The 72,089-nt window shown below is 45.5% G+C and overlaps 1 protein-coding gene across 1 annotated transcript; it reads left to right on the plus strand.

Moving 5' to 3' along the window:
* The first annotated feature begins 4,535 nt into the window (after positions 1–4,535).
* On the plus strand, positions 4,536–50,260 carry LOC119165645 (synaptotagmin-2). The gene is made up of 7 exons (XM_037417751.2): positions 4,536–4,773; positions 26,479–26,800; positions 29,989–30,162; positions 37,297–37,505; positions 40,468–40,587; positions 46,348–46,468; positions 49,493–50,260. Exons 1-7 carry the CDS (start codon positions 4,714–4,716, stop codon positions 49,816–49,818), a joined length of 1,332 nt encoding a protein of 443 aa, XP_037273648.2. The 5' UTR covers positions 4,536–4,713; the 3' UTR covers positions 49,819–50,260.
* Positions 50,261–72,089: the final 21,829 nt, after the last annotated feature.

Genomic DNA, 72,089 nt, shown 5'->3' on the forward strand with positions numbered 1-72,089 from the left:
ATCCTTTTCGAAACCCATGTTAAATTATATATATCCCAAGAACGCTAAACATTTGCCATATCAGTATCGAAATGGCATTTTGGAAGATCATTCGGCCAATCTAGAAACATCCCTTGTGATAGCGACTGATGCTTCCGTTTGTAACGAGAACGTAGGCGTAGGAATCGTATCATCCTCTCTAGACTGGGCTTTCTCAATTCGATTACCCGACTTTACCCCTTTTTACCAAACTGAGCTATTGGCAATAGTCCTAGCATTGCGTAAATTGCCCCAAGGTCTATCAGCGGGGGTTGTTCTAACAGACTGTCTCTCTGTCTCTCTGTCTGTGCTGCCTTAAGCGCACCATTCCTTTCGCGTACTTTAAAAACATTCTACTCGCTCATTTCTATACATGTGCGACTCGTTTGTCTAGTTTGAGTACCAGGCCAAAGAGGTTTAGCTCTCAGTGAGCATGCAGATGCACTAGCTCATCTTCCCTTGATGGTTCTGCTCTGCCTATTGTGCCCACGTCTGAATATATCACAGCAGCATTGTTTTGAAACCGTACAACGGCCACTAACTTCAAAAAATCTCGTTTGTTTTCATCAGACTATCCACAGCAATTTTTTTTTAAAACAAGTGGTGTTCATCAAGAAAGGAGTAAATAGTGATTACAAGGCTGCGTTGTCGAGTTCCTTCATTGTACTTTTACCTTCACAGGCCAGGTCTGGCACAGTGGCCTTTGTGCCTTGATTGTGAAGAGAGTGAATCTTTGGAGCATTTCGTCTTGTCATGCTGAAAATTCAATAGTCAAAGGAAAAATCTACTTGAGGAACCCATACGAAGGTTGTACTTCAACTTGTCACTTCCGGTGATTCTTTCGTTTGGTGCAATCGCATTTTGTTTTAGCCACAGCTACATTTTTACCACTGTTACAAATTTCTTACGAGAGTCTAGAAGAATGGAATGCTAAACGTAGCTAAATTCAGTTGTTTTATGCCAAGATATTTGTTTTTGTGTGTGTTTATTATATCATCATTTTCAAAGTTTTTTTTCTGTCTCAAAATCCTACAACTTTAAATTATTACCTGTAGTACCTATAATAAATTCAATCGTTACCTTCAAGAAGTGTATTAGTTCAAAAAGAAAGGCACCGTCCGATTCATGGCCTATCCCACTGAGTGGGTTGCGCCAAGTTACTGAGGAACAAACGAAGCAACCAAATGTGTGGCCAATGGACGCATTGTAAGACGGTATCTCAAGAGAACTGTCTAGCCGAATAAGGAGACCTTTTTGACGCTGCACGGCGTGTTCTCGAACGCCAGGAGTTGCTAAAGTCTCTTTAAAAGTGAACTAAAGCGCCGGTTGTTGCAGACCGTCGCAGAGGCTGCAGGTAGAACGCTGCCTTCAAATGCTTTCCGTCGGCTTTGAGGTACAGGACAGTTTATCCATCTCGGAAATTCAATGCACCGAGACATACAAAACGTTGCTCGGTACGTGTTTTTTTGCCCCCGTGTGCACCGCATATGATTCATGTGCAGGTAGAGTGAAAAGACTATAAAATAATCATTACTGCGAAAAATGTTCCGCGCTCGCATGCTGGGGTCATCGGCTGAAGTTGCCACGCTATGTCCGCTTAAACTTACGCTGTATTGGAGTAGTATTGAACATTGGTAAGTGTGATATTATAAAATAAATGCAAGCTACGCAAATGCTAGTTTTTCATGCGTTTAAGCGTGAGGAACTGCTTTCTCCGATTACTCTTTGCGCATTTACCCCTACACGTACCACATGTGTTGGCTTAATCATTGACCATGAACGATAATTGTTGATATTCAGATGTACCACAAAGCATAAACCTAGTTGCAGCCACGTGTAAAGACCACTAGACATTGTATAAGCTCCCCTATATCATTTTACAGTAAATTTCGAACTTTTTATGTAAGAACACGTTTAACTGTCGTGTTAAACTGATTCATATGACCAAAGTGTCAAGAATTTTTTTTCTCTCTTTCAGAGCGTCTTGGTTTTCGTAAGGGTTGATGTTGTACCTAAAACACCATGTAGGAGCTAAGACAAAAAATTGTGTGATTTACTGACGCAGTAGTTGCCATGATGCATATGGAACGTCAGAAAATGCGTCGGCGGCATATTTTAAAACTCGGGCTCTAGAGTTAACTGGGACACCACCTATATCTAAGTATCTGTCTTTGTTGCTGAGTGCAATAGCCACGTTATTTTCTCTGGTGACTCCACCCCCGCCATGGTGGTCTAGTGGTTAAGGTACTCGGCTGCTGACCCGCAGGTCGCGGGCTCGAATCCCGGCTGCGGAGGCTGCATTTCCGATAGAGGCGGAAAGGTTGTAGGCCCGTGTGCTCAGATTCGGGTGCACGTTAAAGAACCCCAGATGGTCCAAATTTCCGGAGCCCTCCACTACGGCGTCCCTCATAATAATATGGTGGTTTTGGGACGTTAAACCACACATATCACTCAATCTGGTGGCACCACTAGTATATGAACGTCGGTGAAATCCATGTATTAAAGGTTTGGGCACGTGCGAACATTTCCACGTGGCTTCTAGCCTGCAAGTCATCTAGCGCACCGGTGGCCTCTTCTTTTCTTCTTGTTTTCTACTTTGGGTAACGTATGAACTTACGCCACACTCAATTGGCAACCCGCGCAACATCGCCACAGGAATACGCCATTTTAATTTCAGAATGTTCGACTCGACAGGAAATTCGGATATAATTTTGAGGTAACTTCCAGTAGCTTCCCGGAAATTTCCTAGAACTCGTAGAGCTGTGCGTTTCCCCGTTTATTAACGCAGAGACGCAAAATTTCGAGCCCCGTATTACGAGTGTTTCGGCGTTTCGGGTTACCCCTATACGCCATTGCAGAGTCCACGCTATCGGATTCGGCCTTTTGTACGGTTCGACACGCGCGCTTCCGGTGCCTCTCTATTGCTCTCACCGGGCTTTAGCGGTTGCTGGAAAGTAACGTGCAGCATGCAGTAAGAAGTAAAACCGGGACACGTGGATGGATATTTCATTCTTGGCGTTCACCGCAATGACTCCGTGAACCGTTAGGTCAAAGGAAGACCAGAAGGGCGATGTTGTAAAAAGGTGTTGTAAAAAACTGGAAATTTAGCAACATCCAACCCCAACGCTCCCTCGAAAAATAAAAAGGAAAGATCCACAAGATCCCGGAAATGTGGACATACGCGGAACATCATTAACGTATAATGATGATGTCGTTTCAAGAGTCAATGACGTCAGAGAAAAAGAGAGAGAAAACAGCAGGGCGTTAATATGAGAACCCACGTGGTTTAAAACGCCGCTCCAAATTTCTGTATCGCAGAATGAACCGCAAGAAAATGTTGGTCGAACAGGCAAGACGAGGGCCGGTTGACAGGCGCATGGAGGTGGAATTTATTAGTCTCAATTAAGGCGATCATTTACGCTTCGGCGATCTTCATTGTCTTCGCTCGGCGTCCGGGGGTACAGTTTATTACGCATGCGTACCTTGACGTCACTGAGGCGTCGCATGGGTCCACTCTTCACCAGGATCGTACTGTTCATTAAGGAACTCAAGTGAAGAAGACCCGACCCGCTTTCCGTTTAACCGGCATTCACAGCACGCGAGTCGTTTCGTGCGGTGAGGAGATGTACGCGATGGCTGGATATTGAGGGTAATCGCGAGCTAATGGAGTCGAAAATTTCGGGGTTTGCGAATGGTAGAAAGTGTGGTGATACAGGAGCGCACTTATCCCGGAATAAAAACGTCCAGCTTGCACGACACGAGCTTTGGAAGTTTAGTTGGGGCTGTCGCGGACGAAAGAAACTAGCTCAGGATAGGGAGTCAAAGAAAGAAAGAAAAAAAGAAAGAAAGGGAGAAAGAAAAAAGGAAGAAATATATAAGGATAGAAAGAAATACAGAAAGAAAGAAAGAAAGAAAGAAAGAAAGAAAGAAAGAAAGAAAGAAAGAAAGAAAGAAAGAAAGAAAGAAAGAAAGAAAGAAAGAAAGAAAGAAAGAAAAGGAGAGGTTAAGGAAAAGGAACGGCGGGGCGATGAGGGAAGTAATGAAAATGAAGTTAAGAAGATCGACACCTACTGAAGGTTCGTTGCTTTTGTTTTCTTTTTAAACTTTGAAAGTTCCAACCACCTCCACAGCCGAATTCCCGGGAAACCAAAATGACAAACAAATGCGAAGACACTTCACCTTGGCTCGTGCGTTAAGCGGAGACATTTAAGTACGCCCTTTGTGGGTGGTATATTAAATGGATGAAAAATAATGAACTGATAGCGAATCAGGAAAAAATAATAACGGACCGTCGCACGGGTGGCTGTCTTTCCCTTCAATCTTCATTACGGGAAAAACGGTCAATACGAAAGTGATAAAAAAAACGATACGAGACATACGAAGTGAGGAATAGAGTAGAAAAAAAGAGAGAATGTATCAAAAGGGATTCGCGGGAAAAGGTGTCAGTCGGGGAGGGAGGTAGCCCCTTTAGCGGGGGAAGGCGTGCGATGTGTTTGAGGGAGGAAGGGAAAGGGCCTCATAGGGGAAGTTCGCTTTCCCCCACCGTCGGCTGTTCCCGCTGCAGCAAGCAAGCAAGCGGTTGGTTCGTTCGGGTCGATCGGCGCCTGCGCACTCATCGGGCAACGCGTCTCTCCGACGGGCTCCGCCGCGGTCGTGCCGTGCCTGTCGACGTCGTCGCCTCCTCGACGGCTCGCAATGGCGGCCCGATCCAGGAGCTGGGGTAGCGACGGCCACTGGAAGCGGCTCGCCTTCAAGGTGAGGGCTCCACTTTTCGGCATGCTCACCTCTCACGTGTTAATGCCAAGTCGGGGGCGGGTGCATCTACTTGCGTTGTGCGCGACGTGGTCCTAGTGGAGACTGCGTCGGGACGTGATGCGCAGATTGCATTGCTACACCACACGGTAGATCGCTGCATCCCCCTTTTCTCCCTGCATGCCCTGCGGTGATTCTTCTAGGAAAACACGAACGAAACCGTGTAGCTAATTACAAAGGCCCGCGGTTTCACATCGACGCCATCTATGCAAGCAACAAGATGTCATTCGCATTATGTTCGACTGCAAAGACGCGGACATCTTTTTCTTAGGTGACCCGGCGTGCTTACACACAGACGCACGAAAGCCCTCCCTTTTCGCGCACTCCTTATCTCGATCGTTTTCCCCAGAAGCCCTACGAGGCCTCACAGCTTGCGCTCCCCAATGTAGCGAGAGTGTTGCGCTGGGGGAGATGGAAGGCAGGTGACAGGTGGATGGGCCGTCGCGGTGGCTCTTGGCGCGAGAGCGTGTTCCAACAATGCGGTAGACTCTGGTCGTTGCGTAATGCAAGCGAGAAAAAAAAGCGGGAGCAGGAGCTCTTGGACGCGCACGTAAATTGCGTCGGCTGGGATTTGCGTTGCTCGCTTCTGCATTTCGGTGCCAGCTCTGTACAGAGAGCCTTGGCTTTTTGTCGAGATCTGACGGCACGCTTGTAAAATTCCGTGCCGACGGTAACCCGCGGTGGACAACGATGGCTCGGTGACACCACATTAAACCGTTAACTCTCGAGCGTTGCACTGGCTGCTCTGCAGCAGGGCGGATCGCGTTTTGAGACGATCGGGAATCGAGTGAACGAGGAGGCCGTGGAGGCACTTGTTGCAAGCGGCGCAACAGGCCGACATAAGCGTGGTCCTGGATTCGCAGGTCTTTGTTGCGCTTCGCGGCTGTAAAAGCAAATATACGCTCTCTTCAAGAGAAATAAAGTGCTCTTAAGCACAGTTCGGCGTGACAGCGCTGACCGCCTGTCTTGTTTTTCTTGCGCTGAAGCATAGTTCGGCGTGACTGCACCAACCGCCAGCCTTGTCTTTTCTGTGCTTAAGCATATTTCGGTGAGACTGTTTTGTTTTGTTTTGTTTTCCTGGGAGGTTGGCTCATACCCACTCAGGGGGATTGGCCAAGAAAGTGTAGTGCAGTTTTTCTGTGATCATTTTAACTATGTGTAATGAATTGGTACTATAATAAGACTAATGTAAAAATAAAAACAACATAAAAAGAGCAAACGAAAAAAAACGGTGAGACTGCATCGACTACCTTCCTTGTCTTTTTTTGCGCTTAAGCATAGTTTGGCGTGACTGCACCGACCACATGCCTTCTCTTTTTTGCGCTTAAGCATATTTCGGTGTGATTGCGCCGACCACCTGCTTTGTCTTCTTTTTTCTTTAAGTTCGTGTATAGCATTACCTCAAAGAAACGGCAGACTCTGCATGCCCACGGGTACGCAGCGGACTGTTGTGTGCTTTTCGATCGTCCTGATCACAGCGAACTTGCGACAAAGTGCCTCGGGAACTGCCTCGCCTGAGTTAACCTTCGTTGCGCACGGAAGCCGCGTGACCCGGCCTCGTGACCTGACCTTGCTCCTCGGCTAACCGCGGAGCAGCGCTAGTGCGTTGTGGGTCGCCCGGGTATTTCCACTGGCGCGTTCCATTGGCTCTGAACAGCCACGTGCGCACTGATACGAAACCGCTACTTTTGGAAGCTGTACTATGAACGCCGCCTCCTCAAAATCGTAATATATGGCGTTTTACCGAAGAAAACTAATAAAAATGGGTGTTTTTTCAGAACCTTTAGCAACGCCCCCCTCCCCCTCAAGAATTCCCTGGCTACGGGCCTATAGTTTTTTTTCTCATTTAATTTCAAAGCATGATTTGATGGTTATACAGTTAAAAATACCTTTGCTAAAAACTGAGTGGCTGCCATGACAAGGTGTGTGCCCACCTCGTGATTTTTCTTTATATGCGCCAATGGGGATGCTCGATTAAAAGAAAATATGCTGCTTAACCAATCCTACGCAGTAATGAATGACGACTCGGAACTGTGAATGTCAGCGTGTTGGAAAGAATGATGCAACAATATAGATTTCAGCACTTCGCAGTCAACTCTGACCTTTTCTTCTTCAATCCTTCGACTTGCGCCACACGGGCTGGATTAGCTCGCCTTGCGCCCTAAACAGTCGTCACAAGCTGGGGACTTGATTATCTGCTATCCAAGCAACTTTTAAATTAAATCTCGAGGACTACCGGCATAGTACGGGCCCGGTAAGTGGCTCGGCTTCTGAAAGTGACGGGCAAATCACGTTCCCGAGTCTCTGTCCAGCACCTCGAGTAAGCACTAATAACAAAACTTTACTGCAACATAGCTTAAAACTGCAGTGTTCGCCAGGGCCATAAGCAAAGGGGGAAGGGCAAGCCCCTGCTTCCCGAAATTCGGGTGGAGGAGGTGTTTTATCCATGACAAATAATAAAAATGGGCGCTTTTCAAGGCTTTCAACAAGTGCTCCCCCCCCCCTCTCCCCAAATAAGTTCCATGGCTACGGATATGGTGTTTCTCCCAGCTCAAGCGTTCCGCTGTCAAGGATTGGTATTATGCGGGACTACCATTTGTGACTTATTCTCAACGGTGGTCGTTGCCATAGGCACGCGCGGAGTTCAGTAATACGGGAGTGGGGGGGGGGGGGGGCAAAAGTTTAGATTACTCCCTCCCTTCCTAATTTTTGTAGACTCCTTAAAGCATAAACTTTGATATGGGTGCATAAATTAAAAAAAAACGGATGAGGTGCTTCTCACAGCGGCTTGCCATTGGTGGCCGGCTTTCTAGAATGAGGAAGGGAATTGTTTTTGAATAAATTATCAGGGGCTCTGGGCAGCCCCTATCGCTGAAAATCCTGCGTGGACTTAATTCCTGACCATAGACTATTTCACCTAAACCATATGGACGCCGCCATATTGGACTGTTAAGTCGATGTATTTTTGTTTTTGTATACTTCTATGGGAACTAATAATATCATGAAACATTGCATGCATCAACTAAACCATTTGAATGCTTATGCGTCTACCCTATAGCATTGTGCACTGTGCGCAAGGGCGGCATTGCAACTATTCCGTGAAATAAACTACAAACAAAGATGGAACATTTACATCTGAATGAACACAAAGCGGGGGGTGACTTGTGTCCTTCCCTAATCGATCAGCCTTCTCTTTTCACCTTTTTGTTTTGTGTTAGGTGAGGAGCACGTTGGGGACCCGCGCTGTCGCGTGCTGCGGTCCTCTCATGCAGCTTGGTGCAACGCAGGCAAACCACTTATCAGAAAAACAAAACAAAAAAAACAGCAGACACGTGGGAACACATAGAGAGAAAATGAAATAGAAATAAATAGATATATAGAGAGCAAGACGATACATAAATAAATGAAAAAGAGGGAAAGAAAGAGAGGAGGCAAGAAAGAGGACATTGGAGCGAAACAAAGAAAAGTTTCGTAAATATACACTAGAGAGAATTCTGGCGCTAGTGTCAAAAGGAACTGCCCCGCCGTGGTGGTCTAAAGGCTAAGGCACTCAGCTGCTGACCCGCAGGTCGCGGGATCGAATCCTGGCTGCGGTGGCTGCATTTTCGATTGAGGCGAAAATACTGTATGCCCGTGTGCTCAGATTTGGATTCACGTTAAAGAACCCCAGCTCGTCAAAATTTTCGGAGCCTTTCACTACGGCGTCTCTCATAATCGTATGGTGGTTTTGGGACGTTAAACCCTACATATCAATCGCGTCTAAAGGAGTGGCAAAGCATGGCGCTTCAGCGTGCATTGGTATTATAGGTAGTATACGGATTTTGTAGTCCTCATATGTTACGCTTCTTTTAGCTTCGTGCAGCTTGAAGTTGTATTGTCAGGAAACAACAATCAGCAAATGTCCAGCAGTTTCACTTCACCGTCTAAATCTTTCGGCTTACCATTTCCAATCGGGTCACGAAGTTCAAAAGGGTTCGTTTTTTCCTTTGAACCGAAACCAAAACACGGCAATAAGCGAAGCCTAAAGTGACATTCACCACCCTCAAGTACGAAGATTATAGACGGTTTCAAGGTCACAAGCGTTGTACCCCACAATACTTCCGGTAACCTCATTTACCATTTTTATAACGTCAAAATTGAAAGCACGTTTTCAAGTTCCTTTTATACGTATCAAATGTTTCTCTTTAGTTTCCAGATAAAAGAAACGTGTCTGAAGTTCAAGGGAATTCCTTACATTTATTATGCAGCTCAAAAAACATTTATTTGAATATATTTCATCAAATAAGTAATTGAAAGTGCAGAAAATTGACGGGCTATTTTCTAAAGCTCTTCTCTCCCACCGAAGCTATATCGGCTCATCGGTGATTGAAACCGGATGTCATCAAGGGGCTTTGTAGGGAAAGGGTCTTAACCGTGTACCACCCATCGTTCCTATGGTCACTGAATTATCGCAGCGCCATAGTCTCCTCTAGTTAATTTCAGGAAACTCTGTCGAGCCCCGCAACTTCCTTCAGGCGTAGCACCAATAAAGTACCTTCATTTGCAGTAGGGATTCTATTTCCATTTTTGATATATATTGGAGCGTTCGCTCGAGAAAGCTAGGTGCGCACTAATACAACAACACCCTTTTAAAATCATGCTTTTTCCCCGACCTCCTGACGTCTCTATGGTAGTTGGTTGCACTCTTCGTTTATTTCGTTGTCTGGCACAGCCTTGTGAACGCCAGTCACAATAAACAAATCTTGATGTTCTCTTTCTCTTTTGGTGCTCTTTCCGTGGACGGCCATAAGTGGTGTCACCGTAATCCTCTCGGGGCTGTGTTAAACAGCCGTGACCCTGCAAAAGTGCATTTGCGGAGCTTCTACTCCAGCGCGCAGCCCAGCATGGCGGCGTTTTTTTTCCGCTCATGTGAAGACTTACAGATTAAAAAAAATACAGAATCCACGGAGTGAGTAAGGATGAGTGGGGCGAAGTGTCCGTCCGTCCGTCAGTTCGTACAAGCGTCCATGTGTCTGTCAGTTCGTACAATCGTCCATGCCTCTGATTACTTTCGAGAATGCAGACGGTGCGCGGGTAACACTGACGACACGTGAGTCAAGAATGCCGAGCGCAAGCGTCTTCAACGCACCCGCCGCTCTGCTTCGTTCATGCCCCACCAACGATCCGCCACGTACGGAGACTATCCAGCAGACTGAGAGAGGCTCTCGTTCTCCGCATACCCAGGCCCAGCCCGCGCAGCAGCAGTCAATTGGAGAGTAGCGGACAGCGCCCTCTAGAATACCCTCCCTCAATTGTAGTCTGTATGTACTTCTATGAGACAGTGCCGTCTATTGTACTGATCGGGAGATACTGCCTTTCTTTCTTCCTCGTCTCTTTTTCTCTCAGTTACGAGTGACGCAAGACATAGTTAGACTAAGAGGAGGTTCTCGCCTAATAGGAAATTGAAGGTGACCGTCATACTTCCCTTAGGTGTCGAGTAGTGGCAATTTCACGTCGACCTTGGGTTAATCAAGGTCGACGGGTTCCTTGGGTTAACCTCAAGGTTCCTTGGGTTAACCAGTATAACCAGTATGATTTGTCTAACGCATATACCGCCAAATAATAGTCATTGAAGTGCGCTTCCTTCCTTCTTTTTCTTCTGCATTGGTAAACACTTTTAATTGTTTTTTTCTGTCTCATTTGTTTTACTCTCTTGTGAGCACCGATTACTTCAACATAATGATGTCGGCAGCTGCTGCTTATACGCTGTTAAAAGTGTGAAACCATTCAAGCATTGCTCGCTTAAGTTTCATGCCTTCCTTCAAATTAATTATATAGATGGCAAATAAATGTATTATGAATAATGATATAATAATATTATTTTAACAACCTTGCGTTTCAATCTAGTTTTCATTGCACTGCCGAACTGGGTCTGAGAGGTCATGCACAAATAAGCGCTTTGTTTAGGTTCTGCTCTGCAACGCACGCTCACCAGGCAACCGGCTGTCTTTCCGATGAAGGCATTTCATTATTTGAAATAATTATTCCGGGCAGTTAACTAATTGGTATCACAAGTTAACCTGTGCTTCTTATATCATGCCTACGCAACGGTCGAACCAAAACGATTTGTTTCACCTCAGCTTGATACCTAAGAACCAAGCTCTTAGAGAAAAACCAATCTTCGCATATTGGTAAAATACAACTTCAAAATCCCGTAAACACTACTCTTACCACCAGACGACGCTCGGTAAGCAAGAAAACGCTCGAAAAAAAGTGCGGGTGGCGACGCTGCCGTGATATTCGAGCACTAAACACCGTGACGTCATTAATTTTGACGTTGTTCACAGGGGCCCAAGTAGCTTTTGATCAATAGAAATGAAGTACATTGGCATCGGCTGATGCCATAGACATAGCATACGAAGTTTTAGATAACTTCATCGTGACAATGCCGCGAAAATTCGAACAATACATTTTGAATTGGCAGACTTGACGCGTGGCAATTTTGGCGCGAAAAATAAATATGCAGCTTCAACCTTAATTTTATATTATAAGAAGGAACGAATGATAGTGAAACTTGTGACAATAGGGTTATCGTAGTGCAGTTTATCGATCTAAACCAAGTCATTGCTGCTCTTTAATGTCCCTTTCAAGCTCGAAGTGAAACGTCGGGTGTCCGCAGAAAGCCTTCCGCGCCGTTGCTTAGCAGCCGTGCCATCCTACGGCGACAGTCCGCGCCGACGCCAGGCCAGGTTTGCCCGCAGCAAGAGCCAGGCGCGAGCAGCTGGAAGGCCCGCCCTTTTACTGGGGGTGCGACAGCCAGCTTGGCGCGTTGGTTCTATCCCTGGAGCTTGGACACTGTTGCATAGTCTGTGTCAGGCTGTGGCTCCATTATATATACTCTGCCTACATTAAGGAAAGACCCAGTATAAGTCCAGACGGCGACATGTCTCTAATATCGATCAGCTTCGGTGGTTCCTGGTTCTTAAGACAACCCTGTAATGCCTTTAAGCAGTTATGTCTTGAGGACAATTGTGAGAAAACCCCTTTAGCCTTGATTTCGAGTTCGTTCAAAGAAAGAAATGCGTAAAGCATTATTTCATGCACAACTTATATAGCCCTAACTCTGACTGAAATACGTTGGTAAAACATGTATATTTGGTGTAACTTCATTATCTCGCGTTAAATGTAAGTGGACCAGTTCATTGCTGAATTTCGGGCTTTAAGTTCGGTGTATAAGATAATATACACCAAACATAACAGGTTCGAGTTTTATACGGCTAGTGTAAATGTTCCTGTTTAAAACAGTTTTCCTGACATTCCTGAAACCCGAAGCAAATTATTGATCGGAATTGCTTGGAAGAGGAAAAAAGAAGAAAGGAAAAAAAAGAGAAACACGAAACAAAAAAACGAAAATGTTTAGTAGTGAGGGGAATATTGGCACGTGTATCTTTAGGAGGCGTGACTACACGAGTTTGTTCCGGGTGAAAAATATGCGTAAAATAAGTATTTGACTGTACACTTTATCATTTCGTCTATAGGCCGCTTCGTCACGGTGCCTATTCATCATTTTGATCGATATTGATTTTTGCGACGCGTTGACCCGAGAGCTCCGCTCGAAGGAAAACGGCAATAGACACGCAGCTTTTAGACTACACTTCCAGCAGCACATATTGTTGCCATAATGTTAAAGCAGCGTGTGCAGTGTTGAAGAATCATTTACAAAGTTGCGCCAACGATGGGTATTTTTTTTATTTCTACATACTGCAGCCCAATTCAAGGCTATATCAGGAATGGTATAGAATGGAATACTAGGTATCAGAAAGAAATGCGAGCAAATATTACAAAGGGAAAAGCAAGCACGCTCGCAACAAAACAAAAGTGGAAATGAAGACGATTATGATGTTCAATGACTCCAGCTATGAAGTTACTTAGAGGTAAGGAGCGAACATTACCAGGCAGAGAATTCCACAGTTCTATCGCACGCGAAAAAAGAAAAAAAAACACTGTATTTAGGAGTATTAGTACTACGAGCAAAGAAAGGTGTTACACTCAAAGCTTGGGGGCTACAGGCACAACTTTCATCGAAAGATGTGATGAGGTTAATGGCAGAAAGGCTGGAGGAGGCGTTAATATTTATACACACAACTTTAACGCTTCGTTTTGATATCGCAGAAGTTGTGACGCCATGTTGAATGATTGAAGGGGTGGTGGTCAAAAAGAAGTTGCGGCTAAAGTTGTCAAAAACTGAACAGATGGATTTTCGCTAAATGTATACCTCACAAGCTACTCTGGGAAACCAAAGTATTGCTTGGAACCGAACGGCAAAACTTTGCTTTGTGATTTAAATCTTTATCTCCCTCTTTATCTTATGTTTATGTGACATTCAAAGTCAGTGAAGTAACAGGGAAAACGTGAGTCAAAGCAGCTAACCTATTTTTACTTCAGTGCAATCAATCTATTTCACAGTGTAGGCTAATATATGTGCATCTGTTTCGTCATAATGGGTTTTAGCCTCGCGGTTGTGTATTCACAACAGCAAAACTAACACTGACACTGTAGACACACGCGCACGAAAATGGTTGGGTGCGTGTATTCGAGTTTGCATGACCTTATTATTTCACGCCGTGATGTGCACAAACAACAGAAAAATTAGGGGACCCTCAAGCTTTACCTATAGGAGTTGGGCACGATAGCGACACCCTGTTCAAACATTTACAGCATGAAGCCTGTTTGAATTTGCCATGCACCCACTACGCGGCCTTAAGAGAATAGGTGCAGTAGCGTGTGTTGCTTTTGTAGTGGGGCACCGGCTTCCAACCATGGAGTTATGATAGTCACATGTTCTGACGCCTGTTGGCAATGGATGCTTGACCACGCATTATTACTGTAATATTCCATGCTGCATTATGAAGAATAAATACATGACGGATGTGTTTGTGAAGCATGAAAACTACTTTCACTGCGTTTCCAAACAGAGGAAGTTCTTTTCAATGTTTGCGCAAGCAGAGCCATGTCCGTGTGGTAGAACATCCGCTTGCCACGCAAACAACCCAGGCTCCATCACCACTCGGGCCCCCAAACCCCTGGTTCGGCTCCCACTCTGCTCCAGGGTGTTTTTCTCATTTTATTTACTTCATAGATTTTGGTCGAGCATAGGATGGTGATTTTTTGCTTGCAACTAACGACGTCGACACAGAATTCCTACGAAATGAGCTCTTTAACGCTATCGCGTTAATAAATAAAACCCGGAAAACAGTCTGACATAACCCATGTCACAACGCACAAAGTGAGCAACGTAGATTCTGTAGCGCCGCGAGGAAATGCATTTTTAAACTCTAGCTAGAGTTGGCAGCGGCACCCTGCATATATATTGACGACTATGATCGGGAAGGTGAGCGATAGGCGGCAACGACATCCACGGAAATTTAATTAACTATCTCGTGTCATGCAATGTGTGTGCCAATGATGAAGCGAGGCAAAAAATATTCAGAAGAGGAAGCAGATTCCGCCCTGGCGCTACTTCGCTCTTACATGTTAATGAAGGCCAAGTGAGCGGTTCTTAACGAGAAGCATCTCTTTACGTACTGCAGGCACTTTTTGCGTATCCATCCATCCGTCCATTCATCCGTCTACGTCTGGGTGCACTTGTGATCACCCCCTTCACTTGGGTCAACCAAAATTTGTGATGGTAAGGTGGTTCGACAAAGATACACCTAGTGATGGCATGACTAATAAGGCAATCCCTTCACGTATGTCATAAAACCCTTTCCAGCAGGCAGGCGGGCCACGTACCCATATACAGATGGCGGATATTTGCCACAGGTTGTTGACAGTTTACATCCCAGGAACGGAAAGAAGAGACAGACAGAACGACAGACAAACAGCTTTATTGATATCTTGAGGGACTACAGGCGATAATAAGTCACTGGGGCCTTGAGATCGCCGCTGGCTCTTGGAAAGTCGCAATAGGGCGGCCATGTGCAATCTTTTGCCCGTGTCGTTAGTCTGCACTGCTATAAGTTATCATGATATTGTACCAACAAGGTCAAATCGCCACCCTATCGGCCGTGCCTCTCCGCTCTTTCACGGGCACTCTGCACAGCTGTTAGAAATTTTAATCAGTAAAAGAAAACGAACTGTGCCAACATTTCTTTGACGAAAACAAAAAATAATTCTGGTCTCAGCGAGAACCGAACCAAAGCATTCGGCGTGGTGATCGAGCATTTTACAACAAAGCCATGACAGCTCTCGGAGCTGCTTTGGAAAAGACTTTATGGAGCCGTAATGCCGTAGAAACATCAATTGGGGTTGTAGTTATTGTTATCTAACTTTATAAACTCCTATGACACAGGCTTCACGCCGGGTTACAGGAACCAGAAAATGGTTTTAAAAATTCTGTAGAAACACAATAAGTCGGTAGACAAAGTCTCAAGGGCCATTTGCAAACCAAGTTGAGCTCTCTGCGTAAACTTTGCGATTTATTACAACGTTTAAAAGCTGCGAATCACAACAGTATGTTTCGACTCGGCCAAACGCGTTTTCAACCACCGATACAAAGAGCGACATGCTCTGCCCAATTGACATCGACGCGGCTGCTGATCTGATTGGCTGTGGAACGCGTGACACAGGCCGCGTGGACGCGGAGCTTAGCCCCGAGCCCTTAAAGTAATAGTTGGGGTGAAAGGTGGAGCTCTAGAGGAGGGTACCCATTCATTACTCGTAGCTCCAATAACAAGAATTGTTCAATAGAATTATGGTACCACTGATTTGCTGCAGTAGTGGTCTAATAAAAAAGATTCAGCATCTCCACGGAGTGGATGATGGTGAGGTGGGCGAAGCTCCGTTGGTTTTTCGGTGGTAACGTGAATCTTCCGAGAACCTCGCCACTTCTCGCTCTTGCATTCCGGGATGCGCTTCTTGATGCAAACGTTTCTCAGACGGTGCGCGCTAAGCACGCCGCCCTCGCGATCCGACACGTGCGGCGAAGATCCGCGGGTGCGCACGCCGGTGGAGTGCCACGCCGCAGCCTATCGGAGAGCAGCGGCACCTCCAGCGCCGTCTGGTGCACCTTCACCCAGCCACCATATTGCACACATCTCTATGGGACAATGTCATCTATAAAAATAATTGCATATCCATGCGGAGTGCATGACGATGAGGGGGCATAGCTTCGAAGGGTTTTATTGGCAAACCGTTAATCATCCGCTGGCCACGTCTGTCTGTCTGTCTGTCTGTCTGTCTGTCTGTCTGTCTGTCTGTCTGTCTGTCTGTCTGTCTGTCTGTCTGTCTGTCCGTTCATCAGTGTGTCTGTCTGTCCATCTGTCCTTCTGTCTGCATGTCTATACATCTATCCATCCATCCATCCTTCCGTTCATCTAGCTCCAATTACCGCCATCTGGCATCTTTTCTATTTAGATTGCGTCAATATATTGGATGGACAGACGTATTCGGCTGGGCTCTTTAGATCGCGCGGTGGCTCACGCCACATAACCATAAAGTTAGGTACTACTACTACGTGTTAAAGGATTGAATTTCACTCGCGCTTTTATTGTAGCCACAGATCAGTTAACCTCCTGGTTATTTCTGCCCGTTTTAATTCCATTTCGCCTTCACTGTCACTAAACAACAACGCTTTGAAAAACTGTGCGCCATTATCTTGGACTATAGAGTAGAGCCTTTCACAGAACATTATCAAATGCTCAGCCGTTTCCTCCTCCTTTCCACACGCACTACATAACGTGTATGCACCTTCATATTTGGCTCGGTAGGTCTTGGTCCGCAACACTTCCGTTCTGGCTTCGAACAGAAGGGAACTGCCACGAGAATTGTCGTGGATATTTTTTACTGGAATTTTCTGCTTGAAAGTTTGGTAGGTCTCCAGTGATGATTTCGCAAGCATCCCAATCTTCCACATGTCCCTCTCTGTTTCCGTCATCTTCTTAACCAATCTTTTTTTTTGACTTGGTATTCTGCTGTTGTCTAAATACTCTCTTGACAATTCTCGAGTTAGGCTTTCTCCATTTAGTACCAACATCCTTCATGTACAAGTAACTGAAAACTCTCCTAGCCCAACGCTCCTCTCTAATTTTTCTCAATCGGCCCTCAAATTCTATCTTGCTGCTAGCTTCCCAGCACTCAAACGGTTTCCATCTCATGTCACCCTGTACCCCCTAATTAGGGGGGTTCCCGTGTGCTCCCAAAGCAAGTCTATCTATGCCACGCTGTTTAATTTCCAGTCTTGCTTGAACCTCCGATTTCATGCACAAGACCACACTGCCGAACGTCAAACCCGGGACCATGACACCTTACCAAATCACTCTCACAACATCATACCTATTGTAGTTCCACAGAGTCCTATTTTTTGTTACAGCTGCATTCCTGTTACCTTTAGCCATTACGTATCGTTCGTACTCCCTTGGGTACTGAGCCCCGTTATTTATGCATACGTCCATACATTTGTATTTATTTACTATTTATAGCGTGACTCCCTGTATCTTATGCTCACTGCCTTTATCATTAAAAATCATGATTGCCGATTTTTTCCTGCTGAACTTCAAATTTAACCTATCTCCCTCATTACCGCAGATGTCTATCAGTCCCTGGAGATCTTCCTTGTTGCCGGCTATGAAGACTATATTACCTGCATGCATAAATGCTGGTAATGACTGTTCAATGTGTTTTCTTTGCTTGGCAAAAGAAAGGCTGAAGCCGAGTCGACTCCCATCTAATTTGGCTTCCAGTCCTTGTAGGTACAGCATAAATAACAAAGGTGACAAGGGACATCTCTATCGAAGCACACTTTGTATATCTATAAGTTTAGATACCCTTCTTCCCATTTTATAAATACCTTGTTCCTTTTGTAGGTGCTCATTACAAGATAAGTTATTCCATCTTTCACGTCTAGTGTGTCCAGTATTCTCTACAACTCTTCTTCAATCACACTATCGTAAGCTCCCTTGATATCTAGAAATGCCAGCCACAGCACCTGTGTTCTTTTCCCGCTATTTTAACACTGCATCCACAAAACAGACTGTCCTCCAACCTGCTTCGTTTACAAAACCCATTTGTAGTTCTCCCAGCACTCCCTCATTCTCCACCCATGTGTAGTCTTTCCTTTGCTATCAGCATCACCAGCCTGTAAACTAATGTCACTGTTGTAGGACGGTAGTTGTTTATATCAGCTTTGTCCCCCTTTCCTTTATAGAACGTGCTCATCGTGCTTAGTCTCCACCCATTAGGGGCTTCACTGTGCATTATTGCTTTGCTCGCTGCCTTTCTTGATGTTTGCTTAGAGTTTGGTCTTAGTTTCTTTATTAGGATAATTGGGATGCCGTCAGGGCCTGTTGATGTGCTATTGGGAGCCCTTTTCTCTGCCCTTTCCCACTCTCGTTGTCACAGTGGAGCCACTGCGTTCATTCTCATCTGGAATGGCGCATGCAGCGCTTTCTTGGTGTTTAAAGTTTTCTGTCATCATTACTCTTATACATTTCATTACCTCATCCACTTTTAGTCCAACCCCATGAATTGCAGTTATAAGCTTTTTTATGCTTGTATCATTACTCAGAGAATGGAGATGGTTCTAAAACTTTGCAGCTGCCCTTCTATCTTTTTTGTTTGTTTACGCCATCCACTGGCCCCCTTTCTTCTAATTGTTTTACTAATCAAATTTGATGCTTCCCATCTGCACCTCAAACAGCTATCCCCCTTTTTGACATCATCTTCCGGTTTACTCCTGTGTTTAGCATGCTTATGTTCCCTTGAGGCTTTCGTCTTACTATGCCCTTCTTAACTCCTTCATTCCACCAGCTGTTGGGTTTGTGTGTCGTTTTCTCGGTTGATTTGACTTGTACCTTAGCAAGCTCTAACTCCAACAATCAAGTTATATTTGTGTACGTCCATTCTGCTTTAGTATTCTCGGTTAATATTTTCTAATCTCCGCAGTTGCTATTTGTATTTGCCTTTCGGAATAGATAATACCGCGTCGTTGTTCATAATGCCCCATTTCCATTTTTATTTCTCTTCCAAAACTCAGCTTGATATGCGTTTGTGATCACTACCTAAGCTTCTGGAGCCATAATATTCTATGTTCATCCCTCTTAGCCGATCATACGTCTTATGTGACACCACTGCGTAATATATCGTCGACTGCAGTCATCCTACCTCTCATGTTATCTGCCCTTCGCTTTTCTCGGTAGTGTTGCAAATGATTAATTCATGCCTTTCACCCATATTCATTAGCATTATGCCTGTTGGGTCAGTATATTCGTCCATATCTTCTATGTGCGCAATAATATCTGCTATTGTAATTACCTCAGACTGTTCACCTAGTTCGTCAATGTCATTTTCTGTACACTTTACCATTTCTCGCTTTTCATCTCTGGCTTTTCCCCCTTTCCACAAGTATACAAAACTCCGGAAAGTCATCTGCCCTGCTACTTTCCATTTTAGCCATAAATGTTTTCTGCACTCCTGCTTGACCCCTTGCCAGTCTGTAATTTTATGAATGAGTTCCCCATTCCACCCCCCTTTCTGCTACCTTCTGTTCTATAACAATATTCCCATGCGTAGTCCAGATTGCTAGGTGGTTGTTGCATGTCTCAAAGATGTGTTTCTACAAGACCATATACCATCAGTCTCTCTTAGCTGTGCTTATATCTCTCCCTACTTCAGCCTATTTCTGCCAACCTGCATTTTAATATACCTTACGTCTGAATTTGCTGGACCCTCGTTGCCTACGTATATTTCTCCCCCGGACTCTACGTGTCTTAGATATTGGTGCCACTTTGCAACAGTATCTGCCTATACTACCTGTCAAAGAATCCCCCTGGTGGATTTCCTTGTTACTAGCTATCCTGGACCACGAAAAGCCCGCGTGCCCCCCCCCCCCCCCACCCCAAAAAAAGCTACTGTGCGTCCTGCAAGTCGTCAACACACTTCATGAACTAGCCTCCTATTGAAGTGAAATCTGTCTCGTTGAAAACCACCCCACTTATGCACCTTTCTGTTTATTTCCCCTACCTCAAAGCCTTTCTCTCGACTCATCTGTCATACCTCTTTGTTTGCTCGACAACCGCTCAGTGCAGGCTGCCGTCACGCTCTGGTATCTCCGGTATTGTGAATATCACTACCTGTACTTGAGCGGAAATGGCGCGCATGTAATTGACCACTTTCGCTAGTCTGCTCGCTACTCCTGCAGAATAATCATTTAAGACATCGTTTAAACCACCTGAAATTATCACGAGGTTTCGTCTATCAGCTTTAGTTGTGTGTTTTGCGCTCACTTGTCTCATGGCTGCTTCCAGCTTGCGTCCTGGGAGCGTCCATACTGAAACCCTCTTGTCACTTCTTACCCTCTTTGTGATTGCTTCTGCATATCGATTTAAATTCGAGTCCCCGGCGATTATTACGTGCTGTGGATTTTCAGCTAGAGTGTCCCGCACCTGAAGAGAACTTGCATCTGTGACACCGGCTGCTTTGTCCCCTCCCACCCCCACCACTACTTCGCTTAAGCTGGCTCTTTTGACAATTGAACCGGCTGAACCTGTTTTAGGAGCGAAGCTCCTTAAGGCGTGGGCTGTGCGTCCCCTGTATGTAGCCACCTCTCGTTCAGTTCTAAGTATTACGCTAGCCACCGCCCGATCTAAAGGGTACAGCCATATCCATCCGTCCATCCGTCCATCCGTCCGTCCATCCATCCATCCATCCATCCATCCATCCATCCATCCATCCATCCATCCATCCATCCATCCGTCCGTCCGTCCGTCCGTCCGTCCATCCATCCGTCCGTCCGTCCGTCCATCCGTCCATCCGTCCGTCCGTCCGTCCAAAAGATGCAAGATGTTATAAACTAGACGGCGGTACGTGTAGTTGATTATGAAAGATGCGAGGTGTTATAAAATAGGAATGATGCCACATATGGCGCGTGTCATCGTTCGATATAGTGCGGCGATGTACGCTAGGGGGAGCGTTGCAATAAAACCGAGTGGGCAAAATGTACGGAGGATTCATGGTTTACCAGGTTTACCTCCGGAGCTTCGCCCACTCATCATCATTCACTTCGTGGATATGGCGGCATTTTTTTCCAAACCTGTTTTTTCTTTCTTCTTCACCGTTCTGGGTGCTGGTGTCCCGCCGTTCTCTCTATCGGCCACTCTTTTGTTCACCTTCATTAGTGCCTCCTCGGCTGACCTAAGTCTTTCTTCCATAGAACTCATTTTTTCTTGCTCAGTCGCCAATGCAGTCTACAACTCAGCGATTTTCATCAGCTGTCCACTCTGGGCAACCATCACTTTCCCCATTTTTTCCTCGACCTCACATTGCCTACACATGGCACCTCCTCTGCGTCTCTGCTCCTCTACACACGGCTTCAAACTCCTCTGCATTCTCGTCCGCACGAGCCTCTATTCTCAAACCTACCCCGCATCCGGAACATTTTAGTTTTTAACCATGTCTTTTTTACCCCAATTGTCCTATGAATTGTCATTCTCGATAGTTACGAAACACGGCGTACGACGAACCCTGCCTTAAACAAAAAAAGTCTAAGCTCTTCTACAAAAAGTGGCGTGTTCAGTGTACCTGCATCTACAAGTAATATAAAAGTACCGCCATGCAGTGGACATTCCACGGACTAAAACAAGAGGTGGCTACTACATATAGGTGGCGCACAGCCTACGCCTAAGGAGCCTCACCGCTAAAAAAACTTGACGATAAATGGCGATGACGAGACAGAATGCATATAGCGCCATCTAGTATATCGTCACGCAACTGCAGTTTGCATGAATGGATTGATAGATGGATATGGCTGTACCCTTTAGATCAGGCGGTGGCTAGCGCCACCAAGCCGTAATACTTAATGAACCAAAAACTAGATTTATTTTTTTTCTTTAAAAAGTGAGTTTGAGGATTCGTACTTTGCAGTAAAGAGTTTAATTTTCACTCGTGCCTTGACTTTAGCCACCAATCAGATGCATCTCTATGGGACAGTGCCATCTATTGTATAGTAAGGGACACGCTACTGGGTATGCCGGAGGAAGATTTGCCCTTGGTGAAAAGGAGCCTCGCCCCAAAAATTTTGGCTCCAATAACTTATCCACGAATCACCACCAAACAGCTGCGCTTAGGATTTGCATTACTCATTATCGCAATTTCAGGTGAGCTTTCTGTTGCCTCCAATACATTTCATACGTCATACTAAGACGAGACATACTAGTCCAAACAAAGCTTACAAAGCGATGTTTGGCAGCTTTCGCGTGACATTTCTTTTTTTGGTCCAAATATATTTTGATTGCACTGACAAAACCATGAGCCTAACCAGAACCTGTATGTAAGCTTTCCCTTTCAATATAGGTTAGAAAATGCTGTTGTGGTTGGTTTTATATTAAGTTTTTCCCTCAGGCCTGAAATGCGTCTCCAGGCTCTGCTAACCGCTCTTCATAGTAGAGTAAACATAATACTTTGAATCCATATTTAAAGAACTAGGACAATGTAAGGCGTTGACTCACAAACAGATGTACACTGCTTCATCCCATCAATAGCGTTCACTTCGTAGATATGTGTAGATTTTTTTTTGCTTTCGTGTGACAAGGAAAATACGCGGCCTCGCAGATGTACCAATGGCCGCGTAAACAAACCCTAAACCGACAACAGCAAAGATTAGAAAGATATGTGAGCTGCCCGTAGATGTTATGGCTACTGAGCAATTGCAGTGCCAGAGGTACTTTTAAGAATTATTCGAGACATTGGCGCTCCACAAATCAACAGCAATGACGAAAAAAAACATCCAAGAAGAAAGAAGAATAAGGCGAAACCAGGGAGGTTAACCAGAAGCCTCCGGTATGCTACCCTGCCATTCTTATCTTCTTCTGGCTAACTGTGTGGTCACTTAAAGTACGTTCCAAGAGACAAAAACCGTTACATCCTCGCCACTCGTTTTACAAGAAGAAAACGCTTTGTATACAATTCAATATAGGTAGCACATGGTATTTTTACGACCTGAAAATCTCCAAATACGATAGGTGCAAGACTCGACAGAAGGCAACTGCTGGTAGATTGAGAGGCCACCTCATGCTTGCACATGCTCGCAGTGACGTAAGAGAGTTTAACAGTGTCGGCTGGGTCCTGCACAGTTATTTCCCGGTAGGCACTAATCACCTAGCGTTCTTGGAGAGCCAGCGGTTTCCCATGGCGGATTTAAGGAAATTTCATCGAGCCAGAACAGAACAGAGTGAACAAAATGAGTTTGTTTTTTGCTAATTGGGTCACACTGGCTTAGTAGAGTGATGTCATGATGCCACCACACGTGTAAGTTTTTGCGCAAATTACAAATGAGTGTTTTGCCCTTCATTTTCTGTTTCATAAACGAGCACACTTATGCGAAGCACCCGATGATAGATTTTGGGAAGAATGATTTGTAGGTGCCGAATGATTTCTTATGTCTGATGTTTGTGACAGGAGTGCAGATATTAGTAGTTCAAGATTAAATTAGCTTTGCGCTCAGTGGAATGCTTACATACATACATACATACATACATACATACATACATACATACATACATACATACATACATACATACATACATACATACATACATACACACACATACATACATACATACATACATACATACATACATACATACATACATACATACATACATACATACATACATACATACATACATACATACATACATACATTCATACATACATACATACATACATACATACATACATACATACATACATACATACATACATACATACATACATACATACATACATACATACATACATACATACATACATACATACATACATACATACATACATACATACATACATACATACATACATACAATTGTCTAGTACGCTTGGGTACAGGGATTATGGGGCTCAGCTACTCACTGGAAAATCATGGGTTCAACCACGGCCGCGCATTCATGCAAGAGAAATGCTAGAGACACGTGTACCGTGCAATGTCAGTGTAACGCTTTGTGTAACGGAATCATAAATACATGTTTTTTTTCTTTTCGCTTAGTGTGCTTTAGAAAGTTTCTCGTGAGGACGCATAACGCTTAATATGTAAAAAGGCACCAATTAAAAAGTCACAGCTCTGCTGCAAAGGTAAAACAATGAACGCGATAGCAACAAATTGAAAGGTTAAGCGCAGAGTGGCAAGAAGATTGAACTGTGCCCCACATTTCTTACGCGCAAGTGACGCACGAAACGTACTCCCTGGTACTGATGAACGTGAATAAGCGTCTCAGTTGTTGTTACTTCGCTGTGTCTGAAAAGTTCACCTTTTTCGCAAACGAAGACTGGGAAACGACTGCAGTGACCTTCGTGTGCCCGGTAACTACAACCGAATTGTTCTGATGAAAGCCCGAAGCAGGACAAGACGTACGATCCTCCCCACCGCGAGATAAGAGCGCGCAAGTGAGCGTCCGCCAGCGTTCTCTCCGCGGGGGAAAGTATGCGTGGGAGATGAGAGTGCGCGCCGCCGCGTCGTGACGATGTAGCAACGCGCGCTCATTGCGCCATCTTGCTGGTAAAGCGGAAAACATGATAGTTCCCCCCTCCCCGAGATGCCCGTCACCAACGCTAAGGGGTAAATATAATTAGCTTGCCGTGTGAACATTCAAGGAGGTGCTCCTTCGTAGCTCGGTGGTTAACACCTCGCACTCACACTTCAGAGGTCCCACGTTCGATTCCACACGCTGGAGTCATTTTCTGAATTAGTTTTCTTTTTTGCGTTTTATATGTATAGATACGTATACGTATACGGTGAGTGACGGTGACGCAGACAAAAAATTCAGCCGAGACTGTTCATATAGATTCTATCGCAATAAAACCATAGACCACGTAATGGTATATATTGAAGGTAGCCCCGCCGCGATGGTCTAGTGGCTAAGGTGCTCGGCTGCTGACCCGCAGGTCGCGGGTTCAAATCCCGGCTGCGGCGGCTGCATTTCCGATGGAGGCGGAAATGTTGTAGGCCCGTGTGCCCAGATTTGGGTGCACGTTAAAGAAACCCAGGTGGTCGGAATTTCCGGAGCCCTCCACTACGGTGTCTCTCATAATCATATGGTAGTTTTGGGACGTTAAACCCCATATATAAATCAATCAATATCTTGAAGGTATCAATCCCATAGCCAAGAAAGAAGTTCTGGGACAGTTAGAGACCCATAAATGAATCCACCATAGAAAAAAGTGAGAGAAGGCTGGTAGATTGGTGGCGTAAAACGACAAAAAATCACAGCATATTCACGAGGTGAATGATGACGAGAGGGATAAAGTGGACGGACGGACGGATGCCCGGACGCTTCGCCCCACTTATCATCATTTACTCGATGGATATGCTGTGACATCGTTTTAAAACTTTGATACTAGCTACTGCTACTACGACGACGACACGGGACGTTAGACCTATGGCGTAAGGTTCTTCGCCCCTAAAAAAGTCAGAATTGAATGAAGTGTGGTTAGTAGCATCAGGAAGAGAGGATAAAAAGGAAATTAAAGAGACAGGAGGCACTTTCCACCACCCCGTTGCAATAGCGATGGTTCCAACATTTGCCCCGCCGCGGTGGTCTAGTGGCTAAAGTACTCGGCTGCTGGCCCGCAAGTCACGGGATCGAATCCTGGCTGCGGCGGCTGCATTTCCGACGGAGGCGGAAATGTTGTAGGCCCATGTGCTTAGATTTTAGTGCACGTCAAAGAAACCCAGTTGGTCGAAATTTCTGGAGCCCTCCACTACGGTGTATCTCATAATCTAATGGTGGTTTTGGGACGTTAAACCCCACATATTAAAAAAATCAATCAAAAATGCTTTTAACATTTGTCCGTCCGTTCACTTATCTCTCCCGGATCAATTGCGTGCACCAAACTGGGCCCTTCAATATGGTGAGCACAGCAGTGAACAAGCAGTTGGTCATGGCGTGTCTTATGACCCTTATGTGCTTAGGTCTGGAAAAAATGCGGGGCGTTGTCAAGTTTGAGGCCCACGTGACGGCTTCTGCGTTTCTATAGCAGTGTACCAAGTATTATAAATCGTTAACCTTTTCTAAACACACTCGTACTAATGAATGAAATATATTTGCCCTTTGAGTTCACTCGGACTCAGACTAACTAAAATCTTCCGCATTCGGTTTTACTCCAACTCCGACTGACAGAATTTTTTTTCAAGTGGACTCAATGCGACCAAATCTCACCAAAATATTGCTCACTAAGACTCCCTCAGACTCATGGCTCGGTATGAGGCTGAGTGAGTTGACTCACGAGTCTATAAGCGTATACTTAAGTTTATTGACCGTAGTTTCAATGTTTTCTGAGATCGATGTCCAGCATCGTTGGTGCTCTGCTCAGCGCATTTTCATCTCGTACATTCAAATACGAGTTGTCAATGGTTACAAACTAGTAAGTACATCTTTAATGAAGAGATTACCCTCAGAAGATATTGTTAAGAAGATCTCCCGGTGAAAGATATAGCCGGAAATATGTCACCCCCCCTCTTTTTTTTTATTCCTGTAACTTACGCCTCTGAACAATAATTGTGGTGCCAAATGAACTCAAGTGTGCTTAAGTACATGGGAATAGATGTGAGTATAAATGTGGACTGGCATAAGGCTCTTAGCAACACTGAAGTTGAGTCTATGTGTAACACCGCCCTTGCAGAACCTGTCCATCTTTCGGGACCGGGGCGAGGACGAGGAGGAGTGCGGTGGCTGCGTTCGCCTCTCGCTGCCGGACGTGCACATGGAGGACGCCGGAGGCGGGGACGGACCGTCGGCCAGGCTCCGGCGATCGCCACTCGTGGCCCGCGCCAAGTCGGTGGACGCCCGCGCCATGCCGCTGCTGGTGCACCGGCTCTCCATATCGGCTGAAAGGCGGACGCCGTCTCCCGAGACGCTGCCTGAACCGACGTCGCCTCGGCCGCGGTCCCTGTCGCCGCTGCTCTCGCCCGCGCCCCACGCCCAGGACCCGGCCAGTCCTATCGGTGGGTGTGCATTGCCCTGGAACATGGCGGCAGTAAACCTCGATCATTGAGTCAGGATGTGGGACGAGAATACGAAAGAAGAGAAGACAAGGAAGCGCTGACTGAACTGAGCCCCGACTCAGTAGTGTAGCGGTGACGGTCCTCGGCTATGGACATGTAGGTCGCGGGTTTCAATCCTGGCCGAGATGGTTGGATTTTGATGGTTGCAAATGGTAGAGGCTTGTGAGCTGTGCGATGTCAGTGCACCTTCTTAGATAAAATCGGAGTGAAGAAATGAACATAGCGTGACTGCAAGGCAACAAGTAATCATTAAAAATAAAGGACTACATTTCAGCAGAACGCAAGTGTGCAAGGAATGGTCATAAAATTAGGTGAACAGATGAGATTAGAAAGTTTGCAGGAATAACGTGGCCGCTGCTAGCGCAGGAATCGTTGACTGACGAAACACGCGAAATGCCTCTGTCCAGTTGTGTGCCTAGGTCAGGCTTATGATGATAATGATAACGTAGTGAGATGCTCTATAGCAAACTGAGCTCTCCTTAGGATTTGCCTACATGTACCATAAAATTAAGGTGCCGAATTCTCTCCGCTACAAAGTGTGGGAGCGAGATAGTTCGGTGAGGGCATTGTTTTATAGAAAGTGGAATACCAACCATATCACACAGCGTCCACCTGTCTACTGCAATACTATCAGCATTGAAGGTATGATGAATATTTCGGATTGGTTCCGCGGAACCCGTAAACTAGCGGAAGGCTTAGGAAAGTGTAGTTGGCGATCACCTGTTTGTAGCATGAAGCCAGAAAAGAAATATCTATGGATTTCTTTTTCTCTTTACGCTGCAAGCAGGCGACTGTTCATTACGCTTTGTTAAAGATTGTGGCTTCTTGCTATGAGTGGTTGTCGTTTCCACTTCTTGAATGGGGAATATGTTCGACGTACACTTGGCCGCTCAATCACAATTCGTTTGAGTTCTTTGCAGTGTTGGGCCACAATTACGTTTTCATAGCGTGTTAACCATGGGGCTGCTGTGCTCACAATCAGACGTTCTGTGGAGCTCTTAGATGCCTCGTCACAAGCTTCAAGCGACGATTGGTGTCTGCGCCAACATAAACATGAGTAAGCCTAAAAAAAGAACCATCGCGTGATGACGTCAGGCTTTTAAGTCATGACCGCACAGGTCGCCGAAATGTTTGACGTCACCATAACGTGATGAATATTTCGGACGTCACATGATGGCGTTATCACGCGGCATCGTAGCCGATCCCGGAGCTACTGCTAGACAACGTGGTTTGAAGGAGGGGGCACTTGGCTGTTACAGAAGAGCACTGTGAATCGACGTATGCAAACTCGTTGGGATATGTATTGCTGTTCGAGATAACACGTGTCTTCACTGTGCAACATATTGTTGCGGGGTTGCGGCTATCACTATGCGGTGGTTTTGCGAAGAGGATGACGACGTGTTGGTGTTCGAGAAATACAACTGCCGCTATCTTGACTGCTGGAACTAGTTTTCCACAGCAAAGTCTTTATTATATTGCAACAATGTTATGCGTGAACCTTTTAGCTAGAACATTACATTTAATGACAAGTGTTAAGATAAGCACTTTCCGAAACACAAATAAAGCAAAAGGTATGCAATGGGTAGTTGCTGGTTTAATTTTTTCTGAAGTTCCAACATTCTGTGTACCAATTATTACTTAGAAACTAATTATTAAAGGCAAAATGTCGCGGGTTCAATACAGGTCACGATGATTGCATTTCGACGGAGTTGAAAGGCTGGAGGCTTTGTTGCATGATGTCGGTGCACGTTAAAGAACGCCAGAAGGTCAGAATTCGCGGAGCCTTCCACTATAGCGTCTCGCAATCATATCACTGTTTTGGGACGCAAAACCCCAAGCATGAAGTATGGGCAGTCTGTTAATTGCTGTTACAAACGCTCCAGAACATCTACCACATTTGTTTGTGATAAAGCAATAAAAAAACGGCGCTGATTTGTAATCCCCTCTATTGAAGCTGAATTGCTCAGTCATGTCACTTGAGCCCGAGGTGGATGTCGTATCTTAAAGTACAGAATACTTCGTACGATGTATCGAAAATAGAGATATGACACCCAGCTTGCCGAATGCGTCATGATGCAGCTACTGCGTATGTAATAGGTATCTATGATAGAATCGAACATTACCATGCACCTCGAAGAGTGCACAGCCATGGGCGCCAAATTGAGCCTCTCAAGAAGCCATATCATATGACGTTCAGTAAAGCGCCAACCGCAACGCAGTTTCGCGACAGAAATGGTAGAAAGAGGCAAAAAAATAACGGGATAAACACTCCTAATACCCGTGTTGCACAGGCACGTTAACCATGGTTACGGCCAACCACGTTTAACCGAGTGGAACTACAGTTAACAGCGACCACGGTTCGCCGATGTTATACAGTTAAAAGGTGTCCTCGGGTAAGGTGGTCAGCCACGGCCGCTGGATAAAAGATTTCATCCAGCGGCCGTGAATCAGCTCATCCTCCGTGAAAATCACTATTTCCTCGGTCAACCGCCAAACCCAGGCTCCCAAAGCTCTGTTTATTACGACCGTGATTAGCAGCGTAACCACGGTTTCACGTATCGTGTAACGTGCGCGAACCGCGGTTACACGTAACCGTGGTTACGTTCCTGGAGGAAGGTAATAAGACAAAGAGGGAGCATTACGCCGCACGAGTGACGCCCACGGTGTCGGCCAACATATGACCAAAACGTCAAAGCACGTGGTAAGTTCTAGTATTCTCGGTGGTGTTCCGTAAACGTCGGAGCGTGTGGTTCGTTTTAGCACTCTCGGTGGTGTTCCGTTTTCAAACCTCCAGTGTGAGCCAGCCGGTCTGCGCCGAACGAGCGCATTTGGGATAAAAGCTACTGAGCGCCACACTATGTAGTCTCGGGAAGTCTCGTCACTTGCGAGATCTAGATGCAAACGGTCACTTGTTGGGCCGACACTGCGGGCTTCAAAACGGGTTGGTCTGCAAAGGCTGGCGGCATGACGTCATTCTCACTCCTTTCTTTTTCTTCCATGGTTACGTTAACCGCAGTTTAGGCTGCCTGCGTCAGATAGGTATATTACAACGTTGTCACTCGTACGTGCGGAAAATTGCGTTATTACGTCCACGGAGAGGCATTTGATTGGCGTGCGGCCTGTTGCAGGCGGCATCCAACCGGACTTGTACCGCAAGAAAGAGGCGGTATTCTTCCAGTCGCGCGACGTTGCGTCCCACTCCGCCTCGGCCACCCTGGCCGCGCCGACAAACGCCGGACGACTGCACTTCCGGCTGAAGTACGACTTCGACAAGTCCGACCTCGTCGTGCACGTCATCGAAGGTGAGTTGCTCGCTTCAGGGGCTGGCTGGGAAGCGGAAAAGTTTTGCTAAAGCCATGACGTGCACTAGCTGTTCTGGGCGGGGAAGTGGGCAGTATTTTCTTTACTTCATTCGCCAGTAATTTTCAACAACAATAAAAAAAGTGGGGCAGCTATGCCATATAGCGGCGCAGACGCGGAGGAAGCTGCCAAGCTGGTGCCGTTTCCCTCGTTCCTTTTCAACCTCCTCGCCCTCAACTTTTTTCCATCTCCCTATGATCTTATACTATACATGACTATGCATGATCTGTTATTTTTATGTCTCTTTTTTTCATCTTTTACCCTTCCTATTTTTCCTCTCTCTACTTTTTTGCCTTTACTTTTTTTTCGTTCTGTTCGCTTGCTGTGAGGGCTTGTTTTGTAACTTTGTGTAGCATTCAAACCATCTTCGCGCACATCAGCGTCGAATGGTCGACACGAATTGTGCGTGTGACGTCTTTACGTGACCGCAGTCGGAACGTTATGACGCTCCGAACCTCGTTCAAAATATACCCCAGGGGCATAGCTTCGTTGCTTTGTACTTTGGACAAGAGGCTTTTGATTGCCCGGCCTAGTATGACGTTAGCTGTAGGGTTTAATGGAATGCAGGCGGAGATATATTGTGCATTTATAGCTATTCCATAAACCCATACGATCAAACAATTCGAGGTATAGCATTGAACGGATGGCCAAGATTTCGAATGCAAGGGTAGAAGAAAATTTTTGAAACAAGTTTCACGACCCAGTTAAGAACACTAGATGTTAGAAACTTCCGAAGCCCTCCACTGTAGCGGCCCTGATAACCACGTCGTAGTTTGGGGACCTTAAACTCCAGATATTGTAATCACATATTAGTTATTGATCCAATATCGATAAGCTATGATTTGCTTTCGATTTCTTATCACAAGATCATGCATACGGGTAGAGCCAAGGTCATCCGAACATATTTCGAATTTGTTGGTTCTTTATCAGTTGTCCTTGTGGCCCCGCCGCGGTGTTCTAGTGGCTAAGGTACTCGCCTGCTGACCCGCAGGTCGCGGGTACGAATCCCGGCTGCGGCGGCTGCATTTCCGATGGAGGCGGAAATGTTGTAGGCGCGTGTGCTCAGATTTTGGTGCACGTTAAAGAACCCCAGGTGGTCTAAATTTCCGGAGCCCTCCACTACGGCGTCTCTCATAATCATATGGTGGTTTTGGGACGTTAAACCCCACATATCAATCAGTTGTCCTTGTGTTACTCACTGCTATCGATTGGCTATCACTGGGCTTGGGCCATGTATTTGGGCCTTGCTAAGCACATCCAAGCGTTATTTTAAATTTTTTTGGCTTTTCATAGATTATAGATGACCTATCGATTGGTTAATAATTGGCAGTTGAATGATTATCGATTGGCTATCTGCTGGCTTTGTCCATGTAGCTGAACCATCATAAGCACATTCAAGCATAGCATATAATGTATTTGTTAATGATTGACTACTGACTAGCAATTGAAAGGGTATAGATTGGCTATAGACAAGAATAGCCGCCAATGGCTCCCATAAGAGCTGCATGGTATATATGCGCTTTCAGTGTCGCATACCCGTCGAACTTTTGCGAACGCCGAACGGAAAGCTTTGATAGCTGTGCTGTTAAATGTCAGTTTTGTTGCAAGGTCTAATCAGTGAATGCGACCACCATAAATTGAGTCCTGTACAATGCAAGGCTAACCGCTAAGTCCATTACTATGCGATCTGGCGTAACCCTACAAAGTGGTGGTGAACGGGAACGCCGCCACTGCAGCGATCGAAGCGGCTTTCAAGTTGTCTGCCACTTCTGTGCAATATCAACAGTCGAAGATAACTGAAACAAAGACCGAAGTCACTTGCTAATCCCTGTCAAGACAGGGCGCGTGCGACCGTTCCAAGACCTTCAGAAAGGGAAAGGTGCTTCAACTTGATGTTAAGGTCACTTGCGCCTACGTCATTCATAGATTTCATAGAAACGTATACCCACAGGCACAAAATGGGAAGCCGAGTAGTACAAGCCTAAGCATTTTACAGCGAAAGCTGTTATGACATTAAAACTCGGGTCACACGTAGCGCCGTTTTCGTCCGCCACCACCGGTGTCCGTTACCACATCGCGCAAAATAAAAGAAAACTTAGTACTAATGTTACAGTGGGGCTTGAACATGGGTCAGCTGGGTGCCAGTCCTTTATTCTAGTCAGGCCAGTTTTTTGGAGTTGTTCACAAACTTGCCTTAGGCAGGCTTGATGTCGGGGAAGGAATCACGTTAATACGACTTATGAAGCGTTTTAGAACTGCAAAAGAACAACCAGTCTTCATAGTATGCGAATAGCGTAATGAGTGGGTTATGCAATGCTTCAACCCACTAGAAAAGCTTATTTTTCATCACCTATTAACTGTGGCGCAGACCGACTTCAGAAACAATTCCTCATCCACCGCATGAACAATTGGCATAAAATTTATTGCAAGTGTTTAACGGATACCACGCTTTTCAGAAGAATAACGAAAAATAGCATAGACAATGCTGGCGTATACTACCCAAACATTTTTATTATTGATTCCGTAGTGGGTACCCAGCAAGCGTGCTTGCAGTAGTTACTCAATTATTCAAGTTACTGAGCGTTAAAAAAGGCTCTGGAAAGCCGCTCTTCTAGCTTTGGCTGTGACTGTGCTGCGCCTTCCGCGCAGGCCTGTCGTTTTATTCCTTGCGAATGTGGCGCAGCTCGGATCTTTTTTTTTTTTGGTTTGTTCACAGACTGCATAGCGTGCAATTACTTATAATAGAGTCATGTTGGGCACTACGAGCATGACTGTAAATTTTTTATTGAACTGAAACAATGTAAAATACGTCTTCATTTTCAGGTAGCAGTGCTTCGTAACAGCCGCAGTGAAAGCCTAATGTGTTTGGCCGGTATTACGTCCACTCGAGCATCATTTACGCAATTAGAACCGGTGTTACTGAACGTGAGTACACATTGTGTTATGGTGAAGAAAAATGGGCCAGGTGTATTATTCCTTTTCCTGAATGGTCAAGAATCAAGAGTATTCTTGTGACAACTGCGTTTGAAGGTTTCAGGCAAATGAGTTTCAAAACCCAATACCGGCAGCTTGCCTTTCAAACTATAATTTGAAAAGACAACTCATCTCTTCTTGCCTAGAATGCACTCAAGTACATTCTAAAACTCAGAACCTCTTTTTTCTGCTTCTTCATCACTGTCGTGACCGTTGTTAGGACTGAAAACTTCTTCGAGAACTTTGTGAAGGAAGTTTGCAAACGGTTAAAAAAAGAGAAAGCAAGTGATGACCTCACACTGCTAGTTAAGCGATCTTAATGATGTACACGGCAGGGTACGTGCAATTAATAGAGGCGCGTAGCCCATTTGACGTCTCTTCGCGAGAAATAACTCCGGGTCATTAGCAGCTAGTGCTTTTCATAGGACCGCCCGCCGCGCAGCAAGCAAGAAAACAAAAATTAGAACTATGAACAGACGTTCGCGCTTAGTGAAGCGTCCAGGTCCGTTCAAAGTGAAGCGCTGGAAGGATGAGCGAACTACCGTATAAAAATATATAAAAAAAGAGGACAGGTGCGTCGGGTATGGAACGACGCTAAGCACCGCCCGGCACGCTAACGAAAATGAGGCAATGATGACCTTCCCTTTTCGCGAGTTCAAAATATATGACGCCACTTCTCGAGCTGAAGCGTGATGCGAAGACGCAGAAGACTTAATGAGCTGCCTATTCATGACTGCTTCATCGGGCTTAGTGGATGGAGCTTAGTGCGAGGGAAACACGAAACGGGGCGCTCGGAGCTTGAGTTTCATTCGTGCGTTTTGCATGCGCTCCTGTATAAGCAACAGAGTCGCAGCAATTTCCCGCTATTGCAGAAACGTATTTGTAGCCTCGCTGTTTGCCTCGTATTGCTCTGGACACTGCTTGACGTCACCATCCGGCTTTAGTAGAACGAATAAAATACTAATATGGTGTTTATCCTTTTCTTGTATGGCGATAATAATTATACCTACATCCAAGACGCATTTCGTTCGCCGTCGCCGTCATGTTCTCTATAAAGTTCAAATCAATGACGTGCCCCACGCGTTGTAGCTTTTATAAGCGACTGAAACTCACCGAAGGATGCTGGCATGCTGCACAAGCTGAGATGAAACCCGCCTTCTGACTACGTTCGGGTGAAGGAGCAAGAACGGGTGCCGAAGGGGAGGAGTTTGTCGCTTGATGAGGAACGGCGAACTCTAAGCAAAAGGACACTCTATCTCTGCACGGAGCAGAGATAGAGATAGAGCAGAGCGGCAGATGGCCCATAGCCTTGTATGTGCTGTGTCCTCAACGCTTCTTTGACGTTGAAGCGACAGACAGCGCGAAAAAAATCCTCACTCACTGCAGCGGGTGTATTTCCTTGCAAGAGCTATTGGAACAGTTACGCCAGATCGGATAGCTTTTTTGTTCACTTCGTGTGACTTTTCAGCCTGTTGCTATGGCATTATTTGTACCTATGGTGAAACTCTGCTTTCTTTTTGCCCGCATGTTTATGAGCGATGGCAGGTAGACACGTCTAACCGCGCTCTTAGATTAAGGTGTACGCTAAAGAATCTCAGGTTGTTTAAAAAGACCTCGGTTATGGCGATGTCACCAAATATGACGTTGGAGCGCATAAATTATTGTTGCCCATATTATTGTAAGTACTAGGCGTATTCGCTCCAGAATGGCCTTCTGTTGCCCAGTTCACTTTAAATTATGACAAAATTAGCGTTGTTTTTCCTTCATTTCTTTGCGATCGTTACTTTCACTTGTGATGAAAAAAGAAATTCTCATATGCTTCCAGGCAGATTTGTCAAAAAAATATTTTTATTTCCTGTATAACTCTTGCGTGCCGCAGAATGTTTTGACAATTGTTATTTTTTCTTCACATGTTTACCTTACACATTTCATTAGCGTATGAAAAAAAAAAGAGGCCCTGCATACGTTTTGTAACCCTGCGACCTCCTTCTGCAAAAAATAATGTGTATTACACCTGTATTACACCTTACTACAGCTGCATCAACAACTGATTCATTGAGTAGAGAACTGAATGTTTGATTTCGACCTTCATGCTGAATAAATATGACGATGATGGTAAGCATTTTTCACGCCGGGGCAAAACAAAAGGAAGGCGGTGAGTGTACGCGAAATTAGTAAGTGGGCTGATTACAATCATTGGGATTGGACGCTGTCTGGATTTAATAATGTCCTGCAACGCCCCCGCATCGCATCGCCGCCTGTAAGACTCCATATATTATTATTAGTAGTAGTAGTAGTAATAGTATATTATTAATATTATTATTATTATTATTATTATTATTATTATTATTATTATTATTATTATTATTATTATTATTATTATTATTATTATTATTATTATTATTATTATTATTATTTTATAATTATTTTTGTTATTATTATTATTATTATTATTATTATTATTATTATTATTATTATTATTATTATTATTATTATTATTATTATTATTATTATTATTATTATTATTATTATTTGCTTGTGTTCGTGTTTGCGGCTTCAAGCAAAAGTTTGAGTTGGTTTACTGTTTTTCATTGACATTTGTGTTGAATAAAAAAAATGGCTGGTTGTGATCGAACCTCGTGAACCGATTCGAATTGGTGAACCTAAAAGGGCCGAGGTTGCGCCGCCGCTGCTCAACTTTGTCTCGCGACAAAGAGGCCGACATGGCACCACGCGAAGCCGAAAGAGCGAGGCCTAGGGAAATCCATGTACCGTCGGCGTAAAATGAAGCCCCAACAGCGGCAAGCATTCGTAATGGTGTGGCGTGCACTCCATTCATAAGCACTGACAAGCGCTCGCGTCCCGTTTGGCAGGAGGGCGCGCAAGCGGGCCTGTCCGCGGTTATAACTCGATGGCACGCTCTATACCATTGCCTATGCTTTCCGTTGTTCGTGTTTCATTTGACGCCGATATTACTTTCATCATTGCCATATTAGCGAAAGAGTCATGAGTTGCGGCTTCCGTTGGCTGTAAAGAGAGCAGCATTTTGCGCAAGTTGATAATTCATAACCTGAGTACGATTGCAAAACGAAAAAACCATGGAGGACAGATAAGACACCACCAGCGCAGTTGTGTTTATTGCGCCACTGCATCCGTTTCTGTGTAGTGCGTAAGTGCTTACTGCGTAATGCGTTTATATCTTGCGTACTGAATGTTTTCGGTGTCAGTGCATAAACGGATCGAGTGGCACAAGTTGAGTTGAAAGTTTGCGCTGGGCGTCTACCGTGTTGTTCGCGGTTTATCATTGCGTAGTCGCACTGGAGTCCCATGGACAATAGAGAGTTATAGTATACCGGGCTTAGCGGGTTACCGGGTGTACCGTGATACCAGAATCGAAGTGCGCATGCGCAAATACGTACGTCACCCGTACCGCTTACCGTACGCACGGTAGTTTTCAGATTTCACGTTACCGTGGTAGCGTAGGTGCACGTAGTGTACGTAAACATGGCAGCGCCCTCGGACGCCCGCTTCGAAGTGATCTTGACGTAGTTGTTGAAATATTCACCTTGTTCGCAGCAAACGACTGTTCAAAGTGGCTTCGCTTGCCTTCAGTTAGCTACCATGACCGAGTATTACGGATAAGTTGGCGTAGTTTTTGAGATAGCTTCCCGTTTCGACAGCGTCTAGGCCTAACTACAAGATCAATGTAAACAAATCGGCAACATAGATGTTCTTGCGTTTGGTGCGTGGTTCATATTTATTTACTTTTATTATCACTAAAATATACTTCTAACAATGCTTCACGCAGTATCATAGGCAAACTTTATCCATTTCTTTTCATTTTCACTGTTTATATTATTAACCATCTAATAGGTGGCGCCACCATACCAGCTGGGCACGTAAACCACGTAAACGCTATCCCGCTAAACTATAAGACGCTGCCCACAACAAACGTTTGCTGCACGATAACACCATTCCCTTAACCTACGCTATCACACTAACGCTAAACTATAATTGTCTAATCATGTTACATTTCCCCATAGTACGGTTACAGAAGGCTATGCTTGCCGATGCAGTGACGCCTTATGTGTGGTTGTGTGCAGCCATGGAGCTAGGTGGGCCCCGTATGGACCAGCAGGGAGGCGCCGGGGGCTTCGGCGAGCCGTGCGTGCGGGTGGCGCTGCTTCCCGAGGTGGACAGCAAGCAGCGGCAGGCGCTGATGCGGCGCCGCTCCACGGACCCACTGTTCGACGAGACCTTCAAGTTCCCCGTCTCGTTTGACGACGTGCCCTCCAGGACGCTACTCTTCCAGGTGCGCGTCTGTAGTCTTAACGGCATCGGGTGGCTGCTGTCCACCTTTTTGGCTCATTGCGCTCTTAGAAAAAAAAAAAGAGCATTGACATCGTGCGTGCCTCGTTGCAATTGTCGTTGAAAGACGATAGGTCTCTGCCTGGAGGGGCTGTGTTAGATATGGACGCCATGCGGCAGTAATCAAAGGAAACAGAAGCTTATAGAACGCAGAGCCACTGGTAGATGGGCAGCTCCACATGGTCTTAGGGAAGCGTAAGAAACATCCGCTTTTTTCGGCATAGTGTCGCACTGTCACCGCAGCGTAAGAGAGACTAGGCTCTTAAAAATTACGTATCTATGCATGTTCTAAAAAGAAACACACCGCCTAATACTTGCGTATTGTAGTTGTGTTTCAGGTATGCGTAATAACTGCTTTTTGATCGACAATGTTCAGTACTATGAACGCAGCCACCAGGTCAAGATGGGTGGGCATTCACGAAGGGATTTAACTTGGGCCGAGTGGCGCAATCGTTTCGAGTGAGTGAAAGGCTGAAAGTCAGACAGACAGACCAAAATGTCTGTCGAATTATCTCAACAAAGAATATATTTCTTAAAAAGAGAGTTTTTTTTTACTCTTTTCTGAGAGTTCTTGCTTGCCACCAATATAACTTTCTTTGGAGTTTACTATGCTCTTTTCCGAGAGTCGCGTGACAAACAAGGGAGCTAACGTGTCTCTTTAAAAAAACACAATAATAATGAAAACAGACAATGATGTGAAGGAATGTATAGGGGATAGTACTGTAGTCATTATAACGTTATTCTGAAGAACGTGCACGAAAGATAACTTGGCGCCGGTCGAAACCAAACCTGTGACCTTGAAATACCGCGTCCGATGTTCTGTCAACTGAGCCATCGCGTCCGTCATCTACCCGTTCACTCTATGGGGTATATATGAGCACCTAAACGTAGGTGTCAGTCAGGGCCACTTGTAACCTATAGAAGGTCACAGGTTTGGTCCCTACCAACAGAAAGTAATATTTTGTCAAATTTTCTTTCTTCAAAATGACATTAACATTTGATGCTAATAACACCCCCGATATATACTTTCCTTCCCGTCATTGCCTGTTAGTTAACAGTAATATTTTGTCTAACAAAGGAAATGTCCCAACTTTGCCGCAAAGGCTAAGCAATGAACGTGATGGCAACAAATTCGAAAGTCTCGCGGAGAATGGCAAGCAGGTGTAAACGTCCCCCGCGTTTCTTACGCACAAATAACGCTCAAAACCTACTCACAGGTACAGATGAACGCGAATTAGCGTGTCAGTTGTTAATTTGCTGTGTCTGAAAAGAGCGCCCTTTTCTCTAATGGAGGTTGTGCAACGATTGCAGTGACCTTTCTGCGCTCAGTAACTTCAACAAAAACGTTCTAGTGAAATACCAAAGCCGGCCAAGACGTGCGATCGGCCCTACCGGCAGATAAGGGCGCGTGAGTGGGCCATCTACCTTCTCTAATCGAGGGGCGAAGTGAGCGTGGGAGATGCGAAGGCGCGCCGCCGCGCGCTCATTGCGCCATCTTGCTGGTAATGTTGAAAAGGCGATAGTTCCCCACCGAGATGCCCATCACCAGCGGTGAGTGGTAGATATAAATAACTTGCCGTTTAGCTTCGTGGTGGCTCAGTGGTCAAAGCCTCACATTCACGACTCGGAGGTTCCATATTCGATTCCGTGCAACGGAGTCTTTTTCGGGGGTTTTTTTCTTGCATTTTCATATATGTAGATACGTATACATATACGGTTAGTGACGCCGACGCAGATAACAAACTCTAGTGTAGAGTGTCCAGATTATTGCTATCGCAATAGAATGTGCCCTTAAATATGCGAGGCTTATACGTTGCATGCCAGGACTACCCGAAGGGAGACACGCATACTCTTTTTTTTTCTTAGAGTGTAAATGTTTGGCATGGGTCTGGTATTTCACTATACGCAAATTAGTTTATGGAATATTTGTTGCTGCATGAAGTACTGACATCTCGCGACGCTTCTTGCAACTGAATTTTAGTAGCGTTGATTGTTTTCACCTTGTTTCCTTGCGGAGAAAAAATGTTTCAAGGTAATTCATTCGATACTAGGTCTCTGTCGAGAGTTCACACCAATTTCACACCTGGTTAATTTTGACGCCTGCAGATCGCACGAGCTGTCCACCCTCTTTCGAGTACGCCTAGGGTATCCAGTGTGAGGCGACGCAAATAAAGTTTGTGGCCAAACTAAATCTGCGCATTGCCTGCTGACTAGGAAAACGTTTAGGCGCAAAATAAGGAATGGAGTAAGAATCAGACGCCACTGAACGCTCGCTGTTTTCAATTCTTAGTCCGCTCGTCTAGTCTTGCACCGATAAAAACTGCAGTGCATATTACGTCGGCTGCTGCTTTGCATTGTTTTCTCTTTTTCCAGCGAAATGTGGTGGCTGCTAAGAAAAGTGGGAATACAATCTCTCGTTGACGTATCGAAGGGCAGTAGAACATAAAGTAGACAAAGTATCTACAAAGCACTGAAGTTACTTCATTTTTGTAGTCCGGGCAAATACTTACGTCTTGAGTCTACACAAATAAAAATATTCCTTCACAAAATGACAACATGCTATGGTAACATACCGCTTTCAACGCCCAAGTGGACACGATGGTTGAAAGATTGGCGTAGTGGCGAGGCTGTAATTGGTAAGTGATATGCATATCGGTATACCCTAACCATAACTTGCACATTTCGGGCAGAGTGCCTGAATTCGTCTGATAGTGATCCGAATGATTTAGGCTAAAGGGTCAGTGATTTCACACGCCGTCGTCATCATCACTTGAGTCTCATGTCTAACAAATCATTCGAGTGAATTAGGTTATAGGGTCAGTGTGTTTTCACATAATCGTAATCCATTTCTGGATATCTGCAATACACTTTAACGCCCTTCACCGCTCGTGTTTGCGGGTGCGCAGGTATTCGACTACGACCGATACTCGAGAAACGATGTGACGGGAGAAGTTCGAGTACCCCTGGCCGACGTCGATGTCACGACTGAGACCGAGGTTTGGTGTGACATCGAGAAGACGGAAAAGGTGAGTCCGTATCCAAGCAGCCGAGGAAACGCCCACCGTAGTCGGTACATTCTTCGCTCGTCTACCACCGCGTGACGAGGTTCCTCTACATCACCATAGCCTGAAGCACTGTTAAAATCAATCCTACATTGCTACAAACGCTTTAAAATCGCCGGCATAGCTTTACTCTAGGGCCTTGACCCAGTCGTTCTACTATTCTCAGTTAGTAGGGCAACCGAAAGCGCAGGGCTCGGTACTTAAATGCTCACCATACAGTGGGCTTTAAACACACGTTTTATTTTGCTTTATAATTGGGAGTCACTGCCTTTTAGTTTTTGTTCAGTTTCAGTTCAGTTCATTAACCTTAAGGGCTTCCCGGAGGAAGCATCACATAAAGGGTGGGTTACAACTTCTCACATAGACATTTCATATTGATTAGTTATATGCTGCTGAAACAATGATGGGCAGGTGATGGCGGCAATGTCAGCAGGAAGGCCGTTCCAGTCTTTGGCAGTTCGGGGGATGAACGAGGCGGAGAAGTCAGCAGTTCGGGCACGTGGGCGCGCGACCTGCTGCGGATGACTGGTGCGGTGAGAAATGCGTGCAGCGGGTACGATGTATGGCGCTTGACTGAGGGTGCCGTGAAAGAACTTGTGAAAGAGCATAAGACTGGAAATACGTCGACGATCACAAAGCTTAATTAATCCGGAATCTGCCTTAAGTGCTGAAATGCTGATATTGTACGAGTACTTTGAGTGAATGAATCGGGTAGCGCGATTTTGAACAGCTTCAAGTATGTCGATAAGATATCATTGATGTGGGTTTCAGATGGCCAATGCATACTCCAGTTTTGGTCTCACGAGGGATTGGTAAGTGAGCAATTTGACATGTTTTGGGGCCTGACGAAGATTACGCCTCAGGAAACCCAGCGTCCGGTTTGCTGATGATATATTAGAAATATGAGCGTGCCAGGACAGGTCGTTAGAAAGAGTGATTCCGAGATATTTACAAGAATAAAAATTCTCGAGAATCGTGTTTTTTATTTTATAAGAAGGCGCTATGAGATGACTGCTGCGAGAAAACGACATAGCTTCGCGCTTATTTGTATTTAGGGTCATGAGCCAATCGTTGCACCAAGTATACTTGGTCCTAGACCTAGAAATACCTAGACAACATAACTATAGTTATGTTGTCCAGGTCTTTCTGGAGAGCAGTTTCATTGTGGCTGTCATAAATGGTACGGTAAATGACACAGTCGTCCGCGAACATTCTAGTGTTAGAAGAGACATGCGAAGGTAAGTCATTAATATATATTTAGAATAAGAGGGGGCCGAGGACAGATCCTTGATGAACGCCAGATGTTACTAGTACTGGGTTAGACAAGTGATTATTGATAGCAACGGACTGGGTGCAATTACTAAGAAATTCAGTAATCCATTTGAAGACATCTGGGTGTAAGTTAAGTTTTTTTAACTTGAATAATAGGCGCTGGTGAGGAACCTTATCAAAGGCTTTGCAGAAGTCCAGGAAAATGACGTCAGTTTGCACATTGATATCGAGATTATAGTATAAATGTCATGCAGAAAAACGGCAAGCTGCGTTTCACAAAACCCATGTTGAGCGGGATGAAAAAAGTTGTTCGAGTCAAGAAACTTCATGATAAGGGAATAGATGACATGTTCCATGATTTTACAATGAATGCTCGTTAATGAGATGGGACGGTAGTTTAGCGGGGAGTCTTTGTTACCTGATTTATGGACTGGAACGACCTTCCCAACCCTCCAGTCATCTGGAATAAGACCTAAGGAAAGAGACTGGGTGAACAGCAAGGATAAATAGGCTGGGACAATGCACTTCGTGTTTTTCAAAATTTTCGCATTATTTCATCTATACCAGAGGAGGATGTACACTTCATTTTGTCAATGATAGCGCTAATTCCGCTTACATTAAAAGTGACGGCTGGCATTTCAGAACTTATAAAAAACGATGGTGAAGCAGGATGTGCGTTTGACTCGTGAGTAAAGACGCTTGCAAAAGCGGAGTTGAACATGTTGGCGCAATCGGCATCCTAAAGAATTTCGTTGGATTCGTTTGTTATTTGAATGGCCTGAATGTCACTAGAGTTTACAACTTTCCAAAATTGCCTTGCATTTGTAACTAATAGGTTTGGTAGGTTGGTATTGTAAAATGTGTGTTTAGCTTGACGTAATACGTGCAGGTAGTTCTTTTCTGCTTCATAGTACTTATCCCATGCACAAGTACGCCCAGTTTTCCTGGCGGAGCGATAAAGGCGTTTTTTTCTTTGTTCCCGGCGTTTTAAGGCAGTTGTAAACCATGGTTTTTGCTGGGAGGAACGAAAACTGATTTTCGGAATAAATTTGTCTGTTAGTTCCACTAGTTTATTTTTGAAGCGTGTCCAATTGCTACCCACAGAATGTTCACAAAAGGTTGACTGGAATACGGGAAGGAATTGAGTCATGGCATCGTTAATCTCTTGATAGTTACTTCTGTCGTCAAGACGTATTGTTTTCTCGAAGGTATTTCGCGCTGACGGAGTGAATGAGACGACAGCATGGATGGGTTTGTGGTCGCCTATTTCAGATAAACACATAATGGACGAAAGGCTGTCGGAGAAATCGGTTAGTACAAGATCCAGAACGTTAGCAACTTGTTGGGTAACCCGGGTGAGTTCTGATACTAGCTGAGAAAGGTTGAAGTTTAAGCAAAAATCGACGAAATTCCGCGTCTCAGTTTTCCCTGGCGCTGAAGATGATTGCGGGTTACACCAGTCAATGAGTGGAAAATTAAAATCATCGAAGAGGAGGAGCTGTGCGGTTGGGTGTTCTGTCACTAGCTTGCTTACGATGTCGTTAAGCTGGTAACCGAAATCAGTAGTGGCACTAGGGGGCCTGTAGCAAACACCGAGTAAAACGTTTTTTGGAAGGGTATGGATTAGTACCTATAATGTTTCCAGGCTTGACGGAATGCTTATTGGCGAGCATGATAGATGCTCGCGCAATGCTATTAGTACACCACCGCCACGAGTACCTGTGCGGTCCTTTCGAAAAAGGCAAAAATTTGGCAAGTCTGTTAGAACTTCGCGATCAATGACATCGCTACTCAGCCACGTTTCAGTCAGTAACAGTATATCGCTACCGGTTGATAAAACTCGGCTTGACACCAAGTCACGTTTCGGAAGGAAGTTGCGCACGTTGGCATAAATTATCGAAAGTGACACACAGTTAGCGGAGCAATCAGTAATTTTCTCTTTGCCACGGGGTAGCTGCTATGTGACTTCCTTGACTCCGTTAGAAGCAGCGTCAAAAATATATTTTTCAGAGCCAATGAATAAGGTTTGGAAGCGAAGCGAATACGGGACTCCTTTGTTTTTAGCAAATGCTAGAAGATGCCTGCGTCAATTCCGAACTTGCGGTGAGAAATCTTCACCAATACTATAGCTAGTGTTCTTAAGCATACGCCCTCTCGAAAGGATATTTGTTTTAGTTTTATAGTACGCAAATTTAACTATTAGAAGGCGACAGCGGTTGGGCGAGTGATGACCAACGCGATGTGCCCGTTTGATTTTTTTGGGGTCGATGTTTACCTGGAACCTCTCACGGTACAGATCAACAATCAGACCTTCTGCGTCAGCAGTGGTTTCGAGGCCGGAAGACTCGGGAATGCCATAGACAATTAAATTGTCCCGTCGTAATCGATTATCAGCATCCTCGATACGTGCTTCCAGCTTATAAATACGATGCGCAGCTTTTTCATTAGCAGTGCGCATCACCACTATTTCGCTTCGGATAGGCGCAAACGTCTGGTAGTGACTTTCAAGGGTACTTAATCGTTCACTCAAGTCCGCTATACTTTTGTCGGTAGTGATTATACAAGTTTTTAGGCCCTGAATTTCGGTAATTAGCTGGTTCTGACCCGTGGTTAGCTTTCTCAATTCGGTTGGTATGTTTTCAGAATTGTTAGGACCAGGATTTGCTTCCACATCGCTGGCCAGAATCAGCAAGTCGCATAATACATGCAAACACTCAACAGCAATGGTAATACAGCAATGTGGGCTTGGCAACTGTACCAAAAGATAGTTACTAGATTTCTCAGCAAATAAAGCGTAAGGTTCGCCAATCTGCATTGCAAGAGCAAAAGGTTTAGCACAGTGCGCAAAGGCACAGTCACCGGGCCCACAAAGCTGCGACGAAGGTCGTGCGCTCTTTATGTACACTGGGTGCGCTGCCGTTGACGACGGTGGGGCTTGCCATCCTTGACTGAAGACCGGAGGCCACCCTGGCCACCCACGCTGCGGTGAGCTCTCCGAATAGTGCGCATCGCCGCTAAGGAGAACTGGATAGTTTCCCGGCTCTTTTGCTTGAAACTTGGCCACACTCCCTGCTGAGGCGACTGTAGCTGCGTCGCCTATCACAGGCAGTAGTATCTGCGCGGCGACGAAGCTGACAATCTGCATTGCAAGAGCAAAAGGTTTAGCACAGTGCGCAAAGGCACAGTCACCGGGCCCGCCTTTTTGTTGCCTACTATGGCCACCAATTCGACTTGAGAAAACCATAAAAGCCAGAATTTCTGGGAAACGCGGTAGCTTGTAGCGATCGAAAGTTTATGAACACACGGTACCTGTGAAGCCAATGTTTAGACCAGCGGACTTGCCTTCCTTAAACAAGGCAAATAGTCTTGACACAGCTTTTCAGAAGACAAGTCGGCATCTCGAAATGGAAGCTCAGGTGGCACACTGTGTTGGCTGGCTCGTTTCATTCGTAACCATATAAGACCACGACGAACGCTGTGCTATTCAAGCTGAAATTCGGGCCAGTTGGTTTTGACTTAAACACAAATTGTAGCAGTACAAAATAAAGACAGAGAAAGATACTCATAGGACTAGCAGTAATCCTGTGTTAAGCTTCCTATGTCATTGTTCTGTTCCGCTATGTTATGTATTTAGGTACTACGCTTGTTCAAAAATATCCGATGGATGTTCGATTTAATTCAAACATATATTCTATTATTCAGATTTAACTTTAAAATTTTCTAACTGCACAGACGTAGTTTTAATTGAGGCGGAGTTGCAGATGCGAAACGCCGGAAGTACTTCACCATCGCCCGTGTGCGAGCGCTAGCACAGCCATTGTCGAAGCTTTCGAGGCGAAAGTCTCAAATGGCATGTCAAACGCGAAAAGTGTACGTCGGCGTCGGCACGAGTGATGCAACCCGCCATCACACGACGGCGACGCCTTATGACGAGAATTACTTAGCGCGACAAAAAGACCACAGCACACGAGGAAGGCACGCAAGGGACAACCGCTAATTCCTTGTGCGTCTTTCTCGAGCACCATTAGCATCATTACGTCAGAGATTACAGAACAGCATAATTACGTCACAGATCGCCAAAATTTGTGATGTCACGTGACGGCGCCGTCACGTGACAGTCACTTGGTCAATGTCGAGCAGATCACAGAGGCCACGCAAAAGCAGTTGAAGCGTAGAAGGCGTGAAATGTCTCTGATCCTGCAGCTAGCGCTAAAATGTGGTATATAGTGCGTAAAGTTTTCTGAGATAGGTGGAGGAGGATCGATGTGCCGACTAGAATGACGAAGATGGCTTCGATATTCGAGCTATTCTTGGTGAATGCATAAAGGTGCATTAGTTTTCGCTGTGTGAATTTGTTCTTCAGTGTATACTTTCGTTAGTGTTCTTGCCCTGTGCTCGTGTGTAGCCCCGCTAGTGTTAACAACGCGATCGAACGCTGCCTCGGTTACGCAGGCGAAGCGCGACTGGCCAGAGCTGCTGCTGTCGCTCAGCTACCTGCCGTCAGCAGGAAGGCTCACGGTGGTCATATTGGAGGCGGCCAACCTGGTGCCCGATTCTGACAAGGATAAACCGGGTGAGTGCTGTAAGGTTAATATTTTGCACGCGTAGGAATGAAACAAGCTTGCTCCACATAACACAGGTAAGCATAATTTCCGAAGCCTTTGAAGTTTCTCGCGCTGAGGTAAACTAAGGACAATCTGTGAGGTTGCCGTGGAATTCCATTGTGAAATTGAGCGCTGTGTCATCTTTTTGTTGGATGTGATTTATTTTTGCACAATAAAGTTTCGCATCCATCCAACCATTCCGACGTCTTTAGTAAACGCATAATTGATCTCACTTGTCCAACTATAGCCGGGTAAAATTTGATCCAGAGGCGCCCCGACCAGACGACCGAAGCTCGGCAGACGGTCGCCTCCGCAGATAAAGAAATCGCTCTGTTCGTACACTCAGCAATATTGATTCCTGACGGAAAGCGTGAAAAAGGCACGAAACACAAGAAAGTATACGACACAGCCGATGTCTACCAACTGAAAGTTTAATTAGATGGTGAGGCATATCTCGAAAGAAAGGGAGTCCACCACGGCGGATCAGTGGTTAAGGTGCTCGGCTGCTGGCCCGAAGGTCGATTATTTGATTCCAGCTACAGCGGTCGTATTCCTGTAGAGGTGAAATGATAGAGGCCTGTACATAGTTTGATGTCAGTGCACGACAATGAACACTTAATGGTAAAAATTTCCAGAGCCCTCTGCTCCACGACGCCTCTTAATCATTTCCTAGTTTTGGAGCGTATAACCTCGGATCACCCAGATCTAGCTTTCAATCCCGTGTACCTTACAAACCTCTGCATCAGTGAGAACCACTGATGGCTAGCCTATGCTCTTGTCTTTAGCTTTTACTAACGACAGGCCTTTTTTGGGATGCTTCAACGCAGAGTTTTTTCGTCATTTTATTGTCTTCTGCAGCTTCACTCCAGCGCTTGTACTTGCGCCCCATCAATACAGCCGTTTTGTTCTGCTTAGCTGCACAACCGCACCACCGACGACGGAATGTAAGATTCGTAGACGGTGCACTCTCCAGAGAGCTCGCGTGCTTTGCTAAGTGGACGTTCAGACATCATTCTTTTAAGGTAGAAATATGCCAGGTTTTTTTATTAAACTTTCAGTTGATAGACGGCGTCTGAGCCATTTTTGTCTCGTGTCTTGTTTACGATGGCCGTCACGTCTACTTTCTGAGTAGCTCAAATCGCTACTTTACTTCAGCAACGCTCCCCGAAGGTGGAGTCATCGGCAGTACGGCTTGTGACGTCAGTCTAGAGAGCGCGCCCATTGGCACAAGGCGGCGCGCATGCGCTTTTGAGAAGAAAAAGCTGTTGGATCCTAAACGTATATCCCTCTACAGTAATGGTTTTTAATGGTGACATGTTATCTTCAGTTAGCTTATGGCGTATACATGGTAACCTTTACATTACGCAAAATTTAGCACACTGGCCTAAAGCTTTAAAAGTGTTCTGAATGTTTTGAAAGTTTGAAACTGAAGGCACCTGTCATATCTATGCAAGTGTGGGTGCACAGCCTCTGTACGACTGAAAAGGCAGCCAGAAGTATAAACTACAGCATGCTCTGCCTCCAACTAAATGGTGCAAATAGTTTTGTAATTACTTAACGTTAGGTGCAATGCGCCCTGAGTATAGCCGGGAAATCCTAGCAGAGATGTTCTTCGCATCAAATGCATGTGGCTCACAAATACCTCTGAATCATACACTTGGAATAGCGGACTATCCGTGCATTAAAGTTGTTAGAAAAGCAGTCACTGCCCTATTTTTGCAGGATCCCGTGCCGGAACCGTGGCCTCACCAAAGTACCTTAGCTGTGCGACCATAGCTGATCGCTCATTGCTCTGCACATGAGGCATACATTACATGCCCACTCTGTGATAATGTTCGAAAACGACTTGTCACGTCAATGTATGTGCGCTGTGAAGGACCTATACCATACTCATGGCGTAATGATGGCGTAATGATGGCAGTGCGAGAAGCAGTCAGACAAGACACAACTGCTGCTCTCACTCGCCACTGGGACTTATTTTAAAAGAACAGAATAAACTTTGCGATGAGCGAATGCGGAGTTTTCAAAACAGAGCATTCGGGAAAGAATTGTTGTATCTTATGTGTTCAGAAAAATTGTTTAACGATTTAGAGTATGGTACACTGCTCTACGGAAGAGCCTTGAGTTGTCACAGTATGTGTTTAGAGAAATGTATTCTCACAAACAGTGGACAATAATAACATTCCTAAAAAACATCGCAGAATTACGTGTTTAAAAAATTTAACGATTTAGAGCACTTGGTACTCTACAAATGGGAGAGCATAAAGCCGTCTCGTGGGCCACACACTTGAGGAGGCCACACTGACATCGACAAAATTCTGGAGCTTAGCAGCTGCCTCTTGAACGCAGCAGCGACTTAAACCATAATCGAGACAAAAACAATTGTCTAGATAGCACCGTATATATCCTATGGGGGACTGTAGAAAGCTGCTGAGCCGCAGGACGCGGGATCGAATCCCGGCTGCGGCGGCTGCATTTCCGATGGAGGCGGAAATGTTGTAGGCCCGTGTGCTCAGATTTGGGTGCACGTTAAAGAACCCCAGGTGGTCGAAATTTCCGGAGCCCTCCACTACGGCGTCTCTCATAATCATATGGTGGTTTTGGGACGCTAAACAACACAAATCAATCAATCACATGAACTATTACAGATGACACTTCGATAGATCCAAGCACGTGGTCAACATCGGGGCTACAATTTCCAGCTTTGTCGGTCTGATATCTTTACTGAGTACTTGCGGTGAGGGGTGGTGGTGATCTTTTGTATGCACAATTTGGCTCAAGTAATGAATGCTCTACTTTCGTGATTGGGCAGTCACTTTATTCTATTCTTTACATATAAACCTCACTCGCGAGAAAATGCTCTTGTGTAACTCTGCATATGCGCCCTGTGTCTTTGTTTATGTGGGCTAGTTGGTGTGGCGGCGCACCAAGCTACCGCAAAAGGTGAACCCCACTGCTATCTAAGCGGTATGTTGTGACCCGCTTGTGTGCAGACACTTGCGTCAAGGTGTCCCTGACCTGCGGCGACCGCAAGACCAAGAAGCGCAAGACGAGCGTGAAGAAAGGCAGCGCCCAGCCGGCCTGGAACGAAGCGCTCAGCTTCGACGTCTCCGAGGAGCAGCTGTCGCGTGCCCAGCTCTGCGTGCAAGTCTGCCGTCACGGCTCGTCGGGCGTCTCGTGCTCCGCGTCGCTGGGCGGCTTCCAGCTCGGACCTGGAGGCTCCAACGTCACCGAAGAGGGCCAGTGCCACTGGAAGGAGATGCTGGCCAACCCTCGCAAGGCCGCGTCCCGATGGCACGCACTCCAGCCGAATCCGTAGCCGCTCCCCTGCAGCGGCGGTGCGAGCACGGAGGTCACCTGGCCGTCGGGAAAGATCCCGGCGGCGCTGCTGCCGACGCAGTTGTTTCGCGAGACGTGGGTTCTCGGCATTAACAACCTGGTTTCCAAAGCGACCGTTACGAAACGTGAGCAACCGTAAGTGCACAGGAGTGCTCGAGTTTACGAGGAGATGCTCGGAATGCGGATTTTCTGAATGTTAAGACGGTCGCTTAGGAGATCCGGCGCTGAAAAGACCGCGTTTTTCTGTGCCTCACACTACAGCGATGGCACTAGTGGTAGATGAAGTGGGCGTCAGAATAGTTTCCATTGTTATTTTGGTGCGCGAAGGTGTATTCCACAAACCACTTTACTGAGAAGGAATGACACAAGTCAATGTGTCGTGTGTTTTTTTGTCATTTCCTAATATATTGAAATCCATGGTTTCAGGGCCCGTTACTAGAATTACCCGTTCTATCAACCACACTAGTGGGCGTGCTGCATCCCTTCGTTTTGTAGCTGCACTATTTCTGCGCACGGCGGTGTTTCCTCTGAAGAGATCGTGTCGAACAATATTATCTTTGCGGGAAGAGAATTCGCAAGATGATCATGGAAGTCTTGCTTCGCGGTCGGCGTCCTCGCGATTTAAAAATGTGCAGTCTAAAGAGTACAACATAGCATACTGAACACATATGCGCTCGAACAAATGAAAGGAGAAAAATGTTGGCGTAAACTAGAAGAGATGGGGTCATTCACAGCATCTCAACGCCCCACTGCAGAGAGCCAGCTTTGTCGCATCGTGCCATGCGCGACTGTGAATCGGTTTCGGCTTTCACCGCAGGGCTGAGATAACGTTAAGTACAAACCGTCGGGTTGCTGTTCTTCGCTGCTGACAGCCAAGGTGCGTGCGTTTAGCAGCAAATGCAGTTTTATGTTGCTCGCCTTAGCAGGCCCAAGAACTGCCGTCACGAAAAGTGATACAGCTTATTCCTTGACCTAGGCAGGTGCCGCATGGGTGCATCGAGATGACTGTTATTAACAAATTTCGATATGGTTAATGTCATAACAAGGCTCAGTGAGTAAGCGCGATCACAAGGCACGCAGAAACACAAGAAAGACGACAGTACACAGCGCTGTACCACCAGTATAAGCTAGTGTTAGTGTTATAGGGCCCGACATTCGTATTTATTAAACAGGTACCGCACATGGTACTTGCCTAATAGCCCCAGACTGGTTATAAGGACTTGTTCTAAATAATTATGAATTATGAGAGCCAGTCACATAGAATATACGTGACCCAATTAAACATACTCGTGATCGCACGACTACTGCCCTCGAGCTAGGCATAGCGGCTAGCTAGGCAGCAACGCCTTTATATTGCCCCCCTTTTGATCTTACACACACACTATCTAACTTCTTGATGACTGGAAATACAGTTAAGTGGTCGTAGTAGTGGTCATTTCCGGACTTTATGGCCCAGGGAGCTGAAAGTGAACACTCGTAATTCGTGGTGAGTTGTATTCCCTTCAAAACGCGGCCACACGATTGCGCTGAAAATTCCACGGAGAAACATTAGGTAGAAATGTTAAGACGGGTGCACTGACTGTGGCTTCACTTGGTGCTTGCTGCTTATAGCTGAAGTTTGGATTCATCTTCGAAATCGATCTGTTGCATTGTGATACACGAGTGTATTTTCCTATTCCGTCAATCAGGCATCAACATTCAAAGGACCAAAGCACTGAGAATGCTGAGCTTACGAAGCTAAGTATTCTGTTTAGGGCCCGCGCGTTCCGAAATACCATTCAGATGCATAAATGGTCTGCCGTTGTTTGTAGTTTCTGAAAAAGTCGCTGCTATACACTTGCGGTAGCACTTTACACCGGCTGCGTCGTTGTTCACTTCGAAGTAGCGATCTTACTGGAGAGCGACATTGAAGTTGCGGGGAATTCGCGGTTTTGGTTAGAAGTCCATAAAGCGCTCATTTGCCAGGCTTTGAAGGAGAATTTTGACGGTTTGGACTAGTTGGTATGACATGATGATAGTTATAGCGCGAGAACAGAAGGAATACAATGGGCTCGTCTGCTCCTTTGTCGTCGTTCTATTCTCGCGCTATAACTATCATCTTGAAAGAGAAGTTTCGTTTAGGTTTGATTCCTGGTCTGCTTTTTTATGCTGAGCCAGAAAAATCTTAGGCTTGGGCAGTGGCACCGCGTGCAGCCCATCGAAATTACAGCACGAGTGTGCACTCGCCCATGTCAAAAATGCTGGGCAGCGTTACCGATACTTATGGTCACAAGGTATTCCGACTAATGATTCTGCAGATGCGTTTTCACACGGAACACCATCACGTGGTTGCATTAATTTTTGTCGGGTACTTGTCGAAAAGAAATGAGCGAAAGAAAGATCCAAACACAAGGAAGCGAGGACCCAACATTTCACTGATCAATGAGGACCAACTGGCCCAGCAGGCAGCAGTTGTCGACCTAACTATGTGGAATTAATTGCGGGCCTTAATTCATAACGCATTTCTTCAAGAAACAGGTATTTCGAGGTACCGAAAATACGAAAGATATGTTGAATGGACGAACATGTTATGATCGTGTCACACTCTATTTGACACTGCATGGTACGACAAAAGTAGGACGCGCAGCACTGTTTCACATGAGGAGGTTGCTACATACTAGGTTTTCAACTGCGTTCTTCTAAAGCGTGGCTAAGGGTGTCATAAGGCTGTACAAACTGCAGGCAGAAGCACAGTTTCTCGTGTAACTTGAAAAAAGAAGCGAGGTGTAAGTCACGCACTTAAGGAAGTAGACGCCACGGATAACTACAGTCCCGTGAGAAAGCAGCAACGGAGGGCCGAAGGGGCCATCACTTGCAGGCGAGCGCGATGATTAATCATTGATGTTATTCGTCATCGCCCACGCATTCTTGTAGATAGGGGTGCCAAAGGCCTACGAAAAGACTACTCAAAGGTGCGGGGAGCAACGCAATGATAGTGCAGTGTCGCAGTGACGAGAGAGAAAAAAAAAAGGTGTGCGTCACCATTTTGTCGACAGCTCGGCACTTTACTCAGACCTTTGCAGTGACAAGCAAGAGGAAAGGTCCCACGAAAGTATATATTATTTTTCCCGACTCTAAAAGCTTGCGTAACCTGCCTTACTGCACTATCTTCGTGTTGACTGTCATATTTTTATCCACAGTATATAAGATGTGCTATATGAAAACCTGCACAAGTTTGGACGAATATTGAGGTATTTTTCTGCGAACCAGACGTACAGGGAATATCGGGAATAACTTGGAGTTCTGAATTTCGACTACACTTCGCCTGACGGAACAACCACAAAAGAGAAAAGAAGGGTGGCTACTAGACTCCCTTTACCGATTGTTTAACCTCCGTCTCGCGGGCTACCACCACATTTAGGTCTAGCTTGGACCAGCCAGTGTTGAGTTTATATTCTTCAGACTGAAAAGAATGCAGACGCGCTGTAACAGTGGATCGGTGTGGTTTCGAAGGTGTGGTTAGACAGCTGTTTTGGGGAATATAATATGCGCACTTTAAGATCTCAGTCGTATATCCGCAAGCGCGCAGCGTTTGGCCTCCTGAGTTTGTCTACAGATGATGTTCATGTTTATGGTCAGTCGCATGAGCATTCTTTTTCTCCTCTCATAAGAACGGTTTTACTTGGGCCTGGCGACACGATGTCGGCCAGGAAAGTTGCGCTGCTGCGCGTCGCTTCGCACGCACGCAACGGGTATAACGCCCATTCACGTGTTTTGAAGGCCACAAACAAGGTTTTCAGCCACGTTTTCAGCCATTTGTGATGCCCATTTTGAGGCGAGAGTGAGTTGTTGACGTTTGGGAGTTTGTCGTTCCCGTTGAGCATGTCGTTGTGTGTTGTGGAGAAGTCGAAGTCCAATTTCGCGGCTGTTAAGCGCGCATATAGACAAAAAAAGTAAGTGTGAAGGATAAGGCCTTAAAACGGTGTTCTATTTGCACGTCGTGACTTGTAAGCTAGTCCGTCATTGAGTTTTTGTTTTTTTCCCACCCTGTGCACCGAATATACTTCGATCTTGTTATTTATGGCACTTAACTGAAACAGCAGAAACGGCTGCATTATCGTTGCGCTCCTTCCTCCAATTTCCTCCCGTCCACGAGTGCTGGTTAGAAAGCAAACTGATGCATTTTCGGTTTTGAGCATCGGAGAGATCAACACATGTCAGTTAGTAAGGAGACACGTACAAGAAAAAAAAAGATTCTTGGGACACCTCACAGTAACAGATGGAATCTACGGTGCGTATGCATGTCGTGTTGTATTGTGTAAGCGTCGCGCTCCGGGTGTATGGTGCGTTTTAAACTGGTGTTCTCGTCATTTTTGTTCTTGCGCACCTCGAGAGTGATCTCAACCCGGATGACATTACCGCTGGTGGCACTTGCTTCGTCGTACCTCACCAGGTTGCGCAGTTGTCTCCCGTGCCCTGATAGCATCGTCATTCCATTTATGAGCAGTGGAGCACTGCGACCGTGGATATCTGTTTAACACACAGGGCCGCATTGCCTCGAGTAGCCCACATTAGCTGTGACGGGCTGCGCAGGTATTCTTGCACGAACGAAATTATAAGCACCAGGAAAGACATAACGCTACTAGACGTGCACAATATGTGACGTGCCCCTGACGGGCCCCAGAAAAACGTGCACCAGATATCAATTACAAGTATGTGAGCAGGACAGCAATTGTGATGATAGGAGAATCGGCCTTTAGCACATGCGCCGTTCTTTAGCTGGGAAGCTGAGAGGAGACTTTTTGTCTCGCAGGGCTTAGTTCCAGGAATGCCAGTCTTCCCGGCCCCTACCAAATCCCAGCAAAACGCCAGCGGGCTGCCCAGGAAAACGAAAAAAGGCGGATTTCTGAAATCGGTGCTCTTTTTTTTTTATGTGTGTGTGGTTGAGACATGCCTCGAAGTAGGTAGAATAAACTGGATTCTGAAGAGCTTCTGGGGGCTCAAAGTGAAATGTGAGTTTGCATATATCGCGTGATACGAACGAGTATTCAAATTCTGCCAATAACTCGCGTATAGACCTTGCTTACAGTGAATGTACGTCATTGCCTATGACAGTAAAACAATTTTTCTCGGTCACTTGAACTCGTGAACTGTTGGGGCGCGTGGCAGACGAGGTAATTTGGAGTGTTGATCGATCGCATTGCCGTTCTTGAAGTTTATATTATTCAAGTGCTCTAAAGGAAACGATTTGCTCTTACGATGCACGGATAACGGGATGTAACATTGCAACCACGGTGATAAGAGTGTGTGACTTTGCTTAGCGCTGTTTTCTTCTTTTGTTTATTGGTGAAATTCTTGTGTAATCGCTTTGCCCTTTGCCACTTCGTCATGTCACCGGTAGAGAACTGTTTTGTCAGCCATCGAGTACAGCTATATTGTGCTGGAAGTTGTTCAATAATCAGGGTTCTACTTCGTCGTACCACAGGGTGCGGTGACATTTCATTTCAGCCATCCACTTGCTCATTTGCTATGTATGGCTGCGGACTGCTCTATGGGGAGGTTGCTGAGTTTTGGAGCGCTCATTCGCGATCACTCACAGCCACGGAACAAACATTAGCCGACAGCCGTTGTGTAAGGTAGAACGGATGCTGTCGATGCCCTTGTTAATGTTGCCCTGCGTCCTGAACTAGCTGTTTATTGCTAACCTATACTAATATAGCATGACGAATTACAGCTGTCAGGGTGACTTTTGTACTATTGGCACCTTATCACTATAATATATTACGTATCAATGCAGACAAAAGCTTTTATGAACAGTTTGCAATAGTCTGCAAGGTGGCCTTTCTGAATAACTTGTTTTCCAGCCAAAAACTTCTGTTCACAGACTGCTTTTCTCGCTCATTGTGCTTTTAGCTCTCCGAATTCCAGCGAAGGCACGCGAGTACAACAAAATGTCAAAAAGGGAAAAGGCAAAAACACAATGGGCGAGAAAAGCAGTCTGTGAACGAGAGTTTTTGGTTGGAAAACAAGCCTTACAAAAAAGGCGCCTTGCAGATTGTTGCAAGATGTCCATTGCAGCAGCAAACACTAGCATCGATGTACTTGTGATGATTGTAGGACCAGATTAGCGAAGAAGTGCTGTAAAGATAGCTATTTCGCACGGTGATGACGTATGACAGTGAATTACGAAAGCTGGACCTGAACGTGAGGCTTCAGTTATGAAACTCGTTTGGTTTTGGAGAAACATTTGAGTATTGCCTCACTGCCTTTCTGCAGACACTGATGTACATGCCACGTGCAGTATTGTGTGTACTGGAGCGAAACGTTGTCGTTGGATACTATCAGTTGGGGCTTGACCTGTATCTCGACAGTTATTTCAACGTGCAGCACATATTATCTACATTAACGATTACGATTACATAAGCATTAACAATTGCATAAGCACCATAACCCTTGGACTGTCGCAGTAGGTGAGCTTGTTTAGCCTAAATGTGGTGGTGCTTTTCAGTGCTTATGTGGCCCCTCCCCACAGTCATCCGTGGCTGTTAGTCGCTCGCGAATGGACGCTCCTGTCCCAATCCTACAAGTCGCGGAGCGCGCTCCCAGCGTGGTCGCCACGCGCAAAGTTGTCGGTGGCGACCACGCTCGTGTCTCGTGTCCCCCTCCTGTCCCCGGGGGCGCGTCTTTGTGATACGCGCGCCTCCCGCCGCGCAACTTTTTTTCGCGGTGCACGCTCTGCGTTCTTTTTCTCTGGTGTCCTAATGCATACATATCAGAAACATATGTACAGTGTCAAAGTTTTTCCGAGTGTTTTTATGCAAATGCGCTGCTGCTGCTGCTGCCGTTGTGCGTCTATCGTTGAATGTTTGCCTCTTGTGCCCGCATTGGGGTGCCCTGGAGCGCAGCCCTTGCCATCGACCGTTCCCAAACAGTGATGCACAGCTAAGCGTACGCTTTGGTTACCTAGAAGGTGGTGCATTATGAGTAATGTCCATTAGAATGGCCAGTGAAATTGTCAAGAAGTTGGAAGCAATCTGCGTAGTTGAAGTAGGAACTGGAGGATTAAGCTTGGTTCAGATTTTATTTTTTGTCATGGTGCACTCTGGTGCTAAGGTGTGAGGATGGTGTGTCATGACGAGGCAAATGCTTTAGGAAAATATTTCTTTACATCCTTCAGCTACATGTTATATTGGAAAACCCCGATCGTCATACTGTTTTGTTACACTCGCAGCCAAGTTCTTGAATGTTGACCTTAGTATTATTTTTCCAATTTTACCCATGCGTTCTTTACGCACAATTTACATTTCCAAATATAAAATGCAAACGAAAGGACAAGTTTAGCTGCTAAATAGCTCTCTGTAATTACTCAAAATGAACACAAAATCTCGTTACGGGTGAAACGGGGCCGGTAGCCCAGTCATTTTCCCTGGTTTCGACTCGTCTGTTGGCATTTAAAGAATCACCGGCTTGGGGAATGGTTGAAGGTGAGAAACTGTCTCCGGAATTGAGCGAAAGAACTGACTGTTCAGGATGCCGCGCCTGGTTGCCGTAGTAAGATAACATCTGCTTCTCACAATGCTCGTTCTCCTACAGCAGAGCTAGGGTGCCACTTGGCGCTGATATTGTCGTTAGATTGCTAGTTTCTGCCCTAAGCTTTGTTTCAGTGCCATCGCGTCACTTGCGAAAACGCCCATCACAAAAAAAAACGTTGGCCCCGTATCTGTGTTCCACTGCAAGTGTCGAAAGACGAGAGTCTTCCGTCTGTAGAGAGAAGATAAAACGTTTGTTTGTTGTTTCACGCGAGAAATTATGTGAATGGGATTCTGGAGGCGCTGCGTGAGACATGAGCGCCATCTTGGAAAACGATAAGATAACCTGATAAAAAGCGAGCGTAGCGTTTGTGCGCGCCATTTCAGAGGCCATAATTCGTATAACGCAAGGCCACGGGTAGGTAGCAGCACCGTATCGTCTTACCAAGGCGTAGAAAACACCCGCCTTTTCGTGCATAGCGTCCCATTGACAGTGAAGCGTAATAAACGCTACCGTCCTATACCTTTTCTAGTGTAAAGAAACACACCACGGTATGTTGACTTGTTAATATTGTGCCTCTGATATGCGAAATATTTGCTTTTTAATCGACAACGCGCTGAAGTATGAACGCAGAAACCAGATCAATATTGGTTGGCGTTGAGGAAATGATTGAACTTAAGCCATTTCGGTTGACAGATAAAGAAGTCAACCGATTGGCGGGCAGACAAAAAGTTGAGCGTTGGAGTAACCCTAATCTTCGTTAAAATTTGCTGCAATATAATTTGTTAGTCGCTCATTCTCCGGTGTACTGAGTGGTGCTTAGCGTACGATGCTGATAAATTGCCATTGAATACTTGTGAAGGAATAATACTATTCTTTTACGAAGGCAAAAGGTGATGTTTAGATGCACTGCCAAAGCTCTGTGCCCTGCACGGCTGTCTTGGAAACAGCTGCTTACCTGTAAACGGTAACCCATACTTAAGCTGATGAGGTATAGTGAAGTGATGGTTAGAGAGCGGGCTCGCGTGGACAACCTAACTTCGTTGCTCTTCGAGATTGTTACATCATCGGTCCGCTCACATTGTGCTGAGTCACCCGGTGTTGAATCAGTTGTTCCTGGAGCTATGGTTACTATATCATTGCCGGTGTGCGCGCACACCTGTGATGCAGCTAGAGATTTTGGGAGCTGTCCAGAGTTCTCGACTCTAGGATATAGTAACACACGCGGCGTTCTTGCAGGTTGTTTAAGAGTGTATAAAAATCAGATGGATGTGTGTATAAAGCCTTTTGGCTGGTGGTTTAGTTGAAGATTTGTGGCGCCATTGAGAAGCGCGTGAAAACCTTACACAGTAAATATGATACGGAAGCCAGTAGCTGCACCCTGAAGAGTCTGTTCGCCCCCGGCTGCCCCCGGCAAAGTGCTTTAGGTGCTGTTCGAGGCACGCGTTGCTCAGCCCGGTCCCCCAACTCTCCCTTCTCTGGAGTCCTCGTGTGGGGAAGAGCTGTGCTGTACACGTTTGAAGAAATATATAATACGACCTGTTTCCGAAAAAACACACTGCGCCTCCTTTTTTTCGTGTGACACGTTGTGTTCTCAAAGGGGTCAAAGATCCTCGAACACGAGGTGTCTTGTCAAGTGTTCTTGTCGAAAGAAAAAAGAAAAGACGGCTTCTTCTATCCTTGGCTGCAGTGATGCCCCGTGTTCAAAGATGTTCAATCTCTTCGAGATTACACGTTCGATCGAATGTTTACGTTTTGCTATTTCCTGCAAGAGCACAGGCCCTGCGGGGACATATTTCGCATTTACAGAGGAACACCTGACCATCGTCTTTAAAGGTTTGTACATGCGGCAATATTTCCGGTGCTGTCAGTGATACGAAAGAAATGTTCAAGACTAGAGATTTTCACTCAGAGAGAGCATATCCTGTAATCACAGGAACGATTTTGCGCTAATACATGGGAAAAACTGATCCAAGCCTGATAACTGACATTGCACTAGTGAAGCCATAAGACCAATAACAAATTGCACTTACGAACAGAAACGTTCGAGAATTCGGCCCCAAGACATTGAGAATGATTGCAGAGCACTCTTCCACTCAGTTGTGCTTGTAAAGAGTGGGAGAAAGAGGGCGAAATGCTTTATTGAAAACAAGTCACAGCTTTGCCGCAAAGGCGAAGCAATGAACGCGCTAGCAAATTGGAAGGTCACGCGAAGAATGGCAAGAAGATCGAAACGTGCCCCGCATTTCTCCCGCACAAATGACGCACGGAACGTACTCGCAGCTACAGAAGAACCTGAATAGGTGTCTCGGTTGTGACTTCACTGTGTCTGAAAAGCGAGCCCTTATCACGAACGGATACTGTGCGGTGGGTGCAGTGACCTTTGTGCGCCCGGTAACTACAACAGAATCGTTCTGGAGAAAGCCGAAGGTGAACGATTCTTCCCACCGCGAGATAAGCGAGCGCACACGTGTGACCCCCTCCCCCCTTCTCCGCAGGGCAAAGTACGCGTGGGAGATGAGGGCGCGTGTCACCGCGTCGTGAATATCTGGCGATGCATGCTCATTGTGACATCTAGCTGGTAATGCTGAAAACATCATAGCTACCCCGAAATGGGCATCGCCAGTGGTACGTGGTAGATACAAAAAATTTGGCCCCATATCTGCATGCTCGACTGCAAATTTCGTCGAAAGACGACAGTCTTCTGTCTGGAGAGAGTGAATAGAACAAAGCATTTATTCGATATTTCGCGCGAGAAAACCCGTGGATGAAATTCTGGAGGTGCTGTGTGAGACATGAGCGCCATCTGGAAGCCATCTTGGAAAACGAAAGGACTGCCTTCCTTATAGCGAGCGCACTGTGTGTGCGAACATTTTTGGAGGCCATATTTGTAGATGTCAAGGTAGGTGGCAGCACCGTATGGTCTTAGCAAAACGTAGAAAACTTGCCTTTTCGGGTATAGCGTCGCATTGACTGCGCAGCGTAATAAACGCTACAGTTCTTAGAATTACTTGTGTAAGCCTTTTCTAATTTAAAGAAACACACTGCAGAATATTGACGCGTTGATATTGAGCCTCAGATATGCGCAATATCCGCTTTTAAATCGACAATTGTGAATAAGAACGCCGAAACCTGTGTAATCTTGGTTTGCGCCGTGGATGACTTTACATACTGACAAACAGACTAATATTTTTGCATTGAGGAATCCCAAGAAAGTATTTCCTCTCTAATAGCCCCAATAGCTATTTCAACATTTATTAAGGTTGTCCTTCGTGGCTCATTGGCTAACGCCTCGCACTTTCCAAAGTCTTGCGATTTTTTTCTCAAAGTGATGCCGAAACGAAACCATTCAAAACGCTACAAAAGGTAAAAAATAGAAAATAGAAGCTTTCCGAGTGCTAGAAGGTGGCCATTTTGTCTCAAAATGGCCCTAAAATTGAATTATCAGCATTCGCCGCAACCTTGAAAAACTGAAAATTTTCCAAAAGCTATAGTCATGCAATTTTTTCTCAAGATGATGCCAAAATTGAATTCTTTAAAACGGTATAGAAAATTGAAAAATCGGTAAATAGAAGCTTTTAATATTTTTAATAGGTAAATCGTTTTCTAACTGCTTGCGCAAAGGCGCGGACACAAAAAGTCACCATTTATTACTGAAGAATGGGCTGCATAATTTACAACTGAACCTATTATACCGTCTTACCAAGTTGTGGCAGAATAGCCAAATCGGTAAGGTGTTCAGCTGCAAACCGAAAGGTCACTGTATTCAAATCCCAGTGCCAGCAGGCTTGAAAAAGAAAAGGCGCTGTGGTAAGGTTGCTAATACGCCCGGGTCTGTTGTTTATTTTTATAGTTAACCTGCAGAACAATGAGCAGAGAAAGTTCTAAATACTGAAACCTGTGTTGTGGCGTTAGCCGAGTGCGTATGGCATTGAGTTCCCAACCAAAAGTTTGATGGTTCGAATTACAGAGCGGTGAGTGCCGGAACGCCAGGATGTCATCCATAATAATTAGTGCCGAAGCTGAAATGCACGTAATGGCTGGTACATAAGAAGTATAATATGGATAGCCACACCGCAGGTGGGGCTTGCAGGTTTGAAAAAACGACCACCAAATAAAATACTTTTATTTTACATAAAAAGGAAGTCTTTATTTTTTTTAAAGAAGGAACACGATCTACGGTGGCTCTGGGATTTCCGAAGGCCCAGTGTACACAATAGCCGCCGTATCGCTCAAGCGTCCCCCCAAGCGACATAATATTGGCTGTGCCGTAGCACAACCGCGATGAGCGCCCGCCGGTGACCCGGAGAGTATACCATCCGGGCGAGGGGTGTACCACGTAAGGATAAGCCACGTCTGGGTACAACCCTCTGCCTTTGAATCTGGGGGCTTTCCGGCCGGCACCGGAACGGAATCGAACCCGGCACCTCCCACGTCGAAAGCAGGCGCTCATACCATTATGCTACCTCTGTGGTGAGAACTTCAGTGAAAAATAATCTGTGTCAATTTCATCAATGTGAGACCAAACTTCAGAAAATAAAATTTTGAAGCTCTAGGAACAATTTTGGAACACGAGCACGTCAACGGGATTCGAACCACCGCTCTTTTGAAATTGAGACGTACACTTTACCAGTCGTCTACTGCCAAGGCTTGATAAGATTGTTTGAAAGTTAGTCTGCACATTATGCAGCCGTATTTTTTGTTGTACCTGCCTTGAGGCACACATTCTTTTCTTGCCTCCCTAAAGAAAGAGGCTCGTGGCATGAAAATTGTTTGTGATTAGGTATATTATAACTAGTTATCTCAAAATCTCGTAACATTCAATTTGGGTGACGAAATTGAACTATTGAAAATGTGACGCAATGCGAAAAAATTGAACCATAGCTTTCCGAAGGCTACAGGCTTCCCTCTTTGTCTCGAAACGGCCCAAAAATGAATTATCAGCATTTGACGCAACTTTGAAAAATACAAAACTTGCAAAGGCTGTAGGCTTGCAACTTTTGCTCGAAATGATGCCGAAATTGAATCACGCAAAACGCAACAGAACGTCAAAATATTGAAAAATAGAAGCATATGACACAACCTTGAAAAATCCAAATTTTCCATATTCTAAATATAGGCTTGCTCTTTATGCTAAAAGGGATGCTGAAATTGAATCATTCAAAACGACACTAAACATCAAAAAATTCAATACTACGAGCTTTTCGAACGCTATAGGCTCACCATATGGTATCAAAATGGCCCTAAAATAAACTATTAGCGTTCGGCGCAAGTTTCAAAAATGAAAAATTTCCAAATGCTAAAGGCTTGTAATTTTCGCTCAAAATAATGCCAAAATTGAATCACGAAAAACAAGACAAAACGTCAAAAAATGAAAAAATAGAAGCTTTGCGAAGGTTATAGGCTCACCATTTTCTCTGCAAATGACCCTAAATATAATTCTCAACATTTGACGCTACATTGAAAAATTGAAAATTTTCGAAGGCTTGCAATTTTTGCTCAAAATGATGCCGAAATTGAATCATTCAGAACGCGACAGAACGTTGGTACTTTGAAAAATAGCAACTTCCCAAATGTTGTAGGCTCACCATTTTGTCTCAAAATGGCCCTAAAATTGATTATCAGCATTTGACGCAACCTTTGAAAAATTCTAATTTTACTGGTAAAGAAAACGAACGCCTTCTCAAAACGTGGGAGGCCAAGCTCGCCTTGGAGGACCTGGACCAACAACGACGTCTCGTCGCCAGGGCCAAGGAGGCAGCGAAGGCCAGAGGGATCCTGGAATGAGGAGACCTCCCACCTAAGGTGAACGCGGAACCTACACCGCTACACCGTTAGGAAAATAAACGTTTTCTACTCCTCCTCCTTCCAAAGGCTATAAGCTCATAATGATGCTGGAATAGAATGATTCAAAACGCGACCGACGATCGAAAGTTTGAAAAATTGAAGCTTTCCGAAGGCTACAGGCTACCCATATTGTCTCAAGTTAGCCCTAAAAATGAATTATTAGCATTCGAAGCAACCTCGAAAAATTGTACCTTTCCAAAGGCTAAATACACGTTTTGATTTTTTTTTCTCCAAATTATGCTGATATTGAATCCTTCAAAATGCGACAGGACGTTGAAAAAATTTAAAAATATGAGCTTCCGGATGGTTAAAGGCTCACAATTTTAAGTCAAATTGACACTAAAAATGACTTATCAGCATTAGATGCAACCATTAAAAATGAAAAAAATTACTAAGGATGTAGGCTTGCGATTTTCGATCAAAATGGCACTGAAATTGAATCATTCAAAATGCGACTGAACGTCAAAAAATTGAAGCTTTCCAAAGGCTAAAGGCTCACCGTCTTTTTCTCAGTATGGCCCTAAATACGAATGATCAGCATGAGACGCACCGTCAAAATTGCAAGTGCCAAGGCTCGCACACAAAATGTCATCCTTTGATATCGAAGAATAGACTGCATAATGTACAGACTAACTTTTAGACCATCTCATCAAGCCTTGGCAGAATAGAGGAGTCGGTAAGGTGGTCAGCTGCAAACCGAAAGTTCGCTGGATGAAATCCCGGTGTCAGTATACAACAGTATACTGTTGAAAAAAAAACATGGCATTGTGGTAAAGGGCGCTGATACGCTTAAGTCCGTTTTTCATTTTCCTAAGTGAGCAGACCAAGTTCTAAATACTGCATCCTTTGTCGTGGCGGTAACGCAGTGCGTATGTTCTTCAGTCCATAATCAAAACGTCGCTGGTTCGAATTACAGGGTGGTGAGTGCCAGAACATAGGGGTGTCATCCAAATACATAAGTGACAAAACTGATATGCGTGTACTGGCACATTCTGCAAGTATAATACGGAGGGATACAGGTTGGGTGGGACCTACAAGTTCGAAATTACGACCGTCAAAACGAAGAGCATTTTTATTTTTCGTGAAAAAAAAGTCCCTCTGCTTTGATTCCGGTGGCTACCGGCCGGCACCGGCACCTCACATTTTGGAAGCAGACGCTCATACGGTTATGCTACTTGTGTTTTTTATTTGTTTTTGATCTCAGACAATGTGCACAAACACGTGTTGCAAAATAAACAGATACATTTTTATTACACAACAAATGTCATCATTCCCACTTGGAGTGGTGTTGTCTACTTAAAATTCTTTCAAGGCTGCCAGAGGTTCGAACCTCGTAAGCCATTCTGGTACGCACTCCTGTACCTTCGCCATCAGAATGTCAGCTTCGACCTTGTAATAAAAAGAATAATTTACTATCTCACATGATAAAACACAAGCCACACAGGCTATACTCATATGCCACACAGGCTACAACTGCCTCACACGCTAAACTGCACGAGCGTCACACCGTATTCACTTGCTACAAAGACACGTGCATGTCTAACATTCGGCCATCCCGCAGAGCTTAGCGTCCTCGTTAAGGTACCTTTGGCAAAGTTACCCCAAGTGATTTTTCATGCAAGTTTTCGGCCATCCATTACACTACTTTTTGATTCACACACGGTAGAAGCTATATAAGCAAGAAACAAACCAATAACACAAGAAATTAGCTATGTCTATACACTTACGCGTGAAGTTCTTCACGGCACGCAGAATAAGTCCGCTAGTTCGTAGCGGGAAACCTTCAAGGGAATGTCGTAACTTCGAGCCATTTTGACTTGTTTGACTTTAAAGGACCAGTCAACAGGCTCCGAAACGCGCAGGATAAGCTCGCGAATTTTTCCTGCGCGTGAGCTACCTCCTTCAATTGGCAGTGACGTCAACTCGGCAATCGCTGACGTACGTAGCACGCAGCTAGTCGATTGGTCTAAACCAGGTATCAAATTAAGAGTAATTCAGTCAACGTCACCAATCGCCTAGTTGACGTCACTGCGTGTAGAATAAGGTTGTTCACGCGCTGGAAAAATGCGTGAGCTTTTTTTGCGCGTCGGAACCCGTTGACTGGCCCTTTGAAGAAAGCCACAACACGTGCGATGTCAGTGTCCTCTTGTCGAAACGGCGGCTTCGATAATTGGTCAGCCTCGGGCTTCGACTTTTGTTGGTCCGTCTGCGGTGGTTCTTTCTTCGGATTTGTTCCAGCATTACCAATGTTCTTAGTGTAGTCTGGGTCTGTTGGCTTCAGCTGTTTCGGCTCACTATCTTCGTTATGGTTGGTCCAGGGCTGTTCGTTCTTCTTTCTTTGCGTCCGCTCTCCGGCACTTTTTTCCCGAATCTTTCAGCGGCTTGTTTTTCGTTTTGTCGTCTTGGCTCGGCTTGTCTTTTGGTTTTTCGTCTTCTGCGACCTAGCCCTCCTCCTTACGAGTCCCCTTTTGTCCCTGGGCTGTTTCTTTGTCTTCTCCGCTTTTCTTTCCTTCTTCGCCCATTTCCGTGCAGTTCCTTCCACCATTGGGCTTACTTTCAATCTCTCACTTCTGAAATGTTAGCTTCGACCTCGTAATAAAGAAAGTGCCGCCATATTCAAGAAGTGAATGGTCGTATTTAATCCTATATCACCCTAAGGCTTTTCCGATCATAAAGGTAGGTAAGCGTATAACCTTCCGAAAACTCGTAATTATTTCAAAAGGTATGGTCGTATGTTAATTATATCGCTGCCGAGGGCTTTTACGATCAGAAAAGTAGTTCTATAGCCTTTCGAAAACTGGTAATTTTCAATTTCAGAAGATGCGGTGGTATTCTAATTATATCGATTCCAGGGGCTTTTTCGATTAGAAAGGTAAGTCTATCGACTTTCGAAAACTCGTAATTTTCAATTTCGGAAGGTAATGCAAAATTTGAATTATATTGATTCCTATAGAGATTTCTGATCAGAAAGAAACAAACTATAGCCTTTCAAAATTTCGTAATTTTTGATTTTCAGAAGGTGTGCTGGTACTTTCAATATATCGACTTTGAGGGCTTTTTTGATCAGAAAGGTAAGTCTATTGCCTTTGGAAAACTGGTAATTTTTACGTTCGGCTATAGGCTCTCCATTCTTGCTCGAAAGGGTGACAAAACTCAATAATTGAAAATGTGACGCAACCTGAAAAACTCGAAATATAGAAGCTTTCTCAAGACTTGAGGCTGCCAATTTTGCCCCAAAATGGCCCTTAAAAGGAATTATGAGCATTCGGCACAACCTTCAAAAATTGAAAATTTGCCAAGGTATACGATTTTTTCTCAAAATTATGCCGATATTGAAATATTCAGAACACGACTGAACTTCGAAGAATTGAAAAATAGAAGGTTTTCGAAGGGTATGGGCTGCCAATTTTGTCTTCAAATGGCCATGAAAATAAATTATTACCAGTCAGCGCAACCTCAAAAAATAAGTTTTCGAAAGGTTTAGGTTTGCGATTTTTTCTCAAAATGACGCCGAACTGAAGTGCTCAAAGCGTGACGCAAGGTCAAAAAAATAAAAAATCGAAGCTTTCCGAAGGGTATAAGCTCGCCATTTTGTCTCAAAATGGCCCTAAAATAAAATTATCAGTATTCTACGCAACCTCAAGAAAATTAAAAATTTTTAAGGGTATATGCTTTCAATTTTTCCTCAAAGTGCGTGCGCCAAGGCTCGGACACAAAAATTCACCATTTAAGAATGAAAAATAGGCTGCATAATGTACACACCAACTTTTAAACCACCCTATCAAACCCCGGCACTGTAGCCGAGTCGGTAAGGTGGTCGGCTTCAAACCGCAAGGTCGCCGTTTCAAGTCCACGTGCCAGTAGTGTTGAAGAAACTAGGCGATGTGGTGAAGGGCGCTAATACGCCGATGCTTATTGTTTATTTTTATTATTGACCTGCAGTATAGTGAGTAGAGGCAAGTTTTAAATACTGCATCCTGTGTCGTGGCGGCAGCCGAGTGTAATAAATAAAAAAAGAGTGGCGTAGCTGAGTGCATAAGGTGTTCAGTTCACAACCGAAAAGTTGATGACTCGAAATACAGAACGCCGAGTGCCAAACACCAGAATACAGATGCATTAGTGCCAAAACTGAAAAAAACTGAAAAAAAAACTGAAAATGCAAGTACTGGAAGTATACTACGGAGGGCCACACTGCGGGTGGGACTTACAGACATGAAATTTCAACCGCCTGTTGAAAGAATGCTTTTATTTTAATAATGCTTCTTATGAATTATTATTTAAAAAGCGTTTTTTAACTAATGCTTTTTCTATTTTTTGTGAAAAAAATTGGCCCCGTATATGCATGTAACCTGCAGATGTCGTCGAAAGACGATAGTCATGCATGTGGAGAAAGTGAACAAAATATTTACTTGATGTTCTGTGCAAGAACTTCGGTGAATGAAACACCGAAACATCCGCTTTCTACAGTGACCGAAATTCACCTGCCGCCGAAACGCAGCGTCGTTCGCACTGGACGCGCCCCGCGCCGCCGAATATGCCATCTACTACGGGGCGAACGCGGGATAGATGCGCTGTCACCCGGTTGTTGTCGCGGCTCGCAAACGCTACTACACTATCCGGTGGTGTCATAGAGAAAGAAGAAGACTATGGTGGTGTATACTTCGACGATTCTCGTACGCAAGAAGCAAGAAAAGACAGTACTGCTTACTTTGCTGGCAAGAGACTGTCTTGTAATGCACGAAGAGCAGAAAAACCACCGACGCCAGCGGCGTTTTCAGTTCGTTTTGCTCTGCAAGACCGCAACAAGCTCGGTCACGCCAACAGCAAGCCCGGTCACCTCTTTCACGAAATAAGAGGCGAAGAAGGCACAGAATAGGTTAAACTCCCGTTGGTTTTAACATTAAGTTACGTGCACTGCGGCATAACAAGTGAGTAGGGCTTGGCCGCCATTTTTCAAAATTCCTTGACTAGCGCTCCTATTGGTCCATGGTGACCGATTTGGCGGCAAACGCCGCAAAAATCGGTCCGAGAGCGATCGGCGCGGAGAGGGCCCTTTCGGCGGAACTCGCCGCCGCCGGACCGGATTCGGTGCACTTTCGGCGGCCGGAATGCTCAGTGTGAACGCGGCCTTAAGCCACTAACGGGAGTTTAACCTACTCAGTGCCTTCTTCGCCTCCGTATTTCGTGAAAGAGGTGACCGGGCTTGCTGTTGGCGCGACCGAGCTTGTTGCGGCCTTGCAGAGCAAAACAAACCGAAAACGCCGCTGGCGTCGGTGGTTCTTCTGCTCTTCGTGCATTACAAGACAGCAACTTGCCAACAAAGTAAGCAGTACTGTCTTTTAGATGCGGAGCATCTAATACTCGAGGCTTGTAGTGCGGCGCCGTCCGCAAGCTTCCTCCTCCTTCTTCCACCATCTGTGCATCCCTTCCTCCTCTACACACCGCGCGCGCTTCACTCCTCCACCATCTGTGCACCCTTCCTCCTCTACACACCGCGTGCGCTTCTCCTCTTCACGAACATTCGCTAGCTGTATAATGTAGCGCGCATGCGCCGTCACGCTTCGAGAACATCGGCAGCTGACGCGCGCGCATGCGCCGTCGCGCTTCGAGAACATCGGCAGCTGACGCGCGCGCATGCGCCGTTGCGCTTCTCCCCCTTCTCGAACATTCGACAGCTGACAGTGCATGCGCCGTCGCGCTGTATATATACTCAAGGTCGGTGCTCGCTCGCTCAGTTGCCGTTCGTCGGTTGGATTGTACGGCGCGTCGACGTCCGAGGTCGCAATGATCGACGTCCCTTCGACCAGTGCCGGCCAAAGTGTTGGCGGAACCGCAACCAAGTCGTCGTCCGAAAACAAGGCAGCGCGGAGAAGAGCTCGCGACGCCGAACGTAAACGTCGGCGTCGAGCGGAAGATGCTCAACTTAGAGAACGTGAAGCCGCTGAGAGACGTCAGCGTCGAGCAGCAGCACCGGATTCGGCCGCTTTGAAACGTAAGCGTCGACAAGAGGACCCGGACTTTCGAAAACGGGAAGCCGAGTGCAAGCGTCGGCGACGAGAGGCCGATCCCGATGCTGCCCGCGAGCGCAAGCGCGCCGAGGTAGCGGCGTGGCGCGCCAAGCAGTATGCCACGCCCAACGCTCGCTTCAAGCGCGACTTCCACGACCGAAGCTTCGGCCACACCTGCAAGGTGTGTGATCGTCTTTGGTTCGATAACAACTTAACTCGGATCGGCAACATTCAGAACAACTCCAAAGCGTTGTCGGTTCTTTGCGATACGTTTGGAAAGGGCACCGACTATGCCGACTACGTCGTGTGTGCTACGTGCAAGCAGTCGTTGATTGCCGGTCGAGTTCCCTCGGCTAGCGTGAGTTACGCTCCGCATCCTCCTCAGTGTTCCCCCGAAGGAAGCTGCGGGCAATTTTTCTTGCGTACGAGAATCGTCGAAGTATACACCACCGGATAGCGTAGTAGCGTTTGCAAGCCGCGACAACAACCGGGTGACAGCGCATCCATCCCGCGTTCGCCCCATAGTAGATGGCATATTCGGCGGCACGGGGCGCGTCCAGTGCGAACGACGCTGCGTTTCGGCGGCAAGGGAATTACGGTCGCTGTAGAATGCAGATGTTTCAGTGTGAACTTACCGTTAGAGTGCTCGAGCGTGCAGCGGAGGTGAACGAGAGCGTCAAGTCACGTCATGGATGGATGGATGGATATGGCTGTACCTTTTAGATCGGGCGGTGGCTAGCGCCACCAAGCCATAATACCTAATGAACCAAAAACTATATTTATTTTTTTCCCTTAAAAAGTGATTTTGAGGATTCGTACTTTGCAGTGAAGAGTTTAATTTTCACTCGTGCCTTGACTTTAGCCACCAATCAGATAACCTCCATCTAGTTAAGTCTACCCGCTTAAAGTTTATTTTGCCCTCCCTGTCCCTAAACCCCAGTGCTTCGAAAAACTCTTCGTCATCATCCTGAACTATTGGGAGAAGCCCTTTACAGAACATTATCAAGTGTTCGGCAGTTTCTTCTTCCTCTCCACACGCACTGCATACTGTGTCTACCCCTTCGTATTTGGCCCGATATGTCTTGGTTCGCAGTACTCCCGTCCTGGCCTCAAACAGTAGAGAACTACCCCGAGTATTATCATAGATCCTTTCCTTGGCAATTTCCTGCTTAAAACTTTGATAGATCTCTAGTGCGGACTTCTTAATCATGCCCATTCTCCACATGTCAGTCTCCGTTTCCTTCACTTTCTTCTTAACCGATAGTTCTTTTTGGTTCGGCCATCTGCTGTTTTCTAAGTATTTACCAGTCAACTTCCTGGTTCGCTTCCTCCATTTTGTATCGACATTCTTCATGTACAAGTAGCTGAAAACCTTCCTAGCCCAACGATCTTCCCCCATTTCTCTCAATCGCTTCTCAAATTTTATCTTGCTGCTAGATTCCCTGCCCTCACATGATGACCATCCCATATCACCTTGTACTCCCTGATTTGGTGCATTCCCGTGAGCTCCTAAAGCAAGCCTACCTATTCCACGTTGCTTAATTTCTAATCTTGCTTGAACTTCTGATCTCATGCACAAGACCACATTGCCGAACGTCAGCCCAGGAACCATGACCCCTTTCCATATTCCTCTCACAACATCATACCTATTGTAATTCTACAGTGCCCTATTTTTCATGACTGCTGCATTCCTGTTACCTTTAGTCGTCACGTATATTTCGTGTTCCCTCAGATGCTCGGTCCCATTGCTTAATACGCCCAGATATTTGTATTTATCTGTTATCTCTAGCGGGACCTCCTGTATTCTAAGCTCACTACCTTCGTTGTCATTGAAAATCATGACTGCTGATTTTTCCCTACTGAATCTAAAATCTAACATATCTCCCTCATTACCGCAGATGTCCATCAATCTCTGCAAATCTTCCTTGTTGTTGGCCTTTAGCACTATATCATCTGCGTACATTAATGCTGGTAGTGCCTGCTCAATAAGTTTTCCTTGTTTGACTAAAGAGAGGTTGAAGCCCAGTCCACTTCCCTCTAACTTTATGCGCTGGACTCCGGCGCTCTGCTGTCTGCCTTTTTTTCCGCCGCCACCGGATGGATAAATGGATGGATGGATGTATCCGGCTCTGCCATTTACATTGGGCGGCGGCTCACGCCACCAAGTCATAAAGCTAAGTACTATAACTACGTGTTGCAGGATTGAATTTCACTTGCGCCTTGATTGTAGCCACCAATCAGTTAGCCTGCTTCTGGTTCTTTCTACCCGTTGAAAGACTATTTTGCCTTCACTGTCGCTAAACCCCAATGCTTTGAGAATTCCGCGCCATTATCTTGGCCTATAGGGTGCAGCCCTTTACAGAAAATAATCAAATGTTCAGCCGTTTCTTCCTCCTCTCCACGCACACTACATAACGTGTCTGTACCTTCGTATTTGGCTCGGTAAGTCTCGGTCCACAATACTCCCGTTTTGGCCTCAAACAGTTCGCAATACTTCCGTTCTGGCCTCGAACCCCGAGGATAATCGTCGATCTTTTCTTTTGCAATTTCCTGCTTGAAAGTTTGGTAGGTCTCCAGTGATGATTTTGTAAGTTTTCCGATCTTCCACACGTACCCCTCCGTTTCCTTCACCTTCTTCTTAACCGATGCTTCATTTTGGCTTAGTATTTTGTTGTTGTCTAAATACTTGCATGACAATTTTCGAGTTTGCTTCCTCCATTTAGTATCAACACTCTTCATGTACAAGTAGCTAAAAACTTTTCTAGCCCGACGTTCCTCTCCTATTATTCTCAATTGCTGCTCGAATTATATCATGCTGCTAGCTTCCCTGCTCTCGAACGATGTTCATCCCATGTCACCCTGTACCTCCTTATTTGGGGTATTCCCG

Source organism: Rhipicephalus microplus, chromosome 8 (genome assembly GCF_043290135.1).
Source record: "Rhipicephalus microplus isolate Deutch F79 chromosome 8, USDA_Rmic, whole genome shotgun sequence".
Lineage (NCBI taxonomy): Eukaryota > Metazoa > Arthropoda > Arachnida > Ixodida > Ixodidae > Rhipicephalus > Rhipicephalus microplus.

Coding starts and splice junctions, on each gene's coding strand:
- LOC119165645 (XM_037417751.2), top strand. CDS start 4,714: ATGGCGGCCCGATCCAGGAGCTGGGGTAGCGACGGCCACTGGAAGCGG. Junction 30,163..37,296: donor CGTCGTGCACGTCATCGAAG/GTGAGTTGCTCG, acceptor GGTTGTGTGCAG/CCATGGAGCTAGGTGGGCCC. Junction 40,588..46,347: donor ACATCGAGAAGACGGAAAAG/GTGAGTCCGTAT, acceptor TCGGTTACGCAG/GCGAAGCGCGACTGGCCAGA.